A 72,089-nucleotide genomic window follows, 5' to 3' on the forward strand; every position below is an offset into this window, starting at 1 on the left:
TAGTGACGAAACATAAAAGTTCGTAGCAAAGTTTTATCCACTAAAATTTCCCACCAAAAAATAAACTGGCGCCATTTATTGAGTACTATTAGTCACAAATTTAAAGTAATTACCAGTGACACATTATTTTGTCACTAATGATGTATCTAATTCGTTCCAAATTATCTTTTGTCTTAAAATAAATTAATTTTTGGGCACAAAATAACTTCTTCTCAAAAATATGTTGTTACAATAGCGACAAATTAGAGTTTGTAGTTAAATATTAAAAGTTTTAGCTATAAAAATTTAGACTTAATTGTTACATTTAGTTTCGTCACTAATAATATAGATAATTGGTGACAATCATTTTATTCTCTAATAAACCTTCGATTTAGTGACAATAGAAAATTGTGACAAAATCTGTAAGGTGTTAAATAGGGACGAATTAAAATTTGTAGATGAATAATTCAATTATTTGCTATAAAAAATTTCATAGCTAAATACAAAATTTTCTTTGGCTAGATTGTTCATAATTAGAGAAAATGTCATAAATGATCCCTGAACTATTGAAATGTGTCTAAAATAGTCTCTTAATTATACATTTATCAGATTTAGTCCTTTAACTATTTTAAATGTTATTAAGTTTAGTCTCTTAATTATAAACTTACAACTTTTAGTCTCGTAACTGTACACTTACTAGTTTTAGTCCTTTAAGTATTCAAATATTTATCACTTTTGGTCTTTGACTACTTTTTTTATTCAAATAGTTTGGTTTATATTAATAAAACTCATGTATCTGTGAAATTAAATCTTTTAATCATTTTCCAGGTGTTTCTCTTTCCCCGCTAACTTTTCTTCAAATTACTCTTAAGAAAAGAACCTTACCTTAACGATTCAAAATAAAATTCAAGGAAAAGAAATAAGAAGCCTTGACTTTTATTCAATGGAAGATGAAATGAAATATTATTGTTGTTAATGACTTTATAATATTAAAATTTATTATAAAAGAAAAACGTTATTACCCGTAAGGTGTAGAGAGAGATTTATTTTTATATATTTAAAAGAAAAGAATTTCTTGCAATTCGAATAAAATTAATAGTTCTTTACTCACATATTTTGATTCCAAATTTTCTAATCCAACAATTTTATTGAAGGAAATTTGTTTAATTTTTTAGAAGTTGAAACTTATAAAATGGTAGATTTACCGTTATTTAAGATTTGTTTTATTTTGAAATAGATCGATTTTATTATTTTGTTGCAGTGAAATTTGAATAATAAGATCAAATCTTTTATTTATTTTGTATGATTTTTTTTTAATAAAAAATCATGATTATTATGCACCGTTAACAACTAAAGAAGGGAGTGTTTTATTTTGAATTCTTGTGGTTAAAATTCTTTTCGTAATAGTAATTTGAAGAAAAAGAAGCGGGGAGATAGAAACAATTGAAAAGATGGGTTAAACATTTAACTTCATAAAGGCACGAGTTTCATTGATATAAATATATGCTATGTGTATAAAAATAATAGACAAAGACCAAATCTGATAAATTTTTAAATACTTAAAAAGTACTAAAATCGGTAAGTGTATAGTTAAGAGACCATACTTGATAACATTTGGGATAGTTAAAGGACAAAATCTGGTAAATATATAGTTAAAAGACTGTTTTAGACCTACTACAATAGTTCAAGGACCATTTATGACATTTTCTCTCCATAATTACAAGTGACAACTGTCAAAAAGAATAATACAAGTGCTTCACAAAAAATAGACAAAGTTTATTCGTTAATTGGCGAGGGGAAAAATTAATACAAACAAATTCGATAGATTTTGTAAAAATAACAAAAATCAATTCATCAATTATATTTTCTTAAATTACGAAATTATAAAATGCATCTTTTGAAAAATACAATTCAGATTATAAGTACCGTGAGTGGGTACTGTTCTACTATCACATCACAAATATTTGTTGGTTTAAGACATTTTATTTTTTATTTGATACACTTTCATCGATAAAGACGATAGAAAAAATAATTTATCAAGTCTTGGTGCTAATTTTTGTGCGTGTCTATTGATTTTGTGGTTTGTAAACTGTATAGACTAAGTCAATCTATTTGGTTCTATCTAAAAATGTGTAGTTAGTAGTGATTTCACATATGTAGAGGACCTGTACACAGATAATATCGATTTACAAACTTAGATTTTGTAAAAATGTAAAATATTACATGAATTTCTATTAACCTTTTCCATCCGTGTGAAATTTGAAATAACCAAAAAAAAAAATGATAGCACAAATGAAATAAATTAACCAACTAAGATTTCACATATATTATGATAAATTACTATAGTGATGGGTTTCAATATGTTTTTTAAATTGATTTACTGATTGAATCAAACCTATTATTACTTTTCTTTTAATAAAATTGAAAGTTTAATTTTATATAAATTTATAATTGTACTGAATAATTTTAAAATAAAAAATAATAAAACTGTACTGAATATATTTAGAGATATTTTCAAAAGTATACAATTTAATAAAATAACTACATCTACATAGCCCATATTTTTAAAACTACATTTGTATTGTCTTTTCCACAAGAGATCGTATACAACATTATACTTGTACAAATGTATAGAGTTGCACATTATAACTGTGCACAAATGTATACACTTGTATATACATGTATAATAGTGTATAAAAGGTGTTTATATACAATTTTATATTATTATACATAATTAATATTTCTATTATTCATTATTTCCTATTGTGTATGTAAGCATGTAAATTTTTACCGAACTTCAGGTTTTACACCATTTTTAGTGTTTAAATATTTTGATTTTTTATTAAGTTTATTTTAAATGATGTGAAAGCCACAAAAATTGAATTACATTTAAAGATAAGTTTTATTTTCAATTGTTTAAAAAAGAAATGAAAGGTTACAAAATATATATATATATTTTCTTTTGAATTAAGATTAATAATAAGGTAATATTTCTTAATTATAATTTCAGATGAGCTATTTAATTACTTTTTTATTTTTATTAATTCAAAACAATTAGCTAATATTTTTATTATTATATTTTTTAATTATATTTAATTAAAAATAAAATAACCTAAACCCACTACCTAATTAAATCACCCACCACTAACCTAAAGCTACCCCACAACTTCCTCATCCTAACTATCTGCTGCCCACAACATAAACCCCCTCACACACACACGACACAACACGCCCTTATATCTACAAAGACAAAGCATTTGACATTCCTTTCAAACAATAACATTGCAACATATATACACTTATATATCTACAAAAAGCAGTCCTACAAAAAAAAAAAAACCTACACTCCAAAAACAAAGAAAATAGGATCGAAGTCTTGAGGTTTTCGTTCATAATTTTTGTTCGTGGTATTACAAGTAGTGGCAAGACGCACACTATGCAGGTAAGTTACTCATTTTGAATATCTCCTTCTTCTTTTTTGAATTTGAGAGAAACATTGTTTATTTTTCTTTAAGTAACTCATATAGAGGAAATATATATGACTATAAATAACACTAATTTATAAAGCAATGTAGTTACATTTACAATGAAAAAATAATGAAACTTTTATGTGTAAGATGCTTGAAAGAAGTGACAACCAAGGAAATTATTATTAGATCTATTTGGATGCTCTTAAGTGAAATGTGTGATTTTAAATCTTGTTAAAACCTATTGTCATGAGTTTCCTACTGTTGTTGGCTTGCATTTGTTAATGATTCTATATTACTTGTTATTATCAACTTCCTACAAATAGGTAATTTAATATATTGTTGATATTTGAAGAATTGATTAGTAAATTTTATATTCTTTAAATAAATATTAGATATATATAGTTGCTACTATAGGAAGAAAAAGAAGCAACCGTTAAATGTCCCCAATTTCTTTAAACTGACAATCGCATAATAGATTAACATGTTACTGCCCTTTTTTATTCTAATTGAAAGTTAGACATGTACAAATGACTGTTTGTGACTTTTTGGATAGATGAAAATAATTTAGTTATTTTGAAGGAGAAATCAAATGGAAAATTAACGAAACCCAACTAAAACTACAAAGTGTTACATCTTAAAGTGAAAAATTTATTGTGTTTTGCTTATATGATGTTTGTATACAAAGAACTAAAAATATCTTCTTTAAATGTCTGAGTTAGACCCTTGAAAAAATGAATGAGAATTACATTGTTGATAACATGCACCTAATTTATATGTCGACTTCGATAAAAAAAAAGCCTTTTGGCTACTTCATTTGTGTCATTTCTTAGTCACATAAATTTGTTTTACAACTTGATGGCTTGTTTCTATTCTGTTCTAAAAATTTACTTGAATTTTGTTTTCTAGAAATCTCATCCTTTTTTTTCTTTGCAACGAAATGAATGAGGCTATAAACTATAGTTATATGTAGTTTCTCCTTTAATTCACGTCATGTTTGATTCTAATGTGAGAATTCCTACATAGATTACATTATATTTTAATATTTAGTAGTTTTCATGAATGATGGAGTTTATGTTGCCATGTAGAGTAGTTTGTGATGATATACTCCGTAAACTTTCACTTATGTTAAACTTATAATGATAAAATTTATACTATAAATTGAAAATTACCAATATATATATATATATATATATATGGAATTGTAATACCAAGGACAATCTATCCAATAAGCCTTATAAAACTGGACATTACAACCTATGAAAGACACTCATGGTATATATTTTACTTTTGACTCCAATTTGAACATCTCAATTTAAATCTTACATTTATTTTTTGTCTTTTTTTGTTACAGGTATAAAAGGTGAAAATTGAATCAAGATTGATTTCAAGCCAAGTGTCAGCACATTATTGATACTTTGGAAGGAACTTTTACTTTTATGTCTTTGTTTATGAGTAATATTTAGTATATTTCAGTTAGATTTTTTTGTTATTGGACATATTTTACTTTTATTTAAGGAGTTTGTACTGAGAATTATCTTAGTATAATTTTAGTTGTTTTATTATATGATCATAGGTAAATTTTATCATTATATAGCATATTTTACTATTTAATTTTCAATATGCAACTCTAATTTAATAAATAATGTCAATATAAAATAATCAAATGTCATCAATTATTAGTGATTAGTGACAAAATATTTTATCATCAAAGGTAACTTGTAGCAACGATAAAAATAATTTTTTTAAGATAAATATTTTGTCAAAGTATATTGTCCTAGTGCCCCTTTTCATGGAATATGAATTATTTTATTATTTTGTGACAATATCATGATAATATTTAGTGACAATATATGTTGTCAGTAAAAGCAATCCTTTTAGTGACAAAATGATAGATTTAACCACAAAATTATTAACCTTTTTTATAATAATAAAATTGTCCCTAATTTATATATTTAAGGACAAAATATTTTTTGTGTATAAAAATTAGTCATTAGCGACGATATTAGATTTGTTCAACTACGAAATATATATAACTTTAGAGACAATTATTGTCATTACTGATTGAACTAAATAATTAGCGACGATATAATTTTGTCTGTAGTAATATCCCTTTTAGTGACAAAACATACTATTAACTACAAAAAAGTTACACTTTTTATGACAAATAAATCTGTCACAAATGTTTATGCATTTGGAGACGATTTTTATTTTGTAGTTAATATAATACTTTTAGCGACGAAACACTAAATCGTCTTTGTATACTTTTAGTGACACACATTTAGTGACGACTGATTTTCATCACAAAATTTTTAGTGACGAAATATGATTTATAGAAGACGAAATTATTTGTCCTTGATAATCAAATTTGTTGTAGTGACTTTTTAGATGATTCCTTATTGATTTTTAGCATAGTCTAGTGGATCCACTTAGTAGTAGGTTCTATACCCCGGCAAAGTATAAGACAATTCTGGAAGTGTGGGCTAGATGATGTATCATCATATAGCTCATAGTGATGATTGTCGGTTAGAGAATCTCCCACAGAGTTATTGTATTTTTATATACAAGCTGAGTTATTATTGCATTCTTCAATACATTGAGTTGTTATCTACTGTTTTAAAAGCTTTCCAATTATTGCATCTTGTATTGTTGCTTTATCTTGGGTTGAGTATCCTGAGTTGAGTATCTTATTGTTGCGTTGAACTATGTTTCACTGAGTTGAGCCCTATTTTCTCTAAGTTGAGTTGAACTATGTTTCATTGAATTGAGTAAGTTGAGAAGAGGTAAGTATGTTTCTTTTCCATCTGTTCAAGCTTATATTTATGCTTTAGAATTCCCCTTACATGCTTGTACATTCTATTTACTGAGCCATTTGGCTTGCATCGTTTCATGATGCAGATACATGTATTTAGGATCATTAAGAAGCATTTCGTGTAGGTCATGTGATATCCCAGTCAGCTTTGGTGAGCCATCTTATATTCCGGAGGACTTCACCTTTATCTTACAGCTAGTAGTTTTGAGATGTCGTGGGTCTTGTCCTGATATCCTTATGTAATTGTAGAGACTTCATAAATAAACAAAGTTGAGTAGTTTTCAGTATGCATCTTTCTTGAGTTGTTTTTACAAACTCTGAGTAATCTATTGAGTATTGTTTCAGATTATTTTACAGAATGAGTATTTGAGTTATTGAATTTAATTCAGTTTTTAAGCTTTTGTATGCTTGAGTTAGTCTTCCACTTGTAGTCAGCCAGGATGAGGGTTCACTTGGGGACCAACAATGGTTCTTGAGTGTCGGCCACATCGAGGGTGTAGACTGAGGTCGTGACATATCCCATAAAACAATGTTTCTTTCAAAAGGTTCTTATCAAGATTTAATTATGTTTTAATATGCATTGAGTATGTTTATGGTTTATGATTCTTTTTTAGAGGTTTTACTATGTTTTAACTTGGTCATGCATATCATGTTTTTCTTTATGTCCCTTTATGATCATATTTCACATTTTATGCATATCCCTCATACTTTGTACATTCCATGTACTAATACATACTTGTGTCTATATTGTCTCATAATATATGGTTTGACGCTTCCTCTCCTCCTGCTTGTGGCTAGCTTGGACTACTATTGCTATTGAATTGGTGAGTCCTCAGACTTCGAGGGCAATTATGAAGACTTTTATTGCTTTTGTCATTTAGTTTTGAGACTTGTATATGGTGTATGAGTTACGTCCCAACCATTATTTTGATGTATTAGATTGACTTGTCAAGACTATGGGTGTGTTTGGTATGAAGGAAAATATTTTCCGGAAAATGTTTTTCAATCTTCTCATGTTTGGTGGGGTAAAATGTTTTGGAAAATGTTTTCCAAATCAAAACATTTTCCTTCATACCAAACACACTCTATGAGTAGACTTCCAGTTTTATGTCAAACTCTTCTATTGATACGAGACTTTCTACTTTTGTCTATTATATTTTGTTGTATGAATGTCAAGTGGCTTGTATAGGGCCTCTTAGGGTCTTATACTCCATGTCACATCTAGGGTGTGCTTTGGATTGTGACAATTCTATATACCACAAGCACATAACCTTTATTCACCACCAAATGTCAATGTTCATCATAATAGTCTACATAGTTCCATTAACAAGGTAGTATCAATCCAACATTTTGAATAATTCAACCCAACAAAAGATGAAGAATCTCCAATACATCACTGTTTGTCACCCAAACCAAAACCAAATCTTCAAAAAAAGTCGTTGATAAACCCTTCATACGTTTGTGCCAAACCATCCCACCTTGCATTGTCATATCTCAATTTAAACCCAAAAATCCATACAATCTTCACCTTTAAACCAAGTACCTACATATGATGTCTTATTCCTTCACATTTCTTAAATTATACTTATGGGACAATTCTAAATACTTTGAACTCTTCAACATACAAGACTCTTGTTCGTTTCTCTAACTCATTTACCAATCCTATCCTTTGACCAAAAACTCATGATATTTTACCTCATACTCTAAACCAAAATTTGAGTGAAAGATATCATTAAGCCCTTTAACAATCAAAAGCTCTACCACCCAAACCATGAGCAAGCCTTTCCATATGCTCAATAATCAACATGATCAATCATTTCTTATTGTACCAATCCATACTTTGAAAAAACCTACTGTCACGAATGTAGACTTATAATGAAAAATCTGAATTTGGATTCAAAACATGTAAACTAATCGCCTTATCAATCAACATTACCACATATCTAGAAGACTCTATGAAATCACATATCTTAGGTTATTATTGATCACCTCTACATCGAACCTCCTCTTTCCCAAATAGGTGAAACAACAGGTAGTTTCTCAAGTAGTTAGGCATTGCACTAGATAACTGATATCTCTATTTCCATTTTTCACTAGTACCCCATTGTGAAAGTTTGCCAGATCTATCACCAGAACATATCATACCCACCGAGAAGATCGTACCCAAGTAGCTCACACCTTTCTACCCATTAAGTAACTATAATACATTACCAAATTCGTTTAGCCTCAAGCCCAAAGTGATATGCACCCTTTCATTGACCATGCCAATAGAAAAAAGTTACACACTTCATGACTATAAACAAGGGAACATAGGTACCACTGAAGCAGTCATATTTTAACACTTAAACCATTCAAATACTCTTCCTATTTGAATAACTAACGATAGATGATAAGATGTTCATGCATTCCCTCAAACCATTGTTCACCTTTACCATTCAAATATCCTCAAAATGCATCATTGAACTTTAACCTAACTCAATATCTTCAAATTATAGAAAATTCTAAGTTTGACCACACCTCATTTCCATAAGTCACTGATGTGTTAGTACCATATTTGACACCAAACCCACATGATGATATCCCAATTGCACACATGAAGAACTAATCATGAGTAATCACTATAAGTGAGAGAATGGAATGAAGCGATAACAATAAGACCAGACCAAGGATTCACGGTAAGGAGTCAAGGAGTTAAGGTTTTCCCTAAAAGTAACTATAACCTAATTTCGACACCTTATGACCCAACACTATCCCCTCTCGAACCAAAAAGTGACACTTTTCCCAGTTTAACACTAAATTAGTGTCCTCACACCTAGCAAGTACTTTATCAAGATTATGGAGACATACCTCAAATGACTTTCCAAAGACAGAGAAATCATCCATGAACACCTCTACAAAGTCCTCCACCATATCATGAAAAATGACCATCATGCACCTTTGAAAAGTCATCGGAGCATTGCAAAGTCCGAATGACATGCATTTGTAAGCATAGGTACCATAAAGATAAGTGAATGTGGTCTTTTCCTAATCCTCGGGCGCAATTAAAATCTGGTTATATCTGAAATACCTATATAAGAAACAGTAGTACTCCTGCCCTGCTAGTCGTTCAAGCATCTGAGTAATGAAAGGAACCGGGTAGTGATCTTTTCATGTGGCCTCATTTAGCTTGCGGCAGGCCATGCAAATTCTCCATCCAGTTACTGTTCTCGTGGGAATCAATTATTTTTTTCGTTCCTCTCCACTGTCATACCTCCTTTTTTGGGAACACACTGCACAATACTTACCCACTTACTATCAGAAATTGGGTACACAATTCCAGCATCTAGCCAGTTTATTACTTCATTTCTCACCACTTCTTTCATCAAAGGATTTAGTCTACGTTGATGTTGTGCACTCGATTTATGATCCTCTTCCATATATATATTTTGTGCATCCATAACGCTGGAATAATCCTATGAATATCAGCTATCTGCCATACAATAACTCTCCTTCTCCACTTTAGGACCCTGAATGCCGTATCAACCTGTATTTTAGACAATTCTGTAGAAAGTATTACGGGTAAAGTTTCATTAGTACCCAAATACGCAGGTGCTTCATCGATTGAGGGTTTGAGTGGAGACCCTAACTCACGATCCAATGAATCTACTCTGCGTTTGTGTATTTCTAAGACTGTTAGATTCAAACAAGACGCTATCTCTTGAGCCTCAGTATCTCCATCAACATCATGTACTACTAACACTCTTTCTAAGGGATCCTTAGGTGCAATGTGTTGCGATTCTAGTGAGAGATCTACAACCGTATTAGCGGACAACTCTTTATAGACAGACGACAATTTCAAGGCGCGGTAGATATCAAACACTTTAACCTTATCACGTGCCCTCATAGTTAACTACCCAGCTTCTACATCAATCAATGCCTGGCCTGTAGCTAAGAACAGATACCCCAGAATGAATGGAACTTCAGGATCAGGCTCAAAGTTTAAGACCACAAAATCCACCGAAAAGATCAAGGAACCTACTTTTACTAATACATCCTCTACTATCCGCTCTGGCCTATCAATAGACCTATCAACGAGTTATAGAATGACAGTGGTCGGTTTTGGACTACCTAACCAAGTTTCTTATATAATGATGAAGGCATGAGATTAATGCTTGCACCCAAATCACATAACTCACGGGAATGAACACTTTGCCCAGTTGTAATCTACATAGTAAAACTACCCAGATCTTTTAACTTCTTGGGTAATCTATTCTGAATGCTAGAGTTACACTCCGTAGTAAGTGCTACCGTTTCATACTCCGTGAGCCTCCTCTTGTTAGCCACTATTTCCTTCACGTACTTAGCATACTTTGGGATTCTCTGCAAAATGTCAACCAAAGGTAGGTTAATATGAACCTGCTAAAGGAGAGAGAGAAACTCACCGAAGCATTCGTCTTCATTATGCTTTCTGAGCTTTTGTGGAAACGGAGGGGGTGGTTTCTTTTGAGTAGCGAACTTCTCAATATTGGAGCTTTTTACCACCTCTTCTTGTTTCTTTTATTTATGAACTACCTCAATATCTCTCTTCTTTGGAGCTAGTTCCTCTAGTTGTAACTCACTTCTAGTACTCACTGCATTCAGTTGCTTAGAGTTTGGTTCAATGTCACCAGGAAAACCTCCTTGAGGACGCAGGTTTAGTGCATTAGATACTTGCACAACTTTTTTCCTAAACTCATTTGGGACATTTGGATGTTTCTTATGTTCTCTTCTTGCTTATCAATCCTAGTATTTATCTTCGTTCCAACTTCTGCCATTAGCTTTTGAAGTAACTCTTCATTAGTCATCCCCCCTTTAGGTGCACTTGGATTTACGCCCTGGCTAGGATTTTGGTATTGCTTCCCTATTCCTTGTGGTCACTATTGGTTAGCCCCTTGCCCTTGGTTTCGAGTTTGGTTTTGGTTCCCACCCCATGAGAAGTTAGGATCATTTCTCCAACTACAGTTATAGGTATTACCATAATTTTTCTGACCCCAACTCTTTACGCATTGCCGACATAGTTTATGGAATCCGGATTTGCTTCACAAGTTTCAGTTTCATGTGCTCCACTGCCGCACACTCCACACCAACTTGCTGCCTGTTGTACCACATTTATTGGTGCTTGGTTTAGTGCAATTTGTTTGAAGTGCATTGTTATGTTGTGGTTCATTGTATCTAGTTTTGCGTTTATTACGGTGGCTTGATCCACATTTAAAATTCATGTTGCTCTATGTGTTGTGGTTCTTGGCATTCCTCCTTCATAACCGGCGTTTCCTTCGGAAGTTTATATAGGAGTTCGAATAGATCTTCACACATTTTTGCTAATGCTTGTCCACTTGCTGCACTTTTAAGAAGTACGTTTTTCATTATAATCAAAATCCTCAAAGAAAGTGTGAGCAAGTACCTCATTAGCTTGGTATTGATGCGGAAAAGTATTTAAAATTTGCTTGAATCGACCCCATTCTTGGTACATATCCTCCCCACTTTTCTACGTGAAGCTTAGTATTTGTCTCCTCAACCGTTCGGTTTTACTTGATGAAAAGAATCAACTCAAGAACTTCTTTGCTAGATAATTCCATGTAGTGATGGAATTTTGTGGTTCTTAGTCTAACCACTGCCTGGAAGCTCCCAATAACGAGATAGGAAACAATGTTGACCTCACATAATCTGATGACATGCCATTCGAGATATATGTATCACTTATCTCCAAAAATTTTTGAATGTGGATTTGAGGATCCTCATGAGAGAGTCTGATGAATCGCCCCATTGAGTGGATAAGATGTACCATGTTCTATTTTAGTTAAAATCTACCCCCAGTGATGGTTTCCAAATACTAGACACCACATTGGCTGTGAGTGGGACTGCCACATCACAGACTAGTCTTGCCGATATAATTGGGGGTACTTTCGGGTCTAGGTTGTTCACATTTTTTACTCGGTCACACTCAACATTTTCCGTGGTTCTTAGCCCTAAATCTTGCTGACGTCCTTGGTACGTTGTCGTAAAGCTCTTTCGGGTTCGTTGTCAGGTTTGACAAGTTCTCCTTTCCGAGCCAAACCTGAGAATCAAGTGCCTGCAATATAAGAGCTAAGATCAAGTTATCAAAACTTAAACAATATAATTGTAGACTTAAGAAAATCAAATATAACTCAATTTATATGTCCCCAGCAGCAGAGCCAAAAACTTGTTGCTCCCCAATATACACGCAAGTGTACGTGGTCGCTTAAGTAATATAGTTTCTTGAAGAAACGAGTTTTCGTTCCTAGGGGACTTATGATCAACTTATATTCAATACTCAATTTAACAATTAAACAAAAGTAACCGTTTAAAATAGTTTGATGATTATTAACTATTATTATGAATTGTGAAGTAACTAAAAGTAACTAATTGTGAACGACTTTAAAAGGATGTTTCGAGCAAGTAAAAGACAATTTCAGGGCTGCAGCATGGAATGGATTTCATGTATCGTATCTGAGGCAAATAATTAATTTCGGTTATCAAGTTACTGGCTTACATGGTTAATTGTATGAGTCGGGTCTGTCGACCTTTAGTCGCCTACTCTAATTAGTTATTCTAACTACATCGTTGAGCGGGGATAAACGAGCTTAATTGGAGAGCATTTATAGTTTTTCCTATTTTGTAACCAAGCAAGTTGTTCATCTGGGCGTCACTCCTGAGCACACATCACCTCAATAGATGATCGAGCTTTCTATATTCTCTGGTCTATCTACCTTATCCTCTCTCTATTTTAAGAAGATACAATATATTTATTTCTATGGTGATTAAGCATGAAATACTAAAACAAGAATATACATGTAACTTATAATGATAACCAAGAATTAATTCAAAAGCCTTTAATATTCAACATTCAATCTGTAACTACAACCCCAGAACAAGGGCGTTTAGCCACTCACAATATTCGAAAACCGCAAAATATAATTGTTCATGTGATTTCTAAAATAAAATAGAGTTAGAGAATTGAAACCTATTACAAAACTTGAATTCTTGCTCGTGCACACCAAAAAGTAGTCGAACCCCAAAAAAAACAACCTAGGATCCTATTTATAAAGTTTAGGAAAAGTATTTCCGAATTTAGCCCAATAAGGAATCCTAATTAAACCCAACTTTCGCCAAAACATCCGGCAGACCTTGGGGCATCGAGCCCAAATCGCCTGGCAGGTTGGTGCGCCGCGCTACCAGTGTGCCAAAATAGAGCCTCAGTCAAATTGGGCCTAGCGTGTCGCGCCCTTGTTGCGCCAGTGATGTTGGGGCGCCGCGCTAACTCTTATTCTAGGCGTCATTTCATCGTCTTCAACTCATTTTCTCTCTTGCATCAATCTCTTCTCTTAGGAACCCTACAAAATCACTAATCATGTATATTAGTATGCAATCATCGCAATGCTACATCAAACATGTTAGTTAGATTAGCGAATGCCCTTGACTTACGTTAAAAGTTTGGTAACTTGTAGTAACTGGGCATATAAATATGCCCAAGATTATTCTGTCTTAAAGTTATCTCTAAACCTAAGGAAGAAGAAGCTGGGGTTTCACTTCAAGATTTCCAATTCACCATAAATCTTAGGCCTTGATCACTAAGGTAAGTTAGTATTCACCAATGCAGTCCTTTCTTCGTCGGGTTCCCAAGATCTTCTAATTTTACAAGTTCAATTCTCAATTCAGAGTTAGGGTTTTATTCAATCTTCATGGGCTCTTCTCAATTATGATCTAATTGGATTTTTCCTATCTTCTAGTGCATGGATTGAAGTAATTACATGTTTTCAAGTTAAATTCAAATGAATGTGTATGATCCATGATTTTTACTATGAACATATGATGAAGCTTATGAACTTGAACTATTAACTAAAATTTATAAAGATATGCATGCTTTTATGAAATTGATGTAAATGACTTGAGGGTGCTTTTAGATAAAAGTATCAATGAGAATGTGAAAGTTTTTATCACATGCTACTATGATCATGATTGTCAATGGTTTTCTCACATAATAATTTATAAGGTGGAAAGGTTTTCTCACCTAACATGAGTCAAGATTTAAAGAGCTATTCTAGTTGAATTTAGCTTGGATTGATAGCTTAATGTGTATTTCCATGTATGATGAATGAATATGACTATTTTTGTGGGATTTTACATAACACCAAGAAGATATTGAGATGGAGGAGCTCCCGTTAGTAGAAGTTGGGTCTCTAGTAGCAATCTCCTTGTCCCGAACTATGTTCCCATGTAGGATGTCTAATCTAGTGGATCCACGTAATCTAGAAATTTATGGTAATCACCTTGAAAAGTAGGACATCTCTTTTCGGTGTGGGATAGACACATGATTCCATGTATAGCTCACATGGTCTATGTTGGTGAATGGTAAACATCCCAGAATAATATACTAGGTTACTTTCAAAGTATCTCATAAAGTGTTTTAAATATGTTAAGCTTGCATTGACCATGCTTATGACTTGTGTTTTCTCACCTTTTATCTTATGCTCTAGCTTGGTCATTGCATGTCATGTAAAATCCTTTTATCATGATTTTATATCATTTATGATTTCTATCATACTTAGTACATTCCATTTACTAATGCATACTTATGCCTACATTGTTTTACTAATGTAGAGTCCGACACTCCTACATTGCATACCTTTGGCTAGTTGATCTCTCTCTTTGCATTTGAAGATTGGTGAATCCTCATGTTCCGAGGATGAGACGCTTTTATAGTTTTCTTTATTTCAATTTTCAAACATTGTTTGTGGTGTATGGGTTACATCCCAACTATTTCTTTTGATGTATTAGATGAATTATTGAAACTATGTTAGACTTCCGATTTGTCAAACTCTTTTATGATATAAAAATACTCTTTTGAACTCTATTTATTTGTATTACCTTGTATCATGACTGCTAAGTGGCATGTGTAGGCCCTTTCAGGGTTCTGAACATCATATTATTCCTAGGGTATACTTTGAATTGTAAAAAATTCGAAATATAATAATTTATACATGGTCTAAGCGGGCCAACAACCACCCAATATCAAAAGCTAAAAGGGAGGGGAGGGAGAGATACTAGCTACCGCCTAACAATTCGTCTCTTGTTTCTTGTTCCTTACCCGTTGGAATCTCATTTTCTTTTATGCTAAAGAATGATAAATCGTGAACATCCCTCATAGTCTCCCTTGGAGATCTCAAACACAACGCTAAGGTTCTTCAAAACGATTTCATCCCCAATAGTATTCTTACTAGCATCTTTTTACAAGAACACCTCCTTTTTCTTCTCAGCATCCTAACTAGCTAAGAGCTTCATATGGGCCAAGGCAAGGGACTCAAAGACTCCCTAACGGGCCTCTGCACGAGCAACAACACTGGAAGTGGCAGGCTCTATTGGAGGCACACAAAATTCCCTCAGTAGTGCTCTCATCGAGTTCATGTCAACCTGAACTCTATCAAATAGGCCCACAAGCCATGGATATTTCAACTTTTTTTTTTAAATTTTCAAGAAAATAAAGAAGTTAGACCGTATATTATTGAAAGCAATAATATTAGATACAAATCCCAAAAGGATGCACCTGTTAGGGGTGGAAAATGTAAATAACTCTATATGTTGAGTAGTATAACTTAAAAATTCAAATATCTAACATAATCTTATTATCTTATTTAAAGAACTTCATAACATCTAAGTTTGCAAATAAGTTAAAAATATTTTTTCAATATATTATAAAATCACAATCAATTGTCGATGGAGAAACTTTACCATCATTATCTAGATGTCTTAGAAGTAATTTTGTTTCAAAGATGAAATTATTTACTTGCTTGTAACAAGTTTACAATGCGGATCATAATTTGAAATTAAACGTTCAATAATTTTATTATTCTATTGCAAATTAGATAATTTGATGCCAATATGTATATTGGTGAAAATGGATTTGACCACGATTTATTTTTCATTTTGAGATGGATTACAACAACAACAAATTAATAACATAACCAAAAAGTCAATTGTTCATTTTTGGAATATTAGTAAATCTTGTAATTGAAGTGAAATGTAACCTAGAGTGATATAGTATGATCTAAAATAGTCTAATTTTTTAGCATGAAAATTGATAAGTATAATTTAAAATTTAAAATATTCAAGGTTATGATAGTGTCTAGTCAGCATGATTCCAGTTCATCTCAAGTTTGAAAATTTATGTAAAAGAAAATATCTTTTAGATATGATAAAAGAAAAATCAATCATAGTATAGGTGGTGATTTTTGAATAATATTTTTTTGTCAAATTAATATTGTTTTAAGATGAAAACTTACTTATCTTCAATAAACTTACTTCCTTAGTTTACATTCAGTTTGGGGAAATTGATTGATAAATGAAATTGGGGCATAAACAAATTGGGCTCATTCATGAACTTCAATATGTCACTAATTTTGAGCCCACTAAAAATTAAACCTTTTGTGCACACCTGTCACTAAGTTGCATTGGATGTAAATATTTAATGCATGCTAAGTTGCATTAAATAAGATACACATCAATAAAAATAATTTCCTCAATTCATTTTATTTCCTCACTTCTTTGTTTCTGAAACATGAGTGTGTGTTATACTTTTTTTTCGAGTCCAAGGGAGGGAAAGAGAAGAAGGGAAAGGAAAAGGTAGCGAAAAATGAATTATAAGAATATTTTTTTTCTAGATCTAACCCATCGATTAACTCTATTTTTTTGTAGATAGATCATCTTGGACTTTTGATTTTTCTTGAGCCTCAAAAGGTGAGCTCTTTTATAGAATGAAAATTGTCTTCTTCTTCTTCTTCTTCTTCTTCTTCTTCTTCTTCTTCTTCTTTCTTTTTTTTATAGTAAAAATTGTTGTTGTTTTTGTTCTCTTCTTCTTCTTCTTCTTCTTTCTTTTTTTATAGTAAAAATTGTTGTTGTTTTTGTTCTATTTTGCAGCATGAAGCGATTGAAATCCGATGTAATTCATACACCACCATTTAAGCGGCCAATTTGTTCTTCCCATGGAGAATCGTAAGTACATGTCTTCAATTAGTTTTATTCTATGTGTGTGGTCATTTTTAAATACATGACTATCCCCACCTTTTTTTATTTGCCAAAATGAAGCATTGGATTAAAGTGGATAAGAATATAACTTAGCTGCTACTTGTGTTTAAGAACATTACAAGTTGACCTAATACATTAATAGCCCCCTTAAATAATATTTTATTTAGATACTTGAATTATAATGTGTTCAAATTATATTGAGCACATGAACAAATGATAAAATATTTTTTATTAGACACTTTGAGTTTGAATTTCAGAAACATTTGGCATACAAGTATCAATAACATAGATTTGTTAAACTCTTAAAATATGTTACCTCCTTTAATTATACACATTGACCTTATAAAGACTTAAAACCTCAAGCATGTTCCAATAGGTATCAGCGTGAATAATTAAATGAGATAATTTATTATATGTAGTTAACTTATGTAGCTAGCAATTTTTGAGAATGCACATTTTTTTTTGTAAAATCAGAACATATGAGCACGTGTTTCAATGCTCAGTTGAAACAGTATATCGAGTGTCTACATAAAATATAATGACAAAATAAATGTTAAGCCTTCTATGTTTTTGTCTTTCTAAAATATTTTATTTTCTATGTCCAAACACTACATATGTGGTTACTTTATCTTTCAAGATTTAGTTAGGTGTGAAGATATATTACCCGTCTTTACTAGAATTTGAGCTATAGTCTTCTACATTTTCACTCACTTTACTTAATGTTAGACTACATCTTTGATTTTACCGCAATATATTTAGTTGACTACTTATGGCTATGGTTCTGATGTTTTTTTATTTTTTCTATCTCTTGGATGAGTTAGGTTTGGTAGCAGCATAGATCCAGTTGCTGTGCTGTCTTATCTGAGGGAGATTAAGGACACATTTGTAGACCAAGTAGAAAAGTATGACATGTTCCTTGATGTTATGAAAGACTTAAAGGCTCGAGGTTTGCAACTAAATTTTACATATCGTCATGATCTTTATTAAAATATATTCTAATTTAGTAATTTATGTGGGACTATGTCTTTAAATATTCGTTACAGAATTAATCCTGTTGGTGTCATAGAAAGCGTGAGAGAATTGTTTAAAGGGTATCCTAGTTTGATCCTTGGATTTAATACTTACTTGCCCAATGGCTATGAAATAATGCTCAATGATGAAGACAAGGCTTCTTAAAAAAAAACAACTAACAATGAAGAAGAACACAATTTTGTGAAAAATATAAAGGTTACATTTTGTTATCTTATGATTTTACTAATAAAAGTAGGACTTGTTCTTGTTTAAAAATTTTAGTCCAAATTTACTGACTTGTAACTTGTAGTGACCCTTCCGAAATAATATAAGTCAATAACTCACGAGATTTTTATGCATATATTGTACTCACACTAAAACAAAAAAATGACATAAAAAAAATATTACCAACTTCCAAGTACCCAAACTAGGTGGTTCATGCTTCACACATTCATTCAAAATTAGTGGTAAATTTAATATATTACAAGACTTGGGCTTACACACCCCAAAAGAACAAAACATAGAGCCATACTTATATTACAACCCATGGTGACATGATCAAAGTAGTCCTCAAAATTCCATGTAAATATACAACACATAGATCATGTACAAATTCCAAGGTTTATACAAAATATAGATGCCTATATGCAAATGTGATCTTCCTTAAGGCTCTCAAAATTTCCCTCTCCAATGGCCAGCTTCATGCATCCACTCGCTCATTTCCTACGATAGAAACAACTATCGCTAAGCATATAGCTTAGTGGTGTAAAACTATAGGTTCGGAGCCATCAAATTCACAAAACTACCTTTCTCAAGTCATGGGCAGCATAATCGAACATACTAAATAAATCAAGTAAACAATATATCAAAAGTATCAAGTTCGATATTTAGAGGTCCAATTGTCAAGAACGCTCATAGCACCATTTTCCAAGAGATTTAATAACAAGGCTCGCCTAATATGTACATCATGTCTTCACACCAAGAACAAACGAGTATCAAGAAGGGCTGACGCCCTGTATCAAGAAGGGTCAAAGCCCAATAATCAAGAGAACCAAGAACCATATTAAAAATGGTTTTCTAATTTGTACTTAAAATGGACAACTTCCATACTTAAGACGAACTGAAAATCCAGAGTCAAGATGGCAAATGATCCGAATCAAGAGGCATGCCAATAGTGACAAAGTCACAGCCACAAGAAGGACAAGGTCCCAACAAGAGTGCCAGGCGATCAAAAAATCCATACAATTGGGCGAGTTACACAAGCGTCTTTAACTTCTCAAAGGATACCAATACAACAATGCAAAGTGACAAGAGTAACCAAGGTACCAAGATCAAATTTCAGATATACTAGAAGTTAAAAGAGTGCAAATACAAGTTTATACACAAACCTCAGTGCTTTAGCAAAGAAACAGTCCAATACAACTTCAAGAGTTCAAACCGTAGACCACAACGTATCNACGACGCAATAAATGCTTTAATTTAAAAAAAATGACCTAGAGGGTCATTACAATAACTTCTTTAATTCCCAGCAGCTCAATAATATTGTTGTAAAACAGAATAATCATCACAAGTAAGCTTAGCCTGTACAAACACGATTATGCTCCCAAAACAGTGATTCTGGCCAGCCTATTACCTTATGTCGCAACTTAGATTTGTAAAAGAAAACGGCAAAACTAGACTTTATAACATTCATGAAAGATGTAGCTACACCTCTTAAGGTTGCAAACAAACAAGAATCACCGTAATATATATTTTTTATAAAAAGATATATTCAAAACACTAATAGTTGTCCATACAGGATTTCTAATTTCAAAATCTGGACAGAACATGTCCTATGTTGCGTCCAATATTTCGAATCCATAACAGCTAAATAAGAGTTTTACATAAACAGAAAATTTGTAGGTCTATGTATTAGCTTTCCAAATCATATTTATTTACTGTAAACGGAGTTCTAGAGGACGAGATATGCTTAAATTACCAAACAGTACCCAGCTGATGAACAAATTTCGTCACTTACCAAAAAGAAGTGTGTGTCTCGAATTCCAGCCAAAAGAACAAAGTTTTCTCTTGTGATTTTGAGGAACAATCTATTTATATATGTTTCTAAGGTTCTAAGGCTTGAGGAAAACGAAATTACTAAAGGAGAGGTGAAAATATATAGTCAAACAAGTGATGTTTATCCCTTGGGCAGCTGTCCTTCAAAGGTGCTGCCCAAAAATTTGTGTGCGGCCCAAAATGCATACATATATGCCTATATATATATATCCCTCATCTCCTTTTAAAGTTATACATAATTCTAATTAGAATATTACCTAAACACCCCATCCCAATCCCTTAAATTACGATCACAATTTATGTTAAGCAAGTTAGCAATTATCACAACATTTCAAGTTCCTAAAATGAGAGCAAAACATATTGTAGTAATTAAGCAATGGTAAATTGACATGTGACTCTTGGGTAATATTTAGGGGTGTTACAACTCTCTCCCCCTTAAAGAAATTTTGTCTCGAAATTTACCTTACACTAGTCCCGGAACAAGTTCAGATACTGGGTCCTCATGTCCTCTTCTCTTTCCCAGGTAGCTTCTTTTCCAGAATGGTTCCTCCAAAGCACCTTTACTAAGGGGATTCTCTTGTTTCTAAGTTACTTTACTTCTCGAGCTTCAATTCAGATAGGTTCTTCATTATAAGTCAAGTCAGGATTAACCTCAATAGATTAAACTGGAACAACATGCGATGGATCAGAACGATATCTTCTGGGAATAGAAACATGAAAGACATTGTGGATCTTCTCTAACTCCGGTGGCAAAGCTAATTTATATGCAACTGGTCCAACCCTTTCAAGTATCTCATAAGGTCCAATAAATCGGGGACAAAGCTTTCCCTTCTGGCCAAATCTCATAGTCTTTTTCCATGGAGACATCTTTTAGAATACTTTATCTCCCACTTGATATTCAATGTCACGCCTTTTAAGATTAGCGTATGACTTTTGTCTATCCGAATAAATCTTTAGACGATCCCTGATAATTTTTACCTTGTCCTCTGTTTGTTGCACAATCTCAGGACCAATAAGCTTTCTTTTCCCAACTTCACTCCAACAAAGAGGGGTCCGACATTTCCTTCCGTATAGAGATTCATAGGGAGGCATTCCAATACTCGATTGGTAGTTATTATTATAAGCAAATTCTATCAAAGCCAAGTGTTTGTCCCAACTACCCTCAAACTCCATAATACAAGCTCGAAACATATCCTTCAAAATTTGTATCACTCTTTCCGACTGGCTGTCTGTTTGAGGATGGAACGAAGTGCTAAATTTCAGCTTAGTACTCAAAGCTTCCTGGAAGCTACCCCAAAATCTAGATGTAAACCTTGGGTCTCGGTCAGATACAATAGACATAGGGATACCATGTAGTCTTACAATCTCACTAATGTACAATTCGGCTAAACGCTCAAATGAGTAATCCATCCTGATTTCTAACAAGTGAGCACTCTTGGTTAGCTTGTCCACAATCACCCATATTGCATCATGATTTCTTTGGGTGCGAGGAAGTCCAGAAACAAAGTCTATAGTTATTCTCTCCCATTTCCATTCTAGCATCGACAAGGGCTGTAGTAAACCAACTGGGACCTGATGTTCTGCCTTTACTTTTTGACAAACCAAACATTTGGAGATGAACTCCACAATATATCTCTTCATACCATTCCACCAATAATGTTCTTTGATGTTCTGATACATCTTTGTACCTCCAGGATGCATTGCATATGGTGAAGTATGTGCTTCATCAGTATTTTTCCCCTCAAGTTGTCATCATTATGGACGCATAACCTGTTCTGATAAAATAAGACACCATTGATATACCGTGAGTTTACGGTATTTCTAATACATTTCACTTACAAGTTGTGTGTGTCTAGGGCCTTTTAATATTGGTTTTTATGTGTTTTATCATGTTTTGCAAGAAAGGTGTTCAGGCGCGGAAGTTTAGAGACAGCCGAAGGAAATGCAGAAAAAGGCATCCACGGAGGTCATCTACGGACCGTAGGTCCATTCACGGTCCGTAGGTGATGACCGTAGATCAGCAGGCATAGTGTTGAGGACAAATCAGGGAAATCTGACCAAGTGTGGAACCATGGTGCCCATTGACGGTCCGTAGATTGATCTACGGACCATACTGTTGATCGGTAGAGTGAGACTGCGAGGGTTCCAGTACATGAATTTTGAAGATTCTAAGTATGGAGCTACGAAAGGGATTGACGGACCGTAGGTCGATCTACGGTCCGTGCTATTGGTCCGTCGTTTTCTTTAGAGAAGCTGACTGTTGGATGCTGAAATATTTTCTAAGTCTCGAGTGACGGAAGGGACTTACGGACCTTAGATCCATCGACGGTCCGTAAGTCAGTCTCGTAGATCGAAGATGCGCACCTGAACAAAACTTTCCTTAATTTATTTCCTTTTTTATTTAGGATTTGTTTTCTATAAATAGGACATGTAAACCTCGTTTTTGGGGGTTAGACACTATTATTCTATTTTTGCTTTGTAACTTTGGAGATTAATTTGCAACCCTAGCAATTATTGATTTCCCAAGTTCGTTTTGAAGATTTTGGCTTTGCAATTCAAGTTAATTTTCTGGGTTTATTATTCTCTTTACGTAAGTTCATGATTTCTTCATCTACAATTATGAATTGTGTTCTTGCCAATATGAGTAACTAAATCCACAACTAGGGTTGTGGGAACCATGATCGATTAACAAAGTATGAATAGTAAATAAGCAATTCTTGACTAGTATTTTGCATGCATTGATAATTCTTTCGTTTAGAAGTCTTTTTAACGGTGGCCAACGTTAGAACTCGCCTTGTTACTACTTGCCGGACCAAGGAGGTAATTAACAAGAAAAGAATTATCAACATAGATTTAGTGTGATACTATCTAATAGGCTAGTGTCGATTGGTGCGAAGTAATAACTAAGCCAAACATCGATTATGATGTCTAATATGAGGTAAAGGTAAGGGTTAGTAAATTATACACACGTAGCCGGACCAAGGTGCGGGGTGAAATTCTCTAGATGCCGGACCAAGGATTTAGAGATACCTAACTTATCACTTTGCATGTAATACACTAGAAAAGGATTGCTATTACTAGGATTACTGCGTTATGAGATTATGGGGAGCACGTATACCCTAGTTATTTCTCTTATCTTGATAACAACCAAAGTTGAGTTTAATTATTGATTACAATATTACTTATTACTATTTGTTTTACACAAGCACAAACCCCCCTTTTTATTACCTGTTTCTGGAAATAATTTGACTAATCGAATATAGTTGTCGGTTAAAAGTAAAGTCTAAACCATTTTCCTCGTGGGATCGATCCCAACCTACAAGTTGGGTTCTTTACTTGATAACGATCGCTTATGCTTCTGAAAGGAGGTGTAATTTGAGCGTATCAAATTTTGGCGCCGCTGCCGGGGAAACTGGCTTTTAGATTTAATTTTAACTACAATATTGAACGTTAGTCAAATATTTCCTAATTTTTTTTTTTTTCTTTGTTTTTGTCTCTCTCAGGTTCAGACTCTAGTGTATGCCAAGTACACGGAGCCAAGGCGAACCACTTACTCCGTACGATCCAGAGTTGAACAGAACTTTGCGAAGAATGAACAATCAAGGACTTCCAGTTCATCCTATCGGAGGAAATCTAGATGAAGCAGTTGAGTTACAGCAGCCAAGAGTAGTTGGTGGGGAAAACCGGGGTCTAGCTGAAAATCAATTGGGAGATGCAATGAGAGTGCATGGTCCACCAGGCCCACAACACCATGACAACTATCGGGGCAACGTCGACATAGCAGATTCCGATGGACCCATCGTCCTACCTCCTCTACCTCCAGGGCACACATTTGTGGTGACTAGTAGTTTGATGCAGATGCTTACAGCAAGAGGCTTATTTTCAGGATCGCCATCGGAGGATCCACATGCTCACTTAGCCAAGCTCAGGGTGGTTTGCAAAAGTTGTGTAGGCAGACCAGACTTGGATATGAACGTCATTGGGTTACGAGTGTTCCCTCTGTCACTGACAGGCGATGCTGCAGTATGGTTCACTGAGCTTCCTTATAACTCAATTTTCACATGGGACCAACTAGCAGAGGTATTTAAAGCAAAGTACTATCCAGTATCTAAGAAGCTCAATCACAAAGATCGGGTCAACAATTTTGTGGCATTACCTGGAGAGTCTGTGAGTAGCTCGTGGGACAGATTCACTGCTTTCGTAAGAAGTGTCCCAAATCACCGTATTGATGATGAGTCACTGAAGGAATATTTCTATCGAGGACAGGATGATAACAATAAAGCAGTACTTGACACTATTGCTGGAGGTTCATATGGTGATTGTACATACGCACAGATTGCTGAAAAATTGGAGAGGATCTCTCGCAATAATAAAGCGTGGAGCACTAGAAGGTCAGATACTGGGAGAAACACATTTGCTGTTCATAATGCTACTGTTAACTCTGCAGATGATATTCGTGAGGAGATGGCTCAGATGAGGACAGAGTTGGGGTTGGTATTGAAGCATGTGAGTGGAGGAGCAGAAAAGGTAAATGCTGTAAATTACTTAACTAGAACTCCACCACCAGTTGAGGAGTGTTACTATGAAGAGGACACTTATGCGGTGAATGATCAGACGGGGGGTTTCCGACCAAACGCCCAAGGATCCAACACGGAAAATTGGCGCCAAGGTCAAGGGAACCAAGGTCGGAACTATGGAAATTACAACCGAGAGGGTCACTATGTCCGAGATGGGAACTTCAATCGCGACAACAACTACAACAGGAACAACTATGGCAACAGAAACGATCGGGTTGGACCCTATGTTCCCCCTCAAAATCGGGAATCTGGTGCTAGGGAAGTTGGAGGTAATATGACGCGTATTGAAGATATGCTGCAGAAGATGATGAGAAGGTTTGATGCCACTGATGAGAATGTGAAGGAGATGAGAAACGACTTATCTGGTATTGGTCAAAAGGTTGATGCCCATGCAGTGTCAATAAAGCATCTAGAGCAGCAGATGACGCAGTTGTCTACTACAGTGAACCCGCGTCAACCTGGCACTCTTCCTAGCAACACCATCCAGAATCCGAAGAATGATGGGCATTGTATGGCAATTACCACTCGAGGAGGCAAGCAAACCGTAGATCCACCTATGCCGTCTATGGTAGAAGTTGAGAATAGAAAAGAAGATGATGTGGTGAAAGTTAGAGAGGAGTCAGAGGTTGTGACAGAACAAGAAGTGGAGGTACCTCAGAAAGTGGTTCCCATACCTAGACCTCCACCACCTTTTCCTCAAAGGTTAGTGAAGAAGACTGAAGATGGGAAATATCGCAGGTTTATCACTATGTTGAAGCAGCTTTCTATCAATGTCCCTTTGATAGAAGCCTTGGAGCAAATGCCTGGATATGCAAAATTCATGAAAGATATGGTGACAAAGAAAAGGTCTGTGAGTTTTGAAGATGATGATAGATTGCAGCATTGTAGTGCTATTGCTACAAGATCTCTGGTGCAGAAGAAGGAAGACCCTGGTGCTTTCACGATCCCATGTACTATAGGGTTATTACACTTTGCTAAGGCATTGTGTGATCTTGGTGCTAGCATCAACCTCATGCCTTTATCTATTTACAAGAAGTTGGGTCTAGGGGATCCAAAGCCCACTGCAATGCGGTTACTGATGGCTGATCGGACTGTGAAGAGGCCCATAGGTGTGCTCCATGATGTTCTAGTGAAAGTAGAGTCTTTCATCTTTCCGGCGGATTTTGTGATCCTTGACTGTGAGGTTGATTTTGAGGTTCCCATCATCCTTGGGAGACCATTCCTTGCCACAGGGCGTGCGTTAGTTGATATGGAAAAGGGACAGATGAAGTTCAGACTGAACAATGAAGAAGCAACTTTCAATATCTGTAGATCCATGAAGCAGAATGGTGAGCTACAAACAATATCTGCTATAACTTACAGAGTGGAGAGTGGGTCAGAAGTGCAAATTGAAGAGCGATTAGGTGTTGAGGCACTAGCAGCAGTCATGATGAATTTTGATAGTGATGGTATTGAAGAATATGATGAGTTGGTAGCCGCACTTGAAAAGGGTGAATACCGCTCCAAACCAAAGAAGTATGAGCTAGACATGAAGAATCGCGAGTCCCCACCCACAAGACCATCAATTGTGGAGGCACCGAAATTGGAGCTTAAAGCTCTACCACCACACTTGAGGTATGTATATTTAGGCGAAGAGAATACTTTGCCGGTCATCATTGCAGCAGATTTGAATGCAAGGCAAGTAGAGTGTTTGGTGACTGTATTAAAGAAGTTCAAGCGAGCGATTGGGTGGACTATTGCAGATATTATTGGGATTCCCCCCGGTATCTGTTCTCACAAAATCCAACTCATACCAGATCATAAGCCCAGTGTTGAGCACCAGAGAAGATTAAATCCACCTATGCAAGAGGTAGTCAAAAAGGAGATCATCAAATGGCTGGATGCGGGAGTTATTTATCCCATCTCAGATAGTAATTGGGTGTGTCCTGTGCAATGTGTACCTAAAAAAGGTGGTATGACTGTGGTTCCAAATGAAAGAAATGAGCTTGTTCCAATGAGGCCTGTCACTGGATGGAGGGTTTGCATGGATTACCGGAAGTTGAATGCGTGGACCGAGAAAGACCACTTCCCTATGCCATTCATGGATCAGATGTTAGATAGACTTGCAGGCAAGGGTTGGTATTGTTTTCTTGATGGGTATTCGGGCTACAATCAAATTTCTATAGCTCCAGAAGACCAAGAGAAGACCACCTTCACTTGCCCATATGGGACTTTTGCGTTCAAACGAATGCCATTCGGATTGTGCAATGCTCCAGCGACCTTCCAGAGATGTATGATGTCGATATTTTCTGATATGGTGGAGGACACTATTGAGGTGTTCATGGATGATTTTTCAGTGGTAGGTGATTCGTTTGATCACTGTCTAAAACATCTGGCCGAGGTGCTCAAAAGATGTGAAGACTGCAACTTGGTGCTGAATTGGGAGAAATGTCATTTCATGGTAAAAGAAGGTATAGTGTTGGGTCATCGAATTTCAGAGAAAGGTATTGAGGTTGATAGAGCTAAAGTCGAGGTAATAGAAAAGCTTCCACCACCTATCTCTGTAAAAGGTGTTAGAAGTTTTCTTGGGCATGCAGGTTTTTATAGGAGATTCATCAAAGATTTCTCAAAAATTGCACATCCCTTGTGCAAACTGCTCGAGAAGGAGAATAAGTTCTGCTTTGATGATGCTTGTCTTAGAGCATTTGGAGAGTTGAAGGAAAAGTTGGTTACAACACCTATCATTATTTCACCAGATTGGGAACAACCGTTTGAGGTAATGTGTGATGCGAGTGGAGTGGCGCTTGGTGTAGTATTGGGTCAAAGGCGTGAGAAAATTCTTCACCCTATTTACTATGCTAGCAAAGCTCTGAATGTGGCCCAGAAGAATTATACAGTGACCGAACAAGAACTTCTTGCGGTGGTTTTTGCATTCGAAAAATTTCGTTCCTACTTGCTTGGTACTAAGGTCATCGTGCATACTGACCATTCTGCATTGAGGTATTTGATGGCGAAAAAGGATGCAAAACCACGATTGATTAGATGGGTATTGTTGCTGCAAGAGTTTGATTTTGTGGTAAAAGATAGAAAGGGAACCGAAAATCAAGTTGCCGACCACTTGTCCAGATTAGAGGAAGAGGCCATGCTAAAGCTTGGAGATAGGGCTGAAATTAATGATGCTTTTCCAGATGAACAGGTATTGGCTGCTTCTAATGATTTGATTCCTTGGTTCGCAGACTTTGCTAATTATTTGGCAAGCGATATTGTGCCACCCGATTTGTCTTTTCACCAAAGGAAAAAGTTTATGCATGATGTGAAGAAATTCTTTTGGGATGAACCTTATTTGTATCGTAGTTGTGCTGATGGGATTATTCGTCGCTGTGTGCCTGAGGTTGAAATGTTGAGTGTACTTGAAGCATGCCATTCATCGCCCGTTGGTGGGCATCATAGTGGTATTCGGACTGCACATAAGATTTTGCAGTGTGGATACTATTGGCCTACCATCCACCAAGATGCTCATGATTTCGCCAAGTCTTGTGATCGTTGCCAAAGAGATGGAGGGATTTCAAAGAGGCAAGAGCTCCCTATGAATCCCATATTGGTGATCGAATTGTTTGATGTATGGGGCATTGATTTCATGGGCCCATTTGTGAGTTCATATGGGATGAAGTATATTCTGGTCGCGGTTGATTATGTATCGAAGTGGGTGAAAGCAGTAGCACTCCCCAACAACGAAGGTAAAAGTGTCAGCGCATTCTTGAAAAAGAATATCTTCTCCAGATTTGGTACACCGAGGGCTATTATTAGCGATGGAGGCTCCCACTTTTGTAATAAGTTGTTCAAAACACTACTTGAGAAATATGGTGTCCGTCACAATGTAGCCATTCCTTATCATCCACAGACTAGCGGTCAAGTTGAGGTGTCCAACAGAAAAATAAAGCAGATATTGGCGAAGACTGTGAACGCCAATCGAACGGATTGGTCAAGGAAGCTTGATGATGCTCTATGGGCATATCGCACTGCATACAAAACCCCCATAGGTATGTCGCCTTACCAACTTGTATATGGAAAGTCTTGTCATTTACCAGTAGAGCTAGAGCACAAGGCTATGTGGGCAATGAAGAAGTTAAATTTGGATTGGGGCACTGCATCTAATCAAAGGATGAATGACTTGAACGTGCTTGGTGAGTTTCGCCTAAAAGCTTATGAAAGTTCAGCCTTATACAAAGAGAAGATGAAGAGGTATCATGATCAAAGAATTGAAAAGCGAGAATTTGTGGTTGGTGATCGTGTGCTGCTATTCAACTCTAGGTTGCGCTTGTTTCCAGGCAAACTCAAGCCCAAGTGGACTGGGCCATTTTTGCTCACAAAAGTGCTCTCGCATGGAGTGGTTGAGCTTGAAAATAGGGATGGAACAAGGTTTGTGGTGAATGGGCAAAGGATCAAGATCTATCTGGGAAATGCTGAAACTGTGCAAGAAGTGATCAAGGCCTACAATCTTGATGAAGTCTGAGTAATCAAGATACCTGCGTCGTGCCGCGACGTTAAATCAAGCGCTGCTTGGGAGGCAACCCAAGATGTAAAATCTAGCCAACAATAGGGTTCTGTTTTCCATTATGTAGTATTAGCTTTCTTTGATTACTTGCGTCTTTGTATCAATGTAGGTAGGGGTTTCAGTATTTTAGTTCTTAGTGTTGGCTAGAAGTAATATAGGGTCTGTATCTAAAAAGTGTCCAGAAAATGTAAAAAAAAAATATAGCCTATTGGTTGCTTCATGTGCAGGTACACCATGCAAGAAATCTGCAGAAAATGGTCTGGTGCAGAGGTCTACGGACCCCATCGACGGCCCGTCGATTGATCCATGGACCGTCAATGGTGTCCGTAGATCCCAGGTAAGTCCCTAAAATTGTCCTAGTATAATTGTGATCTACAGTCCCGATCTACGGTCTCGATCTACGGCCGTAGATCGACTCACGGACCGTAGATGGGGTCTCGTGAGTCCGAACCCTATAGTTGACTGACCCGACCCGGACCCCCATTACTTAAAACCCCCATTGTTTCAAATCATTTCCCTTCCCTCCATTACTCCCAAAACCGTTTCACCCACTCTTTCAACTCCCCAAATCACTCCATAACCACCACATAATATCCTCCCTTCCATATATTCCCAAAACCCCTTCCATACCATAATCAACCCACTCCATAATCTGACAAAAAGGGTCCGGTGTTTGGTCAGTGACGAAAAGGTAACTCCTTGGTCTTGCTAAATCATAGTATCATCACGCAATCACCCCACTCCTTGTTGCTTGTAAGGTAATAGACTTTCTCTTCACTTTGAATTTCGATTCATAGATTGAATATAAAGGGTCGGGAGTGGGTCTTGACCTTGGGTAATTGTTAGATGAAATTGCATGATAAACTTGAATAGTACAATGCCCTTGGAACGATAGATAGTGATTGTATAGCATTAATTGTAATGTGAGTTTATGTGATCGTAAATACTATATGCTAGTTTCGACTTAGGGTTCCACATCCAGTCTAAATTGTTGGGTATAATAATCGGTTGGAATCTTAAGAATGACGAACTAGCATACTTTAAGTGTGTATATGCATGATTAGGTTGTGTTAATGTTGAAACCAAAAGCCAAAAATGTATGATACCTAGCACTGATGGCTTCCACGATACCCCGTCTATGGACCGTAGATGGGGTTCGTCATTAGATGCACCTGCAAATTTTCAGCAAGTGTAAAATCACGGAGGTGGACTACGGTCCGTAGATCCATCTACGGACCGTTCTGCACTTCCGTTGTTTTCATCTGTGACCTATATTTCAGNACCTGCAAATTTTCACCAAGTGTAAAATCACGGAGGTGGACTACGGTCTGCACTTCCGTTGTTTTCATCTGTGACCTATATTTCAGGCACCCTGATCCACAGAAGAGATCCACGGACCGTAGATCAGTCTACGGACCGTAGGTCTCCTCCGTGGATGACCACTATAGCATCTGTTAAATTTTTTTGTGGACTTAGTTTAGGGTCGTTACCAACTCTACATAGTTTCTTTTGCTGCATATGGTTAGTTTTGGCACTAATATCGTTCCTGCAGGTACGATGGCACCCAAGAAGATGGTCACCTACTCAAAACGGGGCAAGTCCAAATCAGTTACCCCTAGCTTCCGGTTGATTGATGAGGACACCGAGAATGACTCTGACCCAGCATATGTGCTTCTCAACCCTAGGGCCTCTTGCACAGCACCCAGAAGCACCCCCCGGAAGGTGATCCCCGACGTAGTCACTGTCTCCCAGTCTGATGAGGAGCACACACTGGTCGGGTCACCAACTGGGGCTGCTTCCAGTTCAGAGGGACCTATGTCCAGATCCGAATCTACCCATGCCTCAGGTTCCCAGTCTGTCCACTCTTCACAATCAGAGTCTGTCCATGCTACAGGGTCCAACGCCAAATCATCCACAGGGTCTGGAGAGAATGACCAAGCAGCCTCGTCTGATGAGGCAACTAGTTCAGAGGCCATTCCTGCACCACGGAATGATGAACCCGCTCCGGTAGCAGGGGAGTTGAATAGGTGGTGTGTAGAGGGTCAATGGCAAATCTATCGGGATGCAAAGATGGTAAATGACAAACAAAAAATGGCCCGATTAATTCAAGAAGAGCGCAGAGTCCTCACGGGGAGTTTGCATACTGTGCCAGATATTCACCGGCTATTCAAACTTCACAAGTGTGACTGGATGGCTCGAGACCCAGGGACGTATAGCGAGGAGATTGTCCGGGAGTTCTATGCTTCCTATGCTGCCACTCTCCGCGGGTCCATTTCCAAGCGGTCAAAGCCACTAGCTTAGGCCCTGCTCACATCCACCTTAGTTCGAGGGTGTCCGGTAGACATATCACCCGCCACCATTAGCCGTTTTCTCTATGGTCCTACCACGGGCCACTCTTGGTCTCCTAACACTTCAGAGTTTGATTACCGCTGAGACATCGTGCGGAGTGGCGCTTTCCAGAGGAATGCTGAGCAGCAAGAGGCTGTGATACTATGGCTGGCCCGGTATATTGCTGCAGATGGCGAGCGAGCGGAATGGGTCGTGGCTCCACGGTTGGGCATCCGGAAGGCCACATTGAATTTTGTAGAAAAGTTCTTCTGGCTGTTGGTACGCAACAGAGTGTCGCCTACAAAAGCTGACAATCAGGTCATTTGGGACAGAGCGGTGATGGTTGCTGCATTGGTGGCGGAAGTAGAGATCGACTTTGCCAGAATGCTGCTAGCAGAGATCCACGAGAGAGCTTTCAGGACCTTCACTACTTACCCTTTCCCCTGTCTGATCTTTCACTTGTGCAGGGACTCTGGAGTGCCGATCTGGCATTATGACAGGCTAGTCCACCCTACAGGGGCATTGGACATCGGCCTTATTCGGGATGACGCAAATGTGGTAGCACCTCGCAGAGAGCCCCAGATTGAGGTACCCCTCTTGGGCTCCGATCTTGCAGACACTGTGGGGCAGGCACAGGGCGGTGATCCCATTATCCCAGACCACACTGACACTGTCCCGCGCTCCTCTTCTCAGGCAGCTAGTGTTGCTCCTAGTTCTTCTCGGTCCATACCACATTTAGGAGCGACGGTTGTCCCAATGGCCAGAGTACAAAAGTTAGAGGCGCAGATGGCCACACTGCTGCATCACATCCAGCCTTGGATGCAAAATTCGATTGCCGAGTCCGAGGCTAGAATGGAGCACAGGATGGAGGGGATGATGGACCGTAAGGTCCTGGCGGTTAATAAGCGGCTTGATGCCTTTGAGTTGCGAGTCCTCGAGCGATCAGTTCCGGCGACAGACTTATCTGCTTTGCAGGCTGACATAGCCAGCCTTCGAACTGATGTTGATGCCATTCTTGCTGCACCTTCAGTTGAGACTCCGGTTGCCCCTACTGCGCTGGCTGATGATACAGTGCTAGATGCTCTGTTTAGTGGCATCGCCGAGGAGGGGCCTGCACCGACACATGCCAAGGGCAAGCGGCACCGCTCTCATCGCACGGAGAAAGAGAAAGCTCAAAAAAGACAGCGTCGGCAGGAGAAGGAGGCTAGGAGGGCTTCGATTGCAGACGAAGAGTTGCGCCAGCAGAGGGTGCGTAAGAGAGCAGAGGGTGCGTGAGAGAGCTGCAGGGGCATCGAGCTCTGCCCCAGTTGCAGAGGATATGCCTATTTTGAGAGGCGTTGCGAGCACCACTGATGGTGCAGAGCATTTAATAGAGAGCACTACTGAGGGTGCTAGGATTGCTGAGGTGGGCACTACTGAGGGTGCCCCCACTGATGTTCCAGAGGGCTCTGGGAAACCGGACCCCCCTGCTTGTTGATGATTCGCCGGCACTTTGCGCCACAGGTTTGCTTCACTCAAATCCATTCACTTTTATTGTCTATGTATGCATTGTGGACAATTGCATCTATTTTTGTTGGGGGTGGGGTAAATGGATCGTGAGTGATAGGGTGAAGTTTGAGTAACCCAACTCATGAATCATCTCTTGGGGTTTTCTTGCCTGTGTTCTTTTGCCCCAAGAGCCTGTTTAATTTTTGTTGAACCGGCATGTCTTAGGGTTGTGTGTGTAGAAGCATGATACAAAATGAAGCATGATGGCTTAGGAAAAATGATACCCGTCAGATTCTGGGTTGTATGCTACGATTTGTTGATTGTGTTGGCTCTGAGTATGACATAGTAACAATCGACCTGATTGCATGATTAAACCTGAAACTTGAAACTGTGTAATCTGATAATCTGATAATGAAACTATGTGCCAAGAGTGGGTGAGAATCATGGACTGTTCAAACAGTTTTTTGCAAAACTAGAACTTGCTAGGTTAGTCCTGCTAAGACAATTCAATCTAGAGGATAGGAATTGATCATAGGCCGTTGTTCGAAAAAATCCATAAATTGCCTAGAAGGATTCAACCAAATGAAATAACTGTTCCCTTTGATCCAACTTTGAGCCTAAAAATAAACCATTTCTTTCTAAAACCCTGAACTCACTTTCCTATAATCTACTATGTTGGCCCCGGTCCCTCCTTGGACATATGCACTTTGACTTAGGCCAAAAGCCCAAGTTGAGGGTGGCTATGAAAGAGGAAACTGAAAGAAAAATGGGGATGAAAAGAGTGAAAAAAATAAAAATAAAAATGGGGGAAACGGAAGGAAAGGATGTGAATTATTAAAAGAGAAAGGAGCAATAAAATAAAAGGAAATTGAGCTACAAAGTTTAAAGTCATATTCGTGGTTGAAGAAAATCAAGGGAAAGCGGTAAAACAATAATATGACGAAAATAGGGCAAAAAGAGGTTAAAAGCCTAGTGTAATGACAAGGAGGGCAGAAAGTCACTAAACAGTACCCAAATGTACCACACCTGACCCTGAGCCTACGTTACAAGCCAATAAAGTCCTATAGTGATCCTGGAGTCTAGTTTGAAGAGTCTGAGCAGTGAAAATAAGGGCAAGCTTATGGCAGTAAGCACTAACTGTAGTTGAAATCATTTCTGAGTGTGAGTGTTGAATAAATCCTTGTACCATGAATGAAATTAAATTTTTGCAAAAAGAGGATTTCGTTTGAAATAAGGGCACTGGTTACATCGTTGGAAAGTTGGTACCTGGGTGTCAGTGAGAAGGTGTCTGTTGTGTGTCAGTTGAATGGTCTGTGTCATAATGTGATCCACATGAGTTGGCTTGTCGAGTCTAAGAGAACGAATGTGCACCCGAACAATGAGGAGGTAGAGAGCCATGTGATTGCTTGAGTTAGAAATGCTTGCTTCTATACAAGTGTCGTTTAGAGTTCTAGTGCGTCGCTTGAAGACAAACAATGAATTTAAGTTGAGGGTGTTGATAAACCGTGAGTTTACGATATTTCTAATATATTTCACTTATAAGTTGTGTGTGTCTAGGGCCTTTTTATATTGGTTTTTATGTGTTTTATCATGTTTTGCAGGAAAGGTGTTCAGGCGCGGAAGTTTAGAGACAGCTGAAGGAAATGCAGAAAAAGGCATCCACGGAGGTCATCTACGGACCGTAGGTGATGACCGTAGATCAGCAGGCATAGTGTTGAGGACAAATCAGGGAAATCTGACCAAGTGTGGAACCACGGTGCCCATTGACGGTCCGTAGATTGATCTACGGACCGTATTGTTGATCCGTAGAGTGAGACTGCGAGGGTTCCAGTACATGATTTTTGAAGATTCTAAGTATGGAGCTACGGAAGGGATTGATGGACCGTAGGTCAATCTACGGTCCGTGCTGTTGGTCCGTCGTTTGCTTCAGAGAAGCTGATTGTTGGATGCTGAAATATTTTCTAAGTCTCGAGTGACGGAAAGGACTTACGGACCGTAGATCCATCGACGGTTCGTAAGTCAGTCTCGTGGATCGAAGACGCGCACCTGAACAAAACTTTCTTTAATTTGTTTCCTTTTTTATTTAGGATTTGTTTTCTATAAATAGGACATGTAAACCTCGTTTTTGGGGGTTAGACACTATTATTCTATATTTGCTTTGTAACTTTGGAGATTAATTTGCAACCCTAGCAATTATTGATTTCCCAAGTTCGTTTTGAAGATTTTGGTTTTGCAATTCAAGTTAATTTTCTGAGTTTATTATTCTCTTTACGTAAGTTCATGATTTCTTCATCTACAATTATGAATTGTGTTCTTGCCAATATGAGTAACTAAATCCACAACTAGGGTTGTGGGAACCATGATCGAATAACAAAGTATGAATAATAAATAAGCAACTCTTGACTAGTATTTTGCATGCATTGATAATTCTTTTGTTTAGAAGTCTTTTTAACAGTGGCCAACGTTAGAACTCGCCTTGTTACTACTTGCCGGACCAAGGAGGTAATTAACAAGAAAAGAATTATCAACATAGATTTAGTGTGATACTATCTAATAGGCTAGTGTTGATTGGTGCGAAGTAATAACTAAGCCAAACATCGATTATGATGTCTAATATGAGGTAAAGGTAAGGATTAGTAAATTATACACACGTAGCCGGACCAAGGTGCGGGGTGAAATTCTCTAGATGCCGGACCAAGGATTTAGAGATACCTAACTTATCACTTTGCATGTAATACACTAGAAAATGATTGCTATTACTAGGATTACTGCGTTATGAGATTATGGGGAACACATATACCCTAGTTATTTCTCTTATCTTGATAACAACCAAAGTTGAGTTTATTTATTGACTACTTATTAAGTTCTTACTATTTGTTTCACACAAGCACAACCCCCCTTTTTATTACCTATTTCTGGAAATAATTTGACTAATCGAATATAATTGTTGGTTAAAAGTAAAGTCTAAACCATTTTCCTCGTGGTATCGATCTCAACCTACAAGTTGGATTCTTTACTTGATAACAATCGCTTATGCTTCTGAAAGAAGGTGTAATTTGAGCGTATCAACCATCCTCTATTAATGTAAAATCAAGCTTTTCCCTATTTTGACCTTCTCTGGTCAATTTTACCAGTTTTTCATCTATCTTTTATGCTTCTTTCACCTGTTCAAGTAATATTGGTTTTACTTGCAAATTAGCAATAACTGAACCGTTTGAATCAGGTGTAAAACAAACATTCATGGCTCTTAACTCAAGGAGCAAAGGTAAATGACTGAAAGAAATGCTTGCAAAGGATTTTCGACTTAAAGCATCTGCAACCACATTGGCTTTACCTGGATGATAATCAATTGTGCAGTCGTAATCCTTGATGAGTTCAAGCCATCTACTTTGTCGAAGGTTTAGCTTCTTCTGAGTACCCAAGTACTTTAAGCTCTTGTGATCAGTGAATATATGACATTTCTCTCCATAAAAATAATGCCGCCATATTTTCAAAGCAAACACTATAGCAGCAAGTTCAAGATCGTGAGTAGGATAATTCAATTCATGCGATTTTAATTTGCGAGAGGCATAAGAAATAACCTTCCCTTCTTGCATCAAAATGCATCCTAGACCATTGTGAGAAGCATCACTGTATACTACATAGTCTTTCCCTTCAATTGGTAGAGTGAGTATAGGCACTTGAGTCAACAAAGATTTGAGAGTTTCAAAGCTCTTTTGGCATTTGTCATCCCAAATAAACTTTACTTCCTTTTGCAAGAGTTTAGTCAAAGGAGAGGCGATAATGAAAAAGCCTTTCACAAATCTTCTGTATCCTGCTAAGCCTAAGAAACTTCTTACCTCGGTTGGACTTTTGGGAGGTCTCCATTCCACAACTGCTTGTATCTTACTAGGATCCACCTTCATGCCTTCGGCTGATACAACATGTCCTAGAAACGTCACTTCATCAAGCCAAAATTCACACTTGGAAAGTTTAGCATAAAGTTCCTTATCCTTCAAAATTTGCAAAATAATCCGGAGGTGTTTATCATGGTCTTCACTACTTCTTGAAAATATTAATATCATCTATAAAAACAACCACAAACTGATCAAGATAGGGCTTGAATACTCGATTCATTAGATCCATGAATACCGCAGGAGCATTTGTCAATCCGAATGGCATCACCAAAAATTCATACTGACCATACCGAGTTCTAAAAGCATTTTTAGGAATATCTTCCGCTCTAACACGCAGTTGGTGATATCTAGACCTTAAATCAATCTTTGAGAATACTTTAGCACCCTTCAGTTGGTCAATCAAATCATCTATCCTTGGTAGTGGATATCTATTCTTGATTGTTATTCTGTTCAATTGTCTATAGTCAATGCCAAGCCTAAGAGTGCCATCTTTCTTCTTGACGAACAAAACAGGGGCTCCCCAAGAAGAAACACTAGGTCGAATAAAACCTTTCTCAAGAAGTTCTTGCAATTGAGATTTCAATTCTCTTAATTCCACCGGAGCCATTCTATAAGGAGTGATAGAAATAGGGGTAGATCCAGGAATAAGCTCGATTGGAAATTCAACCTCTCTTTCCGGGGGCAATCCAGGAAGGTTTTCTGGGAAGACTTCTGGAAAATCACATACAGCCGNNGGTAGATCCAGGAATAAGCTCGATTGGAAATTCAACCTCTCTTTCCGGGGGCAATTCAGGAAGGTTTTCTGGGAAGACTTCTGGAAAATCACATACAGCCGATATGTCCTTGATACAAGGACTCTCCAACCGTGTATCAACTATGTGAGCAAGGTATGCCCCACATCCTTGACGCATCAATTTTCTTGCTAGGGCCGCAGAAATAATACTAGCTGTCAATGATCTTTCACCTTGTACAATTATGTGTGACAATGAAGGATCTTTAAAGGTCACATGATTTGACCTACAATCTACCACTGCATGATATTTATGAAGCCAATCCATCCCAATAATAACATCAAAATCTTTGAAGGGCATTTCAATCAAATCAGCAGGGAGGACCAAGCTTTGAATCACGAAGGGACAATCACGATAAATTCGATTACACACAACCTGATAACCCAAAGGACTTTCCACCAGCACATCATAATTAAGTCTCATATATTTCACATTTTCAGGAAGAACAAGTGATGAACAAATATATGAATGTGTAGAACCAGGATCAAACAGTGTAAGCACACTTAAGCCAAATAAGTGAAATTTACCGACAACCACGTCTTGTCCATCTTGATCATCCCTCTGCCTCATAGCATAAGCACGTGCAGTAGCCCTTTGTCCACTAGCTTGATTAGCTCCACTTGTACCTGCTGCTTGGTGGTTTTAGGTCTTCCACCTCTATTAGTTTGAGAAGGATTAATAGAAGGCTTATGAACTGAGCCTTCAGTTCTCAAGGAAGGAGCATTATTAGGATTAGGACAATCCTTCACTTTATGATCAAAGCTCCCACAATTGAAACATGCACCATAAGCTCTCCTGCAAGTACCATAATGATTCTTCCCACATTGTGGACAAGTGGGAATGTGAGGCTTGCCTTGGCCATAATTTGGAGTGCTAGCTGTAGAAAAATCTGATCTATTTTGCTTTTGCTGCGGTGGCCTTCTATCATTACCAGCCTTAGAGTTATCAAACCTTCCCCTTTTTGATGAACCCCCAAAATCCGGTCTACGCTTCCGAAATTTGTTTTCATTTCTACTAGCTTCTTCTTTATCAAGTCGCTCCCAAGTAAAAGCAACAGACACTAACTTACAAAAGTTCTCATGTTGCAGGATCGCCACATTCTTTCTAATGGAATCATTTAAACCATCTTCAAACTTCCCACACTTGTCTTTTTCTTCTTTAATAATACCTCCAGCATAACGAGAGAGTCTCAGAAGCTTCTGTTGGTACTCAGCAATAGACATACCTCGCTGCCTTAAATTCGAAAACTCCTTTCTCTTTGCATCACAATAAGCAAATGGGACATACTTCATAAGAAATTCCCTAAGAAAATCATCCCAAGTAAGAACATGAGGTTTTACCTTGGCATTTGGAACACTTACCCACCAATCGTAAGCATCCTTTTGTAATAGTGAAATAGCATACTTAAATTTGGCAACATCTGAACACTCTAACTGCTCAAATACCCTCTCCACGCGCTCCAGCCATTGTTCAGCATCTATGGGATCAATGGTGCCTTCAAACTCCACTCCACCCATTTTCCTCATTTTCTCAAAGTTAATCACGTTGGGATCACGCATCGCTTCAGCCATGTGGTGGAAGAATTTAGCCAATTGTTGAAAAGGAGGATTCATGGCTTGAGTACTACGACTCATGTGAGGATGTGAACCAGCTCTTACACCCTGATGGTTTCCCACTTCAGACCCTCTAGTGTGGGGAACATATTGATTCGAGAAAAGTTCTCCAACCTCTTCTAGTGCATGAGGTTGGGGAACAGAGGTACCCGAACCTTCACGAGCAGCTTCCATAGGTCGGTCAGAAGAAGAGGCCATAACTAAATTCCTTCAAAAGGGAAGATCACATTGCATTAGGGATATGTACATGATGCATGTGCACTCTACATGCGATAGAAATACTATAAACCATGTAAGTGAACAAATAATCCAATTAGAGCTTTTTTTGAATGCGAACAAGTATACAAGTAATTCACAGCAAAAGTCCAAGAACCACAAACCGAAGCTCTGATACCAACACTTGTAGCGACCCTTCCGAAATAATATAAGACAATAACTCATGAGATTTTTATGCATATATTTTACTCACACTAGAACAAAAAAATGACATAAAAAAATATTACCAACTTCCAAGTACCCAAACTAGGTGGTTCATGCTTCACACATTCATTCAAAATTAGTGGTAAATTTAATATATTACAAGACTTGGGCTTACACACCCCAAAAGAACAAAACATAGAGCCATACTTATATTACAACCCATGGTGACATGATCAAATTAGTCCTCAAAATTTCATGTAAATATACAACACATAGATCATGCATAAATCCCAAGGTTTATACAAAATATAGATGCCTATATGCAAATGTGATCTTCCATAAGGCTCTCAAAATTTCCCTCTCCAATGGCCAGCTTCATGCATCCACTTGCTCATTCCCAACGATAGAAACAACTATCGCTAAGCATATAGCTGAGTGGTGTAAAACTATAGGTTCAGAGCCATCAAATTCACAAAACTACCTTTCTCAAGTAATGGGCAGCATAATCGAACATACTAAATAAATCAAGTAAACAATATATCAAAGGTATCAAGTTCGATATTTAGAGGTCCAATTGTCAAGAACGCTCATAGCACCATTTTCCAAGAGATTTAATAACAAGGCTCGCCCAATATGTACATCATTTCTTCACACCAAGNACTACCTTTCTCAAGTATTGGGCAGCATAATCGAACATACTAAATAAATCAAGTAAACAATATATCAAAAGTATCAAGTTCGATATTTAGAGGTCCAATTGTCAAGAACGCTCATAGCACCATTTTCCAAGAGATTTAATAACAAGGCTCGCCCAATATGTACATCATTTCTTCACACCAAGAACAAACGAGTATCAAGAAGGGCCGACACCCTGTATCAAGAAGGGTCAAAGCCCAATAATCGAGAGAACCAAGTACCATATTAAAAATGATTATCTAATTCGTACTTAAAATGGACAACTTCCATACTTAAGATGAACTGAAAATCCAGAGTCAAGATGGCAAATGATCCGAATCAAGAGGCATGCCAATAGTGACAAAGTCACAGCCACAAGAAGGACAAGGTCCCAACAAGAGTGCCAGGTGATCAAACAATCCATACAAGTGGGCGAGTTACACAAGCGTCTTTAACTTCTCAAAGGATACCAATACAACAATGCAAAGTGACAAGAGTAACCAAGGTACCAAGATCAAATTTCAGATATACTAGAAGTTAAAGGAGTGCAAATACAAGTTTATACACAAACCTCAGTGCTTTAGCAAAGAAACAGTCCAATACAACTTCAAGAGTTCAAACCGTAGACCACAACATATCAAGGTCCTCAACTTGTTAACGAGTATATACAACCTTAAAAAATACAATTAAATAACTTCTTTAATTCCCAGCAGCTCAATAATATTGGTGTAAAACAGAATTATCATCACAAGTAAGCTTACCCTGTGCAAACATGACTATGCTCCCAAAATAGTGATTCTGGCCAGCCTAGTCCCTTATGTCACAACTTAGATTTGAAAAAGAAAACGGAAAAAGTAGACTTTATAACCTTCATGAAAGATGTAGCTACACCTCTTAAGGTTGTAAACAAACAAGAATCGCCGTAATATATATTTTTTATAAAAAGATATATTCAAAACACTAACAGCTGTCCATACAGGATTTCTAATTTCAAAATCTGGACAGAACTTGTCCTATGTTGCGTCCAATATTTCGAATCCATAACAGCTAAATCAGAGTTTTACACAAACATAAACGAGATATGCATAAATTACCAAACACTACCCAGCTCATGAACAAATTTCGTCACTTACCAAAAAGAAGTGTGTCTCGAATTCCAACCAAAATAACCAAGTTTTCTCTTGTGATTTTGAAGAAAAATCTATTTAGATATGTTTCTAAGGTTCTAAGGCTTGAGGAAAACGAAATTACTAAAGGAGGGGTGAAAATATATAATCAAACAAGTGATGTTTATCCCTTGGGCAGCAGTCCTTCAAAGGTGGTGCCCAAATATTTGTGTGCTGCCCAAAATGCATACATATACACCTATATATATATATATCCCTCATCTCCTTTTAAAGTTATACATAATTCTAATTAGAATATTACCTAAACACCCCATCACAATCCCTTAAATTACAATCACAATTTATGTTAAGCAAGTTAGCAATTATCACAACATTTCAAGTTCCTAAAATGAGAGAAAAACATATTGTAGTAATTAAGCAATGGTAAATCGACATGTGACTCTTGGTTAATATTTAGGGGTGTTACATCACTTCGTGCATAAATGTTTTGGAAATGACCATGAGTACAATTTATTCGTAGATATTATGATGATGTATAAGAAAGAGAGCAAGGACCTCAACGAAGTTTATCATGAGGTGATAATTTTTTTTAAAAAAATTGGATACATAGATATCATAGACAATTTTTATGTTCTTGTTTCTTACTATTTTGTTATATGTGTAAGTTGCGGTACTTTTCAATGACCATCCTGATTTGCTAGAAGAGTTCATTGAATTCTTCAAAGATTCAGTTACTCCCAATCCATTATCTAGTTTACTCTTTGCATTAGATCCCCTCTTGCCCTATGGCTATGATATAATCCTTAACGATGAAGTCAAGCCTCCTTTGAAGAAATCAATTCACTTTGAACAAGTATTCAACTTTGTGAGCAAAATAAAGGTTACATTTCTATTGCCTTATGATTTTACTAATTAAAGTCTTCCTTTTTCTTCTTCAAAAAACTGTAGTAATACCTTATTAATGTGTACCTTCTTGCAGAAACGTTTAGTAAATAACCATGAGTACAAATCCTTCATAGATATTATGAACAAGTGTAGGAAGGAGCGCAAGGATGTCAAAGAGGTGTACCAAGAGGTGACCATTTCTTTTTATAATTTGACTACATAGATATTATAGACAATCTTTATGTTCTTGTTCGTTACTACTATTTTCTTGTATTTGTAGGTTGCCGTACTTCTCAGTGACCATCCAGGTTTGCTAGATGAGTTTTCTGGATTCTTGCCAGATTCAGTTACTACTAATCCGTTGTCTAATTTAAACGGTGATAAAAATTGATGACGTGACATACATTACTTTTGTTGTGCTATTCGAGTCAAATTTACAGTTAATATGTGGATTTAATAGAATTACATAATTTAAGTTGTTTAATTTAAAACTTAGATTGTTGTACTTGATTATTCATAAATTGTTTTCATCTAATCCTGCATCGTTTAATTGATATTAAACTTTTACTATATGTGAGGTGTATTTTTTTTTTCATTTTTATTATTTTGGTAAATAATTTATTAGAAATAAAAAATATTTATATTACTTGTGTGTAAAGGTTCTAACATTATCGAATGTCTACAACCTAATGATCTTGAGGAGCGTGTTACTTTAGATGAATATAAATTGTTAACTTACCACTTAACCAGAAAATACATATAAAAAATTAGTTTTGTTTGGTGAAAATCATTGAAATGAACTTTCTAATATGTTATCAAATTCAATTTTCTATAATAAAAAGTATATATAATCTAATTCATCACAATAATTGAAGAAATATTTCAAAATTTTAATATCCAAGACAATTTTATAGTTTTGTTGCATACTACATAAACTATTCATGTACGTGATGTTGTTGAGAAGAATATGATCACATAATTAATTTTTTTCCTTCTGAGGTAAATTACACTAATTACAATTTTATTAATCTACTCAAAATACTATAAAAATATCTAACTTCACTTCACAGATGTAACACCCCAGAAATTTTTTGAGCTAAGACTTGAACCATCCTTTGTAGTGGGTCGGATTTTACCGAGGAATTTAAAATTTCTTAAGTGTTAAGAGCGCTAGATGTAGCACCTTGAGTTCTAAGAAAGAACTAAAGAGAGTTCATTCAATTCATTCCTAAATTCTTCTAATATTTGGTAAGATTCAAGGTTGGATGAGTGAGATATGCCCTTTTGAAGTTACGCTATCCAGTTAAGGAAAATTACTCGAAAATGGTGAGGGGTATTTTTATCTTTTCGTTACCAAATCAGATTTAATTCATTTTTAGTAAGATTTTAAGGGTCTAATACTATTGGGTTAAGTTTTATAATCCTAATATACGTCTAGGGTTTTAGTTGAGAGTTCAAGAAGGAAAAAAAGAGAAAAAAGGAGAAAAGAGAAAAGGATCAAGGCATTCGTTGAAGTTCTTGAGTTTTGTTGCAGATTTTCTCCATGGATTGATCCCTGAGAGGTATGTAAGTTTCCATAGTGTTGGGTTCGTTCACCCACACGCCAAACATGATTTTCATATTCAAATTTGTCCATAAATATTGAAATATTTAAGTTCTTGATAAGTGTTCTTGAAGCTTCATTCTAAATCTTGTTTTGTTGGGGTTTTGAGGATTTCTTGAGATGAAAGTGAGTGTTTTGAGGGTTGTATTGAGTAGATTAGAGTGTACTTTTGTTAAGAAATCGAATCCAGGTGATTGGGGAAGAAACCTGTAACACCCCGTATTCGAAAACAGACCAGATTGTAGATTTCAGAAGCTACAGGTGCCACCGACGGGCACCACCTACGGACAGTAGGGTGACCCACGGTCCGTGTTGGTGGTCTGTGGTTGGTCACTCTAGCCCTACTCAGAAACAGTCCCAAAAATTCCTCTAAGGGTCGACCCACGACCAGGACCTACGAAACGTTGGTGGGACCACGATTCGTGCACAAGGTCCTAGAAAACCCAAAAACCCCCGACCCATGGCCAAGACCTAAGAAACGTAGGTAGGACTAAGGTCCGTGGATCATGGTTTGTAGATCCCAATCTTTGAAGCCAATCGACGAATGACCAGGACAGACAGTAGGTGGGACCACAGTTCGTGGACCAGGTCCGTCGGTTGGTCCCGACAGTAGTTAAGTCAGGGGTCTTTTGGCATTTTCCTTAAGCGTTGGACCCCTAAACTCGTCGTTTAAACCCTTAACTACGTGGTTTTAATCAGTTTTAGCCTAGAAACATAACTAGAACTTACCTAAGTCAGATCATTCACCAAAACTTAGAAATTTAGAGCGTAGAGAGAAGAAAGAGGCAACCAAACCCTAGTTCAAGAACAAATCATGATTCTATCAGTTCCAGCCCCAAAAGTAAAAGATTTCTCGATGGAATTCGTCACCAGGTATGTGGTATTTCACTGGTGGGTTCCTTTAACCCATTAGGACCCTATATTTCAGTCAGAACTTTGATTCCCTTAATATTATCTAGACTTAGGGTTTCTTGAATGTTAGAATTTTTGGGTTTTAGCTGTTAGAATGATCCAAATCGTATTATCAGGAATTCAATATCGTTATTGCCCAGGTTCATGCATAAACTCAGAACATTAGCTATGTAGTTCTTTTAGTTCATGAATTACACATACTAGGCTAGTTAATTTAGTCATATATAAACATGCCTCAGTTTTCAAATGCATTATTTTAAGTATATTAATATTACATTCTCAGTTTGCATATTATTATTTTGAGTTATCCAGTATTACAACATTTCAGTCATAAAGTATTAATTACTTAATCATATGGGAAGCTTAATATCGAGTGGACTAGGGTCAGTCACCCCAAGTCCCAGAACTAAATGCCCCGTAGGTTGTAATTCTCCCCTGTGGCATCATTTTAGTGATCATGCCAGTCATGCTTCTATACCTTTGGCTAGGTATATTGGGTCCTCTCGATGGGGCGTATGCATCGGACTCCACATCTAGCTTATGTGATTTTATGTCGGTTATTATTAGCTATCTTATAGTCATATTCTATTGCATTGACCATGTTATCAACTTTAGTTCAAATTTCAATTTCAGTATGTTATAAACTTGGTCATTGCATTCAGTTATTTCATGTTCAGTATTCTCAGTTTAGTATCATGTTTACCTATTATCATTGCTCAGATATATGCTTTGATTCAGTTATGATTATTGTTCAGCTTTAATCTATCCTGCATGCTCTGTACCTTTCAAGTATTGATGCATACTCTACACTACATCTTCTCATGATGTAGGTTCAGGTCCTCAACAGTTAGATCACGCATAGATTGGTTCCCGATTTTCAATTCAGCAGCATCAAGGGTAAGTCCTCATTCTTCGAGGACAATTGACATGTTATCTTTCCATTTTTGTCTTAGTTTCAATTTTTGCTAGATTTAGCTGGGGCATGTCCCAACATTTCTTGTCAGTTTAGAGGCTTATTTTAGACATAGTTAGATTCAACTATAGTATTGGAGTTTGACTCTTCATTTGTACTCAAATTCATAGTTTTCATATATTCAGATTTAGTATATGGGTATTCCCTATCATTTCAGATTATTTATATGATTTAGCTTTCGCATAGTATTTATTGCTTCAGTTTATCTTTAGCATGCTTATGATTATGCTAGTAGGGTTAGCTTGGGGTCACTCGTCATCCTAGGACCCGTGTCCTCGTCCTGAAGGTAGCTCTGGGTTGTGACAAAACCGTTCGAATTTAGGTGAAATAGGGTGAGAAAATGAGCAAAGTATGTCGTTGGCATTTTATAGGTTGGGGACTGGCGCCCTATGCCAACCAGTTCTCCCCAACCACACCTCTGTAGGTAGAGGGCTGGTGCCCCACACCACTCAGTGCGCCAGGGTCGCCTTCCCTACCCGTTCTCTATCATTTTCGTCTGTCTGAGTTCTTTCGTAGGGTACCTTTACTCCCCTTTGATTCTAAACACTCTAAGCAACTTCTAAACACCTAGAGATAATTCATAACATGAATCATAACCTTGAATTCATAATTCACATTCAAGGTAGAGTTAAAAATCAAGTCTTGAGAGTTCTTTCGAACATTTTGAGAAATTCCCCTTGAGTCTTTTTGAGGAGTCCTCTACAACTTCTAATAACTTGTTTCAAGACTCAAGTAAGTGAGCATGAGAGTGAGGAGAATGTATTCATGAGTCTACACTATCATCGAGATCCTTCATACCATGAGCCAAAACTCTTGAATTCATAATTCACATTAAAGGGAGAGTTTAGAGTAGAGTTCAATAAAGTCTTTGAGTTCAATTGTGGATCCTTTGAGATCAACTATCGATTTGAGCTAAGTTTTTAGGGATTAAGTATGAGAATGAGAAGAGTCTTATACAAGAGTTCCATATCATTATGTAGACCCTTGATTCGAGTCATTTATGCACATAAATTCTGCATGAACTCCATAAGTTGAGTATCTTTGAGAGAAGTAGTATATTCAAGTTCTAAGTCTTGAGTATTGAGTTCCTAACCCCTTTTTTAGATTATGTTCTTAATCATGGGACTATTACACATTACCCATGAACTCTTTGAGTTGAGTAGTTCATGCCCATAATTCCGCATGAACCCTATAAGTTGAGCAATCTTGAGATAAGTAGTATCTTGGAGTCCTTGAGTTGAGTAGTTCATGCCCATTATTCCGCATTAACCCTCTGAGTCGAGCATTCTTGAAATGAGTATTGTAATAACCCCGAAATCTAGTAGGTGAAACTAGAGCCTAACAAGTTTGCTTTTGAGTTTGGCGAGAGGTTTGAGTGAGTAAAATGATGTCCCGAGATTTGGTTGAGGGGTTTAGGGGTTAAATGTCAAGGTACGACTCCCCAAGGGGTCCTTGAGGAGGATCCTAAAGCATAACACCCATGACCCCAAGAAACCAAAAATCTGTCCATTTGGTGTGACCTACGGAGAGCCATCTACGGCCAGTAGATGGACCCACACCCCGTAGATGGGAATCGTGGGTCAGGCCCTCAAGGTAGGCTACCGACCACCCTCCTATGGACCAACAGGTCAGGGTGTAGACCCACCTACTGTCTGTAGGTCATAGGCGTTGGTGGTGCCTGCAACTTCCTGCTCAATCTCGGCCAAGTTAAGTGATTTCCAATTAATTCCTTTTTAATGATTTTCCATTAGGGGTCGTTCAATATGGGTTTATTTCACCTATATAAAGTATTTTATATCATTAAACCCCTAATTAACCCATTATATCTCAAGACCCTAAACAATAACCACCCCTCTTCTCCAAGAATCTTCTCTCTAGAAACTCCATTGAAGAATAAAGAAAGAGTTCAAGTTAGATCTTGAAGGAGGGAGCTTTTCAATACGAATTTTGTTGGATTCTACACCTAAGATGTATGGGAGTTTTCATCCTTGGGAAGCTATTACCCAAGGAGCCCTTTCAAAAGCATTTATCTGAAGTGGCACTTGGTGATCTGTATAGATGTCTCTATACAATTTTTGGTGATCTCATCCTATTCAACTAGGCTAAATATTTATTTGATACAACCTACTTGAATAGTCCTAGGTTTTTCTTTTCTCTCTTCTATGTAAGAGGAGAGTCTCCCTTATTTTATGCTTACTAGTAATTTTGTATCGAGAGGAGTCCTTTCTTTTAGGTGCATAGATTGTAGGCTTCTTTTTAGAAAAAAAAGGAGGAGTTGACTATCCTTGGTAGGAAGGTCGACTTATGAACCACCATAGGATCGGAGGTAAGATTTTATGTCCCCCTCCTTGTACCTTTTTGCTATTTTATTTATGCTAAGGCATGGGGGTGTTGCTAAGACTTTGACCCCCCCCAAGGGTCGTTCAAATTAAAAAAAAAAAACTCAATCTCATGGATTCCTTTCAAAGTTGTTTTTAAAGGCTGAATTATGTTTGTTTACGAATGTAAGACTAATTTTATATGATTTTAACTCAAATCCTACAAGAATCCATGAGACCCCCAGTCCTAGCTATGGTTCTTCTTTACACTATGTGATGGGTTTGCAAATTGGTCCAATTGATTGGATGTGAGTAGATTATGATGTAATTGCATGATTTAAGTATGATTCTACATGTATACTTGATTATCCTAAGATCCTATGGTGAAATTATTATAGTCTAGGGTTATGTCATGAAAGAAGCAAACTAAGGGTTATAGGTGACCTTCTAAGATTGATGAACTTCTTGATGAATTGCCTTAAGATTAGATCACCTAGACATGAATTCCTTAAGGGTAAAGCTTCAAGACATGAATTGATTCAATTAAAGCTTATATGATGGATCATGGTTGTGTAGAATTGAGATTGAATTGTAGGTCTTCTATATGACTATAATTGATCAAGAATGAGGCATGTGGTGAGGTTACCTTGAGAATTAGGTATACTTGATGATCAAGAGAGGAATTGCTTGAGAGTAAGACTTGTAACATGAATATTACTCCTAGGGCTTTAAGAGTAAAATCTAAAGTGAATAAACTAAGTATGTTAAGGCTTCAAGAAGGAAGACATTAGATATGTTAATTTATACATGGCCCAATTGTGAATAAGACTTCACCCACACGACCTGTAATATGATCACATTAGTTTATGTATGAAATGAATGGATTACTTGAGTAATGGTTGTATCTATATTCCTTTTATGGAACGCTAGATGTATTGAATCAATATGACTCTTGAATGAAAGATATGAGGTGTATGCATTATTATGATATTACGAACATGGTTATGAATAATTTGAGAATAAAGTGTCTATTATGATAATGTTGTTGTTGTGTCATTGGAAAGACAATCACACACACACCCATGCATGAATATGAATATGATATGACTAAGGTTTTGACTATTTTGTTGAATCTTGATATTCCCTTTATCTAATGTGCTAATGCTAGATGTTTGGGATGAGTTGATTCATTGCCCGTGAAGGGCATATTATAAAGGTTTGTACATATTGACAAGAATTGTGTATTTGTGGTATTGATGCAAGATCCTTCTTCCCTAACCCATACACATGACTAGGCATGAATTGTCTAGGACTATGATAATATTATTGTGTTGATTGAAAGGCTATCTCATTAGCACCATGAACATGATGTGAAAGGTTTACTCACATATTAATGATTCTAAGGTTGAAAGGACATTCTCACCTAATGAATCCATGAGCTACCATGATATTGTATTGAAATGTGTGTTAAGTCACCCTTCCATAAACAATGAAGTTAAGTAAAGACTGAATACATGGAGTTAAGCTTAGCACCGACTGGATATGAACAAGAGATGGGAACCTTTTACCTCAGTTAGTCCGGGTTTATAGTAGCAATCTCCCTATCCCATTACTATGTGGCCACATAGGTTCTTAGCTAGTGGATCCACATATAAGCTAAACATGTTCGGTCTATCTGAGGCAAGTAGAACACCTCTTTTCGGTGTTGGTTCATGACACCGGATTCCATATAGCTCGCATGGTGTATGTCAGTTAAGGCTATATCTCCCTACATGAACAAGTTACATGAACCATGACATGAACAAGTAACATGAACAAGAACAATAACATGGGTTATTTACTATGGTTCCTTAAGAGGCTTTACTTAGCGTGAATGTGGGTATGAGACTTCATTCATACATTGCACAAGTAGGCTTTGAGAGTGGGCAATGGAAGGTTACCCTTATGACATGATCATTATGATTTATGCATGCTTTATTATGAATTATGAACATGAACATGAATACTAAGATGGACTAAGCTTATGACTTCTTAATGAGCTCACTTAGTGGTAGTGGGGGTATGAGACTTCCCTTATACATTGCACAAGTAGACTTATAAAGGTGTGATAGTGTTGTTTCCTTATGTTTTGAAGATATATGAACTTATGTATACATGATATGAATTGTTGCTATGATTGACTTCCCTTGACATGAACTAATGAATATGAAGGTTTCCTTGTCTATGAGTATTAACTAGGTTTGAGACTGATGTATGACAAGTATGAGCATGGTGACCTAGAAGTGATACTTAGTGTAGATAGGATTATGGGATCCTATTTATGCATTGCACAAGTATGGCTTAGGGTTGCTTATGTGATAGTTCTATTATGATGATATGATCTTGGTATGTAATTATGTATGGGAACTATGTCTTGTGAAGATTGGAGTATGCATTATATTGTTGGAGACTATGCTTTTGATTATGATGATATCATTTATGTATGTGATGAATTGTGCATAGTTTGTCTTATGAACTATATTCTCCAACTATTTCAAAGATGATGTTCAAAGGTGGCATATAACATGGTTTCAAACAAAATGTACCTTTTATGCATGTTTTAAGGAGTTTCTTGCACGGCTTCCATACTTAGTACATTTTGTGCTAACCCTATGTTTCTACATTTTCTATAAGTGAAGGCTTTGGAGATATTGGATTCCATCTTCATGGCTAGGACCTTAGTAGATCAAGAAGAAGAAGATTGGTGAGTCGTCATTGTATTCAAGGGCTTGACCATATGTCATTTATGTTTTTCTTTTATGTTGTAGACTTTTGTAGGGGCCGTATCCCTAAGATTGTATTCAAAGAGTTTTCTATTCATATGTTATAGATGGTTTGAGACATAGTGTATAGACTCTCTCATTTATAAAAGACTTCGAATGTAAAGAAAAATTTAAATTTTGCATTATTTTCTTATGATCTTATGACTATGATTATGCTAAGGGATTGTATGAGACCCCTTCGGGGTCAAGTACGTCATGTTACGTCTAGGGGGAACTCCCAGGCCGTGACAAACTTGGTATCAGAGCATAAGATTTTGGGATGGTTTTTAGGATGTCTCAAACCACATCTAGTAGAGTCTTGTTCATAAATGTGAAGCGCCCCACATTTTATAAATAGGAGTCTATCGTATGTTAGGAATAAATTTCACTTCTTCATTCTCTGAGTGGTACGATAGAGTTTAACTTTATAGAGTCTTTCTTCTAATCCTTATTCGGTGGTGTACATGATATGACTACTCAAGGAGCTTACACCGGTGGGTTTGAAGAAGACTATGATAATCAAAGAGCTCCTCCTCAAACTCCTCAGGTTCCGGTTGACTTAATGTCTAATGAGAAGATTAGGTATGGTTTTCAAATGTTGACTCAAGTCGCGATAGAAGTTCCTGATTTCTATGGGTCAAAGGTGGAGGAATATCCTCTAGAGTTTATAGAAAACGTCTCTAGGGTGTTGAATTTTGTGGGAGTGACTTTGGTAGAGAAAGCGGAATTGGCCTCTTAACAATTGAAAGATGTTACTCTAATGTGGTTTAGTCAATGGAAAGGAGCTAGGCCGATAGAAGCGGGACCCGTGGAATGGAAAAGATTTAAGAATGGGTTCATTGATAGGTTTTTCCCTTTAGAAATGAGAGAGGCTAAGATACTTGAGTTTATTAACCTTCGCCAAGGTAGGTTGAGTGTTGGAGAGTATGCTCGAGTGTTCAGTAGGTTGTTAAGATATGCTTCATCCATAGTGGCCGACCCTAGGATGAAGATGAGTAAATTTATGTCGGGTTCATCCTACTTGACAATAAGAGAGTGTAGTATGGTTATGCTTGAGAATGATATGGATATGGATCGTGTTGTGATTCATGCTCAACGGTTGGAAAAGGGGAAACTTGAAGAGAGGTCTATAGGAACAAAGAGGTATAGACTTGAAGACAATAGCTTCTCTAAAGAAAGACCTTATGGTCAAAGCTCTTCCAAGATTCCTCCTACGTTTAATCAAAATAGTGTGTCTACCCCAAAATCTCAAGGAGTGAGTAGTAGTGGATCTTATGTGATTAGGCCTACTTGTGCTAGGTGTGGAAAGAAACATGATGGTAGGTATCTAGCCAGCATAAAGGGTTGTTATGGTTGTTGTGGAAGTGACCACCTAATAAGAAATTGCCTGGTGCTTACGACTAGGGGAAGAGAGATGAAGAAAATTAGGACCGATTCTCTTCAAGCTAGAGGTGAACCAGAGTGTCCTTCTAATGTTTCTCCCGATATGTGTTTCATGCTTACCCCTATTCTGGTAGTACTTGTCTTTTATGACTTGATAAATTGTAGATGATGAGCTTTTATGTTATGCTTAGTATTCATGGGTTTAATCATGGCGATATGTGTTTGTTGGCAAGCCCTAACTTAGTCATTATGAGTTTTATGATATGTTGGGAGGATTTGATGAATAGTGGTGTTTAAGTGATGCCTGGAGATGTTGAGTGAGTAGACTCCTTTTAAAGAGGCTAGAAGTGTAATTCTCCATGACTTAGAATCACCTTGTGTGAGAGATGTAAACGTTGAGTGATAACTTGCTCCGACCTTAGAATTCCAAGAACTATGCTTAGATGGCAAGGTCATTGAGTGTTTTAGATGTTCGTGACTTGGGTTGGCTTAAAATTCTCACCTTATGAGGTGTAGTGAGTTTGAAAGGTTTAGTCCCGGTTTGGTAGGCATATGAGACCTTGAGTGGTGTTGGTAAGGTTGCTTGTGAGCAAGAGTGCTTAAATGAGAACCTCTCTAATTTTAAAGTACCAATTGGGATCTTAGACTGGCAAGTTATGAAATAGAAGAGTAAGAAAGTGCTTCCATGAAAATGTTGAGGAGTGGTATTTTAGTAAGGGTTTTAGTTGAAGGTGCTTATTTGAGAGGCCAAGGGCCAATGAGATGTCCCAATATACTTATGTCCCCTTCTATTCCTCCTCTAGCTTAAGATGATAAGTCCTCCTTAACTCGTTTCATGATTGTGGAGTCTTGGGTGTTATATATGTCCTATGAATTCCTTGTCCCATAGAGTTACTCTTGTTAACCTTGGTAGGATTTTGATGCATGATTATTAGACCTCTATTGGTTTTAGTGCCCGGTAAAGTTATAATGAGTCTTGGTGATGCTTTGAGTTTGTTTGAAAGGATTAGTATTTGAGGTTTTAGTAAAAAGGGTCTTACTCCCAAGGAGGAGATCATGTGCTTAGGTAGAAAACTTGATTGAGAGTTCTGATATCCTCATCCTTTCCGTCTATTCCTATTCAAGCTTGAGACCAAGAGTTCCTTTTTGGGCTTGTTTTATGTTTTGGAGTCATGAGTGTTTTAGAAACTTCCATGATCTCCTTGTGTTATGCATGTTTTTGAAAGATTCTCATTTTGTATAAAATGGGTTTTTCATGATTTACATGTTCCTCATGTTATTATGCATTTTAGCATGGTGATGGCATATTTGACTTCACGAGATGATTTGATGTACATTCTTTGTTATGCTTTTGATGAAATGGCACAATGGCTTCATATGGTTGTGTTGAGCTTGCTTTTAGTGGGTAAATGTAAGTCCCCTTATGATTATATGGTTGAAGGTGTTTGAAAGTATTGGTATAGGCTCACTCCTAAGGAGGAGATGGTGTACCTAGCTAACATTGTGGTTATGTGCTTATAAGTTGCCATGACTTCTTGATATGATGCATGTTCATGAAAACTTGTGTTTTGAAAGAAAAATGAGTTTATTTGAATTGTTATCCTCATGTTGTAGTGCTTTGAGTAAAAGATTGCCTATTGTACTTCATGAGAAGAATATATGAGCATGCTTTAGTTTGGAGTGGAGAAATTTCCTCCTTGAATAAAATGCTTTGTTTTGAGAAGTATTTGCATATGAGCTCCATGAGAGTGTGTTGATCATATTATGACTAGGAGATGGTAATTCCTCCTTGAAAATTACAAGTTATGAGAATCTCTTGCATAAATAGTTTGTTAAATGTAGTCCATACTTCCTTGTGTTTCATTGAGTATATGGAGATGGAGTGATGTTTTCTCCTTGTGTATGTGCAATATTTACTGTCTCATGCATGATAGGCTTCTAGTCTTTAGTCTTCAATTCCATAAGTGTTTAAAGTGTCATTCGAGGATGAATGTTCCTAATGGGGAGATAATTTAACAACCCAGAAATCTAGTAGGTGAAACTAGAGCCTAACGAGTTTGCTTTTGAGTTTGGTGGGAGGTTTGAGTGAGTAAAATGATGTCCCGAGCTTTGGTTGAGGGGTTTAAGGGTTACACGTCAAGGTACGACTCCCCAAGGACCAACCAAGGGGTCCTTGAGGAGGATCCTAAAGACTAACCCCCAAGACCCCAAGAAACCAAAAAGTTGTCCATTTGGTGTGACCAATGGAGGGCCATCTACGGCCAGTAGATGGACCCACACCCCGTAGATGGGAGTCCTGGGTCAGGCCCGCAAAGTAGGATGCAGGCCACCCACCTACGGACCAGCATGACGGGGCGTAGACCCACCTACTGTCCGTAGGTTATGGGCGTTGGTGGTGCCTGCAACTTCTTGCTCAATCTCGGTCAAGGTAAGTGATTTCCAATTAATTCCTTTTTAATTAGTTTCCATTATGGGTGGTTTAATATGGGTTTATTTCACATATATAAAGTATATTATATCATTAAACCCCTAATTAACCCATTATGTCTCAAGACCCCAAAACAATAACCACCCCTCCTCTTCATGAATCTTCTCTTTAGAAACTCCATTGAAGAACAAAGAAAGAGTTCAAGTTAGAGCTTGAAGGAGGGAGATTTTCAATACATATTAGGTTGGATTCTACACCAAAGATGTATGGGAGTTTTCATACATGGGAAGCTATCACCCAAGGAGCCCATTCAAAAGCATTTATCTCAACTCTAGAAAATCCAATTAGCTAGGGTTTCAACTCAACCCCATGGATTCCTTTCAAAGTTGTTTTTAAAGGTTGAATTATGTTTGTTTACGAATGTAAGACTGATTTTTATATGATTTTAACACAAATCCTTCAAGAATCCATGAGACCCCACTCCTAGCTATGGTTCTTCTTTACATTATGTGATGGGTTTGCAAGTTGGTCCAATTGATTGGATATGAGTAGATTATGATGTAATTGCATGATTTAAGTATGATTATACATGTATACTTGATTATCCTAAGATCCTATGGTGAAATTGATATAGTCTAGGGTTATATCATGAAAGAGGCAAATTGAGGGTTAGAGGTGACGTTCTAAGATTGATGAACTTCGTAATGAATTGCCTTAGATTAGATCACATAGACATGAATTCCTTATGTGTAAAGCTTCAAGACATGAATTGATTCGATTAAGGCATATATGATGGATTATGGTTGTGTAGTATTCAGATCGAGTTGTAAGTCTTCTAAATGAGTATAATTGATCAAGAATGAGGCATTTGGTGAGGTTACCTTGAGAATTAGGTATACTTGATGATCATGTGAGGCATTGCTTGAGAGTAAGGCTTGTAACATGAAGATGACTCCTAGGGCTTTAAGAGTAAAATCTAAAGTGAATAAACTAAGTATGTTAAGGCTTCCAGAAGAAATCCATTAGGTATGTTAATTTGTACATGGCCCTAATAGGAATAAGACTTCACCCACATGACCTATGATATGATCACATGAGTTTATGCATGAAATGAATGGATTACTTGAGTGATGGATGTATCTATATTCCTTGTATTGAATGCTAGATGTCTTGACTCAATATGACTCTTGAATGCAAGATCTGAGGTGTATGCATTATTATAATATTATGAGCATAGTTATGAATACTTTGAGAATAAAGTGTCTATTATGATAATGTTGTTGTTGTATCATTGGAAGGACAATCACACTCACACACCCATGAATGAACATGAATATGATATGACTAAGGTTTTGATTGTATTGTTGAATCTTGATATTTCCTTTATCTAATGTGCTAATGCTAGATGTTTGGGATGAATTGATTCATAGCCCTTGAAGGGCATATTATGAAGGTTTGTACATGTTGACAAGAATTGTATATGAACTAATGATTAAGTAAGAAATTGAAGATCCTATGACTATTGTGTATTTGTGGTATTGATGCAAGATCATTCTCCCCTTACCCTTACACATAACTAGGCATGAATTGTCTAGAACTATGATAATATTGTTGTGTTTATTGTAAGACTATTCTCATTAATACTATGAACATGATGTGAAAGGTTTACTCACATATTAATGATTCTAAGGTTGAAAGGACAGTCTCACCTAATGAATCCATGAGCTAACATGATATTGTATTGGATTGTGTGTTAAGTCACCCTTCCATAAACAATGAAGTTAAGTAAAGACTTAATAAAGGGAATTAGGCTTAGCACCGACTGGATAGGAACAAGAGATGGGAACCTTTTACCTCAGTTAGTTCGGGTTTATAATAGCAATATCCATATCCCATTACTATGTGCCCACATAGGTTCTTAGCTAGTGGATCCATCTATAAGCTAAACATCTTTGTTCTACCTTAGGCAAGTAGTACACCTATTTTTGTTGTGGGTTCATGACACCGGATTCCATGTAGCTTGCATGGTCTATGTCGGTTAAGGCTATATCTCCTTACATGAACAAGTAACATGAACCATGGCATGAACAAGAACAAGAACAAGAACATAGGTTATTTATTATGGTTCCTTAGTGTGAGTGGGGCATGGGACTTCACTTATACATTGCACAAGTAGACTTATGAAGGGGTTATAGTGTTGTTTCCTTATGTTGTGAAGATACATGAACTTATGTATGCATGATACGGATTGTTGTTATGATTGACTTCCTTTGACATGAACTAATGAATATGAACGTTTTCTGGTCTGTGTATTAACTAGGTATGAGACTAGTGTATGACAAGTATGAGCATGGTGACCTAGAAATGATACTTAGTGTAGATAGGATTATGGGATCCTATCTATGCATTGCACAAGTATGGCTTAGGGTTGCTTATATGATAGTTCTATTATGATGATATGATCTTGGTATGTAATTATGTATGGGAACCATATCTTGTGAAGATTAGAGTATGCATTATATTGTTGGATATTATGCTTGTGATTCTGATGATATCCTTTATGTATGTGATGAACTGTTCAAGGTTTGTCTTATGAACTACATTCTCCAACTATTTCAAAGATGATGTTCAAAAGTGACATATAACATGGTTTCAAACAAAATGTCCCATTTATGCATGTTTTAAGGAGTTTCTTGCATGGCTTCCATACTTAGTACATTTTGTGCTAACCCCATCTTTCTACATTTTCTATAAGTGTAGGCTTTGGAGATATTGGATTCCATCCTCATGGCTAAGACCTTAGTAGATCAAGAAGAAGAAGATTGGTGAGTCCTCATTATATTTGAGGGCTTGACCATATGTCATTTATGTCTTTCTTTTATGTTGTAGACTTTTGTAAGGGCCGTATTCCTGAGATTGTATTCAAAGAGTTTTCTATTCAAATGTTAAAGATGGTTTGAGACATAGTGTATAGACTCTCTCATTTATAAAAGAATTCGATTGTAAAGAAAAGTTTTAAATTTTGCACTATTTTCTTATGATCTTATGACTATGATTATGCTAAGGGCTTGTATGAGATCCCTTCGGGGTCAAGTATGTAGTGTTACGTCTAGAGGGTACTCCCGGGTTGTGACAAGTATTATCATTGAAGTTCTTGAGTTCCCAGTATTGGGTTCTATGTATGGTTATTAAAAACCTTGGATTGAGTCGTTCACGTCCATAATTCGGCATGAACCTTATTTGGAGAAGTGTTTTACAAATTTTTCTAAACTTGTTTTAAGACTCTTGTCACATATGGTGAGAAAGAGTAGAGTTGAGTTGAGTTCATTTTCTTCAAAAGGTTATATGGGAACTAAATATTCCCAAAGACTAATTGCTTTCACATTTAAAAGAAAGGAAACACCGATTTCCAAGAGAGCTTTTAGGCTAGTTTTTGAGTAATAATCTCAAACCACAGAAAGAGTTGTGATTTTAAACATATGACCTAGTTACATTTTGGGAGTAGTATTGAGCACCGATTTGGGGATGATTTTGAGTTCAGATAATTCAAAGTCTCCATAAACCGTGTAGCCAACATGGGTAGAAAAGGATCATACTTTTTAGACGATTCCTTAATGTTTTTAGTATAGACTAGTGGATGCACTTAGTAGTAAGGTTTTATACCCCACAACAAGGTATAGGACGAACCTGGCAGCGTGAGGCAAGACATTGTACCATTACATAGCTCATAGTGATGGTTGTCGATTAGAGAAACTCCAACAGTGATATTTTGTATTCTTATATACACATAGTTTACTTTGTAAATTCATATACACGTAGAGTTTATCTGGTATCTTTGCATACAAACTGAGTTGCTTTCTATTGTTTTAAAAGCTTTCCATATATTGTATATGTATTGTTTCTTTATATTGAGTTGAGTATCCAAAGTTCAGTATCTAGAGTTGAGTACCTAGAGTCGAGTATCTTATTATTGAGTTGGGTCTTAATTCACTGAGTTGAATATCTTATCTTGAGTTGAACTATGTTTCTTTGAGTTGAGTTGAGTTGAGTTTAGTGAGTTAACATAAGGTAAGTATGTTTGTTTCACACCAGTTCAAGCTTATGTTTATGTTTTAGAATTCCCCTTAGATGCTCGTACATTCCATGTACTGAGCCATTTGGCCTCCATCGTTTCATGATGCATATACAGGTATTCAGGGTCATCAACAAGAGCTTCGTTGATACCACATGGAGTTCAAGTTAGCTATGGTGAGCCTCCTTGCTTCCAGAGGATTTTATTTACTTTTGTACCAGTGAGAGATCCTAATGTTTAGATAAGGTCAATGAAGTGTGGCTAAGTCATAAGGGTAATAAGAAAATTAAGTGGTGTACCGAGAGGGTGTGTAATTCGAAAAGGTTAAGAGATCCACCTTAGAATGAGGTCTTAGTACCAACTTATAGAGAGTTCGGTATTCATGAGATAAACTTCTCTTGAGTGTTAGAGTAAAACAAGATGTAGACCAGTTAGAAATGATGGAATAGGTCCATAGCTTCCAAGTTCAGCTTTAGACCTAATGGGGATATGACAAGTTGAGAAATCAAGTTAGGGGTTTGAGAGTGATATAGCAATGAGTTCCAAAGAGTATGGGAGATGTCCTTTTGGAGGTCCTGTTAGTAATGGAGTTGATAGAAGTACTAAGCTTGAATGTGGTGTTGTAAAACATTAGCTGGTTCTTGATATGAGCCCAAGGTTGATGAAATGTGGTGGTAGGGATTAGTATATATTCTTAGGATGAGATTCCCTATCGAGGTAGACAACCCGAACCTAAGGATTTGGGTTAAGCTTGAATATATTGAGAGCGTACGATTATACTCATACCTTAGTAAGAGTAACACCATTCCATACCCAGTCCAGTCGTCATTCGAGGACGAATGCTCCCAAGGAGGAGACATTGTAACTCGGTATTATGCTACTCTCAATGGATTAAGTAATGAACATATTATGACTGAATTTCTTTAAGTTACTAGATAGCTTAAACTGAACATGCAAACTGAGAATGCAACAATTAAATGGATATTGATGAATTAGTAAATAAGGCATGTATAACTGAATAACTGAAATATCTAACCTAGCATATGTAATTCAAGAACTAAATAAATACATAGCTAGGCTTCTGGAATTCATGCAATAAACTGAATATTAATGTACTAATCTGATTTGGATCATTCTAACAGCTAAGAACCCAACAATTCTAACGTTCAAGAAACCCTAGGTCTAGTCATAATAAGGGAATCAAGAAACTGACTGAAAACTAGGGACCTAATGGGTGAAAGGAACTCACTAGTGACATCCCACATACCTGGTGACGAATTCCACGGAGAAATTCATGGATTTCTGTGCTAGAACTGAAGAAAACTTGTTGCGTTCTTGGAGTTTGGTCTGGCCGACTTTTACTCCTCTCTTGCTTCTAATTTTCTAAGTTTTGATTAATGATTTGACTTAGGTAAGTTCTAGTTATGTTTCTAGGCTAAAGCTAATCAAAACCATGTAGTTTAGGGTTAAAATGATGTATTTTAGGGGTCCAACAATATAGGAAAAGACCAAAAGATCCCTGACTTAAACTGCTGATGGGGCTGACCACGACCGCGTTCACGGACCGTGAAAGGGACCACAGACTGTGAAGTGGGTCGTGGTCTTCACTTGGTGACTACTAAGCTGAGGGTCTGTCTCACGAGCCTTACCATTGCCTGTGTGAGGGACCACAGACCGTGAAGGTACTCGTGGTCCTCACTTGGGCTGAGGTATGGTGGCTCAGGATTTAGGGGGCTATTGGTAAGGCTTCACATACGCTTACACGACCCGTCTTCAGGACCACGGACCGTGAAGATCCCCATGGTCTTCACTTGGGTGAGGGATGTCCGAGGGCTAGGCTAGGGAGGCTATTGCCTAGATGTCACAGACGCCACCACGGCCCATCGTCAAGGCCACAGACCGTGAAGGTGCCCGTTGTCTGACGTTTGGGCCTGGTCCCTGTCACGGTCCGTGAACCCTACCGTGGTTCACTACTTCAGGTAAGTTTTGCAATTTTTTCCTAGGTCTAGTTTTTGAGGTGTTACAATATCTCCCCCTTGGGATTATTTGTCCTCAAATGAAGACTAAACTAGCTGTAATGGAGAGAATGAGCTGCAACCCTACCACTAAACACTGAAGACTAATTTTTGACTGAACTAAGTTCAAAGAACATGCAAATACGCTGAAAATGAAAGTACAAACTGAAGGAACATGATACTAAGACTGAATTCACGCATGAATGACTGAAAAACTGAAGAGGAACTAATACCTCCAGCTGGAGTGGAATCGGAAGGAAAGAGGTGAGGATACTTGGACTTCATGGTTGCTTCTGCTTTCCAAGCATCTCCCTCTACGGACTGACTCCTCCACAAAACCTTGACTGGAGCGACTTCCTTATTTCTCAACCTTCTAATCTGACGATTGAGAATCACAACTGGCGCATCCTCATACGAGAGATTATATTTCATGGCCACACTCTCTAATGGCACTATAGATGCTGGATCACCCACACACTTCTTCAAAAGTGAAATGTGGAAGACTGGATGCACTGCTGCCAAATTTGCTGGCAACTCTAACTCATAAGCCACTTTACCAATCCTTTTCAGGATTTAGTAAGGGCCTACATATCTGGGACTGAGCTTCCCTTTCTTGCCAAATCTCATCACCCCCTTCATAGGTAACACTTTCAGGAAAACCCAATCATCAACTTGGAACTCTAGTTCCCTTCTCCTTACATTTGCGTAAAACTTATGGCGACTCTGGGCTATCTTAAGTCTATCTCTGATGAGTTGCACTTTCTCCATAGCATAATGGACTGAATCTGGTCCTATCAAGGCTGCTTCACCTACTTCAAACCAGCCAACAGAAGATCTACATCTACGCCCATACTATGCCTCGTAAGGGGCCATTTGAATGCTGGAATGGTAACTATTGTTGTAGGCGAACTCAATAAGAGGAAGGTGATCATCTCAACTACCATTGAAGTCGATCACACAAGCTCTCAACATGTCCTCTAGGTCTGAATGGTGCGCTCTGCCTGACCATCTGTCTGTGGATGAAAGATTGTGCTAAGGTTAACCTGGGTACCAAGACCCTTCTTAAATGACTTCCAGAAATGAGAGGTAAATTGAGGACATATATCTGAGATGATAGACAAATGAACCCCATGAGCCCTCACAATCTCATTAATGTAAACTTGACCGNTGACCATTTGTCTGTGGATGAAAGATTGTGCTAAGGTTAACCTGGGTACCAAGACCCTTCTGAAATGACTTCCAGAAATGAGAGGTAAATTGAGGACATATATCTGAGATGATAGACAAATGAACCCCATGAGCCCTCACAATCTCATTAATGTAAACTTGACCGCCAAAAAGCGAGAAGACTTAGTAACCCTATCAACAATCACCCAAATTGAGTCATGTTGTCTGCGAGTGCGAGGTAAACCTGTGATGAAGTCCATATTGATCACTTCCCACTTCCAAGTAAGAATGTCAATCTCTTTTGTCATACCTCATGGTTTCTGATATTTTACCTTGACTTGCTGGCTATTACGACACTTAGCCACAAAATCTACTATATCTCTTTTCATACCATTCCACCAATAGACATCCCACAGATCACGATACATCTTAGTGGCACCTAGATGAATAGAATATATAGAATTATAGGCCTCTACAAGAATATGATGTCAACTCTCCCACATTAGGAACACATAATCGACCTTGGTAGCGAAGCACACCATCTCCCCCTTGAGGAAACCTCAACTCTCTGTTGGTGGACTGCACCCTTGAGTTCAAGTAATATCAGATCGCTGTCTTTCTTTTCCTTAACTTCCACTACCAAAGAAGATTCTTCCCCATTTTGAACCGTTACACCACCATCTGATATGCTCATAAGACGGACTCCTAGGTGAGCAAGTCTGTAAACATCCTTTGCTAGATCTTTACTTTGTTCCTCAACATGCGCTACACTACCCATATATAATCTGCTAAGAGCATCTACTACTAAATTTGCCTTACCTGGATGGTAATACATGCTCATATCATAATCTTTGAGGAACTCAAGTCACATTCTCTGGCGAAGATTCAACTCTTTCTGGGTGACTACATACTGGAGGCTCTTATGGTCTGTGAACACATCTGCATGAACACCATACAAGTAGTGTCTCCAAATCTTGAGTGCAAACACCACTGCTGCAAGCTCAAGGTTATGAGTCAGATAATTCTTCTCATGTACCTTAAGATTTCTAGAAGCATAAGTTATAACTTTACCTCGCTGCATCAACACACATCATAGGCCGACTCTGAATGCATCACTATAGATCACATAACCATCTGAAGCCTCTGGTAGAGTCAAGACAGGAGCTCTAGTCAACCTATTTTTCAATTCTATAAAGTTTTTCTCACAATCATCTGACCATCGAAACTTGATCATCTTCTGAGTCAACCTAGTTAATGGTGATGCTATGGATGAAAATCCTTCCATGAACCTCCTCTAATAACCCGCTAGACCTAAGAAACTTCTGATATCTCTAGCAGAGGTAAGTTTGGGCCATTGTTTCACTGCTTCTATCTTCTGGGAATCTACTCAAATTCCTTCACTAGACACAATATGCCCAAGGAAAGCAATTGATTGTAACCAAAACTCGCACTTGTTAAATTTTGCAAATAACCGGTGATATTTGAGAGTTTGCAAAACAACTCTCAAATGACTCACATGTTCTTACTCATTCCTAGAGTAAATGAGGATATCTTCAATAAAGACGATAACAAACAAGTCCAAGTATGCTTGAACACTCTGTTCATCAAATCCATGAAAGCTGTAGGAGCATTAGTTAGTCCAAATGACATAACTATGAATTCATAATGACGATACCGAGTTCTAAAGGCTATATTCAGAGTGTCACTTTGTCTGACTCTAAGATGATGATAACCTGATCTGAGGTCTATCTTTGAGAAATGACTAGCACCCTGAAGTTGGTCGAACAAGTCATCAACCCTGGGGATGGGATACTTATTCTTGATTGTGACTTTGTTCAACTTCCTATAGTCAATGCACATTATGAGAGAGCCATCTTTCTTCTTTACCAACAACACGGGTGTACCCCATGGAAAAATAATAGGTCTAATGAAGCCCTTATCTAGAAGGTCTTTCAACTGTTCCTTCAATTCCTTCAGCTCATCTAGAGCCATTATGTAAGGAGGAATAGAGATAGACTGGGTATCTGGAAGGAGATCAATTCCAAAGTCGATTTCCCTTTCGGGAGGAACTCCGGGAAGATCATCTGGAAACACTTCTGGAAACTCATTGCTACAGGGACTGATTCAAGAGTTGGGGATTCGGAACTAGAATCCTTAACCCGAACTAGATGACAGAGATAACCCTTAGAGATCATATTTCTGGCCTTAAGGTAAGAAATGAATCGACCCATAGGCGCTAAGCTACTACCCTTCCATTTTAAGATTTGTTCGTCTGGAAATTGAAAATGAACAATCCTAGTTCTACAATTGACTAAGGCATACATGAATGTAACCAATCCATGCCTCTACCATTTCTAACTTCACAAGATCTGTTGAAGTGACTTTTTGAGAGACTGTAACAGGGCAATTTTTGTATACTCGTCTAACTATAACTGGGTCACCGACTGGAGTAGAGACTGAGAAGGGTTCTGAAAATCTTTCTGGGCTAACACTAAATTTGACTGCTATATAAGGAGTTATAAAAGACAATGTAGCCCCTGGATCTAATAATGCATAACATCAAGGTCAAAGACTCGTAACGTACTAGTGACTACATCAGGAAAATCTTCCTGATCTTAGCGAGCCTGAAGAGCATAGAGCCTATTTTGGTGTTGTCCGCCACCTACCAGATGAGTTACCCTACTGAGTCCGGCGACCTATTGGTACTACTGAAGTTTTAAACTTAGCTCTACCATTATTTCCTCCTTGACCCTGTCTAGAAGGACAATCCTTCAATCTATGACTAGACTTACCACACCCAAAGCATCCTTCCTTACCTGCAAGGCACTTGCCCGGATGGTTCTTACTACATTTCAGGCAAGTTGGATAGGTTTTTCTACTTGTAACATTCCCTTGAGACTTAAAGCCTGACGCCCCACCTTTCTGATCATTATGGAACCTGGGGGATGGAACACTAGCTGATGAAAGTGTTGGAGTCGAAAAGTTCTGTTGAAACTGCGAGCGTTTTCCACCACCCAATTTCTGTTAGGAATACTTGTAGTTACATGCTCTTGCTTTCTTAGTCTCCTTAGCCTATTCCCTAAGCTTATCACCCTCAACCTGCTGAGCATGAGTCATGAGCCTAGAGATGTTCATGTCTCCCAACAACATAGCATTCCTGCACTATGTTTTCACTAAGTCTGACACTACATACAGAAACTTATTCATCTGAGCCCTGGAATCAGCAACCATGTGAGGACAATACCGTGAGAGTTGGTTAAACTTGAGCCCATACTCTTGGACAGTCATGTTTCCCTACCTTAAGTTCATAAATTCCTGGACCCTTTCTTCTCTCAACTCTATGGGGAAAAACCTGTACAAAAAGGTTTCACTGAAACAATCCCAAGTAATAGGAGTTGCATCTGTACCCCTGTTCTCCTTCCACTGAGTATACCAAATATGAGCAATATCTTTCAGTTGGTAAGATGCTAAATCAACCCGATCATTCTAAGTTACCTACATCACTTCAAAGATCTTCTTGAACTGATCAATGATGTTTTGGGGATCTTCTCTAACTTGCGATCCTAAGAACTCTAGGGGATTCATCCTAACAAAGTCTCGCACCCTGGCTGAATCTGACCAAACATTGGCATTTACCGAAACTGGAGCCCGCTGATTGTTCTGGTTGGCCACACTCTGAGCCAACATCTGAATGGCGTTCCTGACTAGAATTGCTGGGACAGGCCCCAGCTAAGTCTAGCAAAATTGACTCTAAAGGACTAAAAAAAATACTGAAAGAAACTCATGACTATTGTCCTTAGAGAATGAGGACTCACCACTGATTCTGCTGAACTGGAGATCGGGAACCAATCTAAGCGTGATCTGGAAGCTGAGAACCAGAACCTACGTCACGAGAAGATGTAGCGCAGAGTATGCGTCAATACTTGAAAGGTACCGAGCATGCAGAATATAATACAACTGAAATAACATATAACTAAACAAAGCAAATAAGCAATGATATAATCTGAACATGATATAGATACTGAATGCTGCGATAACTGAATGCAGTGACCAATTTATAACATGTTGAAAGTGAATACTGGATATACTGATAAATGGTCAACAATAGAATCTGACTGAACGATGGAAGCTACTAATAACCAATAATAAAACCATATAAGTTAAATGTGGAGTTTGATGTATACGCCCCATCGAAAGGACCCAATATACCCTGTGATACGCTCAAATTACACCTCCCGAAAGAAACATAAGCAATTGTTATCAAGTAGAGAAGTCAACTTGTAGGTTGTGGTCGATCCCACGAGGAAAATTGTCTAGACTTAACTTTAACCAACAATTATATTTGTTTAGACAAATTACTTCCAGAAACAAGTAATTAAAAGGGGGGATTTGTGAAACAAATTGTATGAATTCAGTAAGTAATCAGTAAACAAAAGTCAATTTTGGTTGTTATCAAGATTAGAGAATTAACTAGGGTATACGTGTTCCCCATAAGCTCATAACGCAGTAATCCTAGTAATAAAAATCCCTTTTTAGTTTACTACATGCAAAGTGATAAGCTAGGTATCTCTAAATCCTTGGTCTGGCATATAAAGAATTTCACCCCGCACCTTGGTTCGGCTACGTGTGTATAATTTATTAACCCTTACCTTTACCTCATATTAGACATCACATCGATGTTTCGCTTAGTTATTACTTCGCACCAATCGACACTAGACTATTAGATAGTATCACACTAAATCTATGTTGATAATTCTTTTCTTGTTGATTACCTCCTTGGTCTGGCAAGTAGCAACAAGGCGAGTTCTAACGTTGCACACCGTTAAAAAGACTTTTAAACAAAAGAATTAGCAAAGCATGCAAAACAATATTCAAGAACTGCTTATTTACTATTCATACTTTGCATAGTTCCCATAACCCTAGTTATGGAGTTTAGTTACCCATAATCATATGAACACAATTCATTGTTTTAGATGAAAGAATTATAAACTTACGTAATTGAGAATAACAAACCCGGAATTTCAACTTGAATTTTAATACCAAAATCTTCAAAACCCACTTAGGAAATCAAGAATTCCTAGGTTTGCAAAAAATAATTTCCAAAGTCACAAAGTAGAACTAAAGTAATAAAGTCTAAGCCCCTAAAATGAGGTTTATATACCCTATTTATAGAAAAACAAGTCCTAACTAAAAAGGAAACAAAATAAGGAAATAAAGTTTTCAGGATGCGTCTTTAATCTATGACACTGACCTACGGTCCGTAAGTCTATCTACGGTCCGTAGGTCCCTTCTGTGGCTCATGACTTGGGCAAATTTTCAATCTTCAAAATCTTCCAAACTTCTATCACATTTGACGGTTCAACAGTATGGACCCTAAGTCAATCTACGGTCTGTAACTCCTCTTCGTAGCTCCATACTTAGACTTTTCAGCATTAGGTGCTGGAACAAAATTTCTGTCATATTTTACGGAGCAACAATACAGTCCGTAGATTAATCTACGGTCTGTAAGTTGCAACCGTGGTTCCACACTTAGTCGAGAATTCCCTGATCTTGAGCCATGCCTTGCCTACCCATTGACGTCCATAGGTTGCCTATGTAGATGCCCTTTTCTGCACGTCTTTCAGCTGTGTCTTCAAATATCCACGTCTGAACTTATTTCCTGAAAACATGAGAAAAACACAGAAGAACTAATACAAAATGGCCCTAGACACACACAACTCTCAAGTGAAATGTATTAACAATACCAAAACTCACGGTATATCAACACCTTCAACTTAAAATCGTTGTTTGTCCTCAAGCGACGTACTAAGACTCTAAACGACACTTGTATAGAAGCAAGCAACTTACGCACAAGAAATCACAGGGCTCTCTATCCAAACTCTCTTTGCGGGTACAAAATATGTTCTCTTAGACTTAACAAGCTAATTCATGCAGATCAAAATATGACAACATCGACCAACCAACACAGAACATACATTGTTTCACGATCACCAAGGTACCAACTTTCCCACAATGTAACTAGTGCCCTTACTTTATTCAACACTCACACTCAGAAGTAACTTCAAGTATAGTTAGTGTTCAATACCATAAGCTTGCCCTTATTTTCACTGCTTAGACTCTCCAAACTAGGTTCTAAGATCAGTATATGACTTTATTGGCTTGTAACGTAGGCTTAGGGTCAGGTGTGGTACATTTGGGTACTTTTAGTGACTTTCTACCCTTCTTGACATTACATTAGGCTTTCTACCTCTTTTTTGCCCTACTCTTGACATCCTACCATTTTGCCTTCTTTCCCTTGATTCTCTTCAACCATGGATGTGACTTTAGATTTTGTAGCTCTTTATTTTAAAATTTTTTTTCTCTTTCATCTTTTTCTTGCATTTTATTCTTTTCCTTAGCTTTCAACAGGTCACATTCTTTCCTCTCTTTATTTTTTTATATTTTTTTCTTTTCTTTTTCAACATCAAACTCTTTTCATACCCATTTTTCTTTCGGTTTCCTCTTTCATAGCCACCCTCAACTTATGGATTTTCCATTGGTTGAGGTGCACAAAACCCGATGTCAGGTCAGGGCCAAGATTGAGGTTACTTTTTACATTAGTCACCCTCAACTTAGGCTTTTGGCCTAAGTCGAGGTGCACATGTCCAAGGAGGGACCGGGGCCAACTTGTATATGGGAAGGTGAGTTAAGGGTTTAGAAAGAAATGGTCTAATTTAGGCTCAAAGCATTTGGATCAAAGAGAGAATTTATTTCATTTGGTTGTATTATTCTTTTAGGCAATTTATGGACTTATCAGAACAAGGGCCTGTGATCATTTCCTAGCCTCTAGAGTAAATTGTCTTAGCAGGACTAACCGGGCAAGTTCTAGATTGGCACAAAAACTGTCTGAACAATCAACTATTCTCACACACTCTTGGCACGTAATTTCATTATCGGATTATCAAATTACCCAGTTCAAGTTTTAGCTTAAGTCATGCCATCAAGTTGGTTCCTTATAACGTCATACTCAGAGCCAACACATTCAACTCATTCTAGTCTACAGATTATAGCACAATTTTTAATCAACGCTTAACATCATGCTTCATTCTTTCTCATGCTTCTACACATACAATCCTAACACATGCCGGTTCAACAAAAATTACGCAGTCTCTTCGGGAAAAAGAACACAAGCAAGAAAACCCCATGAGAGGATTTATGAGTTTGGTTACTCAAACTTCACCCTATCACTCAATCCATTTACCCCACCCCCAACAAAAATAGATGCGATTGTCCCTAATGCATACAAAAAATAGTAAAATATAATGGCTTGGGTGAAGCAAGTCTGTGGCGCATAGTGTCGAAGACTCATCAACAAGCGGGTGGGTTTGGTTTCCCGGAGCCCACTGGAACAATACTTGGGTCACCCTCAGTAGTTCCCACATTATCCGTCATAGCACCCTCAGTAGTGCTCTCGGTTACTCTAGCCGCACTATCAGTGGTGCTCACATCGTCCCTTACAACAGGCGGGACCTCTACAAGTGGGGAAGAACTTCATACCCCCGCAACACTCTCACACACCCTCTGTTGGTGCAACTCTTCATCGAAAATCAAAGCCTTCTTAGCCTCCTTCTCCTACCTACACTGTGTCTTTTGGGAATTTTTCTCCTCAGTACGGCTAGAACGGTGCCTCTTACCTTTGGTACATGTAGGCTCGGGCTCCTACTCGGTGGTCCCACTAAATAAAGTATCCAGTACCGTATCATCAGTCAATGCAGTAGGTGTTGCATGTGCCTCAACTGCAGCAATGGCAGGAGTGACATCGACATCGGCCCGTAGATAGTCTAACTCTACCCGGAAATAGGACATATCACTAGTAGGAGCTGGCCTCTCTAGAAATTGCAGCTCGAAGGCATCTAGCTGCTTATGAACTGCTTGGAACTTTTGGTCCATTTTTTCCTCCATCATTTTTTTACTCTCTCTTCAAACTCAGTAATCAGCTTCCGCATCCAGGGCTTAATATGGTGCAGCAAAGTGGCCATTTGGCCCTCTAATTTCTGGACTCAGGCTAGTGGTATAACAATGGCTCCAAAATGCGGAGTGACTTTGGATGAGCTCGGGGCCTAGCTAGCAACCTGTGAGAAGGAAGTTGGTGCATCATCTGGAGGTGCAATCCATCCCCCTGCACCTGCTCCACAGCATCTACCAAATCATTGCCCAACGGGACGTCAACCCAATGCCCTCTGCGCAAAGCTGCCACATTTGCCTCATCCTGGATTAACCCAATGTCCAAAGTCCCTGTTGCATGGACCAATTTGTCACATTGCTAAATAAACACTCTAAATTCCTTGCATAGCTGAAAGATCATACACGGAAATGGGTAAGTAGTATAGCTCTTAAATGCCCTCTCATGTATCTCCCCCAGTAGCATGCGGGTGAAATCAATTTCAATCCCTGTGACCAATGCAACAACCATGATTGCTTTAGCCCATGTAACTAGGTTGTCAGCCTGTGTAAGTGATAATCTGTTTCATACCTAGAGCCAAAAGAACTTGGCCACCAAAGTTAGGGTGGCCTTTCGAATACCAAATCGGGGTGAAGCAACCCATTCTGCTCGCTCCCGGTCCAGGGCCATATGCCTAGCAAGCCATAATAGGACAACCTCCCTCTGATCCGCATTGCGAGTGAAGGCTCCAGTCTGCACGATATCCCACCTATAATCAATGTCAGTCGTGCGAGGTGTCTAAGCACTCCCAATGCTAGGGCCATATAAGAACCTGCTGATTGTGGCGCGAGAGATCTGCACCCAAATACCTCGGATCATAGTAGAGGTGAGAGAGTCCTGGGATGTAGGCTTGGACCTCTTTTCGATAGAGCCTCGGAGGGTGGCAGCATAAGAGGCATAAAACTCCCGCACAATCTCCTCGATGTAAGCCTCGGGGTCTCGAGTCATCTACTCACATTTGTGCCGTTGAAATAACCGGTGGATCTCTAGCATAGTGTGTAGACTCCTGGTGAGAACTCTGCGCTCCTCAGTGATAAGTCGGGCCATCCTCCCTTTTTCATTGAGCATTTTGGCATCCCGGTAGATCTGCCACTGTCCCTCAACACACCACCTGTTTGGTTCCCCTTCCACTAGGTCAGGATCATTGTTTTGTGGGATTTGGACGGTGCCCGAGCTAGTGGCCTCATCAGACGAGGCAGCCCCAACATATGTACCGAACCCGGTGGCAGAACTGGAAGCAGACCCAGCAGCAGAGTTGGACTCAGACCAGACTCAGACCTCGTCCGTGATCCGATCAGTGTATCCTCCTCATCAGATTGGGGAGCAGTGACTACAGCGGGAATCACCTTCTTGGACTAGTTTCGAGTAGTCCGGGGAGCTGTGGGTGAATAATCAGGGTCCTGCTCCCTATCGATTTCCTCATTAATTAGCCGAAAAGTCAGCGTCGTGGATTTAGATCGTCCATTGGTGGCTATAACCTTCTTCTTAACCATGGTACCTGTTGAGGGAGAATTAGTGCTCAAACAAACTAAAGACAAACGAACACACAAAATAAAATATATTCTATAGTAGCTATAGTGATCACCTCCGGTGGGGACCTACGGTCCGTAAGTAGTCTTATGGTCCGTAGAAACCCCCCGTAGATCAGAGGTATCAAAAAGTTGTTATCTGATGGAAATTACGGATGTGCAGAACGGTCCATAGATTGATCTACGGACTG

The 72,089-nt window shown here is 37.6% G+C and overlaps 1 protein-coding gene across 1 annotated transcript; it reads left to right on the top strand.

Moving 5' to 3' along the window:
- Nucleotides 1-41,184: 41,184 nt before the first annotated feature.
- Nucleotides 41,185-43,107, top strand: LOC125863949 (paired amphipathic helix protein Sin3-like 2). The gene is made up of 4 exons (XM_049543913.1): nt 41,185-41,209; nt 42,497-42,711; nt 42,811-42,906; nt 42,997-43,107. Exons 1-4 carry the CDS (start codon nt 41,185-41,187, stop codon nt 43,105-43,107), a joined length of 447 nt encoding a protein of 148 aa, XP_049399870.1.
- Nucleotides 43,108-72,089: the final 28,982 nt, after the last annotated feature.

Source organism: Solanum stenotomum, chromosome 5 (genome assembly GCF_019186545.1).
Source record: "Solanum stenotomum isolate F172 chromosome 5, ASM1918654v1, whole genome shotgun sequence".
NCBI lineage: Eukaryota > Viridiplantae > Streptophyta > Magnoliopsida > Solanales > Solanaceae > Solanum > Solanum stenotomum.

Bases quoted from the DNA above. Each gene is read 5' to 3' on its own strand.
- LOC125863949 (XM_049543913.1), top strand. From the start codon at position 41,185: ATGCAAAGTGACAAGAGTAACCAAG. The intron at 42,712-42,810 runs GTTACATTTCTA...ACCTTCTTGCAG, and splicing joins ACTTTGTGAGCAAAATAAAG to AAACGTTTAGTAAATAACCA. The intron at 42,907-42,996 runs GTGACCATTTCT...TTGTATTTGTAG, and splicing joins TCAAAGAGGTGTACCAAGAG to GTTGCCGTACTTCTCAGTGA.